The following is a 72,089-nucleotide window of genomic DNA, read 5'->3' as shown; positions in this document are numbered from 1 at the left end:
CATTCATTCATTTATCAGTAGACACTTGGATTGATTCTATATCTTGACTGTAGTGAATACTGCTGCCAATGAACATGGGAGTGCAGGTGTCTCTTCGAGATCCTGATTTCACTACTTTTGGGTATATACCCAGAAGTGAGATTGCTGGATCATATAGTTCTATTTTTAATTTTTTGAGGAACTACCATATTCAAAAGTTTTCTGTAGTTGCTGCACCATTTTACATCCCACCAACAATGTACAAGGCTCTAATTCCTCCACATCCTCACCAACACTTACCTTTTGTTTTTTTTTTGATGATAGCTATTCTAACAGATGTGAGGTGATATCTCATTGTAGTTTTGATTTTCATTTTCCTGATAATTAATGACATTGAGCATCTCTTTATATACCTGTTGGCCATTTATATGTCTTCTTCAGAAAAACGTCTATTCAGTTCTTTTGCCCATTTATAAATCAGGTTATGTATTTTTTGTTATTGAGTTGTAGGTGTTTCTTGTATAGTTTGGAAATTAACCCCTTATCAGACACATAGTTTTAAAATATTTTCTCCCATTCCTTATATTACCTTTTCCTTCTGTTTACTGTTTCCTTTGTTGTACAGGATCCTTTTAGTTTGATGTAGTAAAGTTGCAGGATACCAAATCAACATACAAAAATCAGTTCCATTTCTATACATTAACAATGAACTATCCCAAAAGGAGATTAAGAAAACAATCTATTTACAATAGCAACAAAAAGAATAAAATACTTAAGAATAAACTTAACCAAGGAGGTGAAAAACTTGTGCACTGAAAACTACAAAACACTGAAGAAAGAAATTAAAGGAGACACAGATAAATAGGAAGATATCCCATGTTCATGGGTTTGAAGACTTAACATTGTTAACATGTCCAGTACCCAAAACTACCTACAGATTCAGTGCTATCCCCATCAAAATCCTAATGGCATTTTCTACAGAAACAGAAAAAACAATCCTGAAATTCATATGGCACTATAAAAGACCCAGAATACACAAAGAGATGTTGAAAAAGAACAAAGCTGGAGACATCACCCTCCTGATTTAAAAATGTATCACAAAGCTACAGTAACTAAAAAAATATGGTACTGGCATAAAAACAAACATGGATCAATGCAACAGAATAGAAAGTCCAGAAATAAACCCATGCATATATGGTCAACTGATCTTTGATAAGGGTGCCAAGAATACACAATGGAGAGATGATAGTCTCTTCAACAAATGGTATTGGAAAAACTGGATATTCACATGAAAAAGAATGAAATTGAACTCCTACTGCACACCATACAGAAAAATTGACTCAAAATGGATAAAGACTTAAACGTAAGACTGGAAACTGTAAAACTCTTAGAAAAATATATAGGGAAGAAACTTTCTGACATTGGACTTGGCAATGATTTTTTGAGTATAACACCAAAAGTTCAGAGAACAAAAGCAAAAATAGACAAGTAAGATACTTAGTTTTTCAAGATACACTCTGAGGCCTGGGTTATAGTGATGCTGTGATATATTTATAGGGCCCCAAACCTTCAGCCACTATTTTTAAAAGTAAATTATTTTATACTCTCTATCCTGAGACTATTATAACAAATGACCACAAACTGGGTGTCTTAACAATAGGAATTTATTTTCTCACAGTTCTGGAGTCCAGAAGTCTGAAATCAAAGGTGTTGGAAAGACTGTGTTCTCTCTGAAGTCTTTAGGGGAAAATCTGTTCTTTATCTCTTCCAGCTTTGGGTGGCTGTGGTGTTCCTTGACTTGTGGCCCCATCACTCCAATCTCTGCCTTTGGGTCAGATTGCCTCTTCTGTCTGCCATGAGTCAAAATCACTCTGCTGACTTATAATTTTACTGAATATCATGTATCGTTCAATGCCTAAATATATATTTACGTGTATTTGTTATATGTAAATCCTCTATCTATCATCTATCTGTCTATCTATCATCTATCTATCTATCTATCTATCTATCAATCAATCAATCAATCAATCATATGTCTATTACAGTGCAAAACAGAAGGTTCAATAATTTACTGCATTGGGCGTAGATTCGTATAGCACGTGGGGATGTTAACATCAGGAAGTACGAGATACATTTATTCTGAGAAAGGTGAGATGAGAGCAAGGAAGGGAGCAGGTGTTGGAAATTTTCAGATAGGAAAGGCCTCTAGCAAGTGATGACTGCGTGCCAGCTTCATCCTGAGGGTGGGAAGAGGCAGACTTAGGATCTTGAAAATCGTAAGACATGATTGATACAAATGTTCTAAGAGGTGCAAAAGACAAAACAAGAAATGAACAAAGTGATTTCAGAGTTGCAGGGAAGGACCTGAGACTGGATGTGAATTTGGAACAGACTCAGTTGGCAGTTTCTTGAATTTCTCCAGAAATTTTTGACCACTTGAGAGTTAGAATGGATACAGTAGATTGTTGATGTCTTAGATGTAGGAATTAGTGGAGTGTGCACTGTGAAAAGTGGGGAGAGATTTTAGAATACTTCTGAGCTCAACACCAAAATACAATCATCCCCCCCTTCCCTTGGGGGATACGTTCCAAGACCCCCAGTGGATGCTGAACCCTGTATATACGATGTTTTTTCCTATACAGACATATCCTATGATAAAATTTAATTTATAAATTAGGCACAGTAAGAGATTAACAACAATAACTAATACTAAAATAGACCAATTTTAACAATATATTGTAGGGCCAGCCCCGTGGCTTAGCGGTTAAGTGCGCGCGCTCCGCTACTGGCGGCCGGGGTTCAGATCCCGGGTGCGCACCGCCGCACCGCTTCTCGGGCCATGCTGAGGCTGCGTCCCACATACAGCAACTAGAAGGATGTGCAACTATGACATACAACTATCCACTGGGGCTTTGGGGGGGAAAAAAAGGAGGAGGATTGGCAATAGATGTTAGCTCAGAGCTGGTCTTCCTCCCCCAAAAAAGAGGAGGATTAGCACGGATGTTAGCTCAGGGCTGATCTTCCTCACAAAAAACAAACAAACACACAAAAAAACCCAATATATTGTAATAAAAGTTACCATATATCTTAGCAACCTCAGTGTACAATTTTTTTCTCATTAAATCGAGACTTTCACCTTTTCATTTAAAGGAAGCACTTTATGGCTTCTCTTTGGCATATCCAAATTGCCAGCATCACTACTTTTGCACTATGGGGCCGTTATTAAGTAAAATAAGGGTTCCTTGAACACGAGCACTGCAATACTGTGACAGTCGATCTGATAACCAAGGCTACTAAGTGACTACTGAGTGGGTGGCATCTACAGTGTGGATCCACTGGGCAAAGGCATGAGTCACATCCTGGGTGGGATGGAGCCGGAGAGCTCGAGACTTCATCACGCTACTCAGAACAATGTGCAATTTAAAACTTATGAATTGCTTGTTTCTGGAATTTTCCATTTACTATTTTCAGATCTCAGTTGACCACAGGAAACTGAAACTGTGGAAAACAAAACTGTGGCTAAGGGGGGACTACTGTACCTGGTCAGGAGTCAATTTGGAAGGTGCGGATGGATTATGAGAATGAGGAGAGGGCCAAGTGCTACTGCTCCCACCAAGGCAGAGAGCAGGTGCGATAGATGGATGTGGGAATGGGGAAGAGGAAGATTATGAGGTTGTAGACAGAGAAGGTGAGCTCTGAGTTCCAGATCTTTGAGATGTGGATTGATAACTTCTCCAAAATATTTTCCATGTTAGTGAATTTAGTGTCAAATCGAGAAGAGGATTGTGGAAAAGCATCTGCTGAGAGTGTTCGCTCTTCAGTATATATTCCATATCCTGAGGATGCTGAGTGGGAAGGAAGTGGAGGAATAACTGTGGTCAAGGTTCTGCTGGGTGAGAGAACATGAAGGGACATCCTGCAGGTGGGTGGACAAGTGATGAGCCTTGACATTTGTCCATGTTCCCAGTTCGCCATTTTAATGATATTTTCCATTGTTTCAAACACCTACACTGGGGATGCAAGTTTAAGAATGCTACCAAATACAGACATAAAATATTCATGTTCCAATACATTCCTTTTCATTCGCTAAACATATTTTAATAAGAGCATAATATCCAATTTGAGCACATGGTAAGGGAACTATTTATGAGAGTGATTTTTACAGTGAGAGAATTGTCTTGTCCGGTGGACCAAAGCTCCCCAGGGATCAACATCGTGCTTCTTTCTCTTGACCACTATTGGCATAAAATCCTCAATATACCAAGCTGCATTTTGGTAAATCTTGCGGTGGGAGAAGCATATCTTTGCAACTTCCGCCTGTTATGTTTGAGAGTAGTTTAGTATAGTCCTTTCAATTCAGGGGTTCCCAAACAGGAAGTGTATTGCAATCTGCTTTAGATATTGTCATTTCATTTTTAGATTGTATGTCTTTCTGTGGCTGTACTTCCTATTGCACCACATTCGTCTCTGCATCTTAGGCTGGATCCCCAGGAATGGAGTGGTGGGGCTGGCAATACCACGCAGTCATGCCCTGTCCCATAATTCACTGCGTATGTAATCTCTATCTCCCCTTCCACCAACTCCTTGAGTTCTAAGCCTTCAGGAAGATGAAAATCTGTTTCCTCCCAACACAGCAAAGTCTCATTCATTTTTAAAGGCTTGTCACTGTTGTTAACTTCTCCCAAGAATTTCTAAGGGCCCCCACAACCTCACAAGTCATGCCCATCTCCTCCCAATGCCTCCGTTGGAATGGATCTTCCCTTGTACTGAGCCCCCATCTTAGATTGTCAGTTTCTCTATTTTAGCACTTGGCTCAGCCTACTCTATTTTCTGGGTCATTGTGAGGGAGGTTGCATTTTGAAGGGAAGATAGCATGGTTGTTATTTAAGGAAATTCTCTGGCCCTGGGGGAGGGCAAAGGAGGGCAGAGTTATCTCAGAGCAGTCACTCTCCTCAAGTGTCCAGCCCTCAGCTTTGCAGGTACAGAGTCCCATGTTGCCAGGAACCCGACTGGACTTGTCCCTCAGAGGTGGCTTGCCATCACCAGATTCACATAGAGCACAATGCTAATTCATTATTTCTCAATGAAAGCTCACAGAAAGTCGTCTATATCAGAATGTTCCTAACAACCTTAAGGGCATACTTCCCTTTCTGTCAGATTTCCAAAGACAATGAGACTATAATCAGCTGCTTATGGGCTATGAGTTAAAAATCTTGGCACCGAGTGATGATAAGTGAATGTATCCACCTCCCCTGTAGGGTTGGACCTGACTCAGGACCACATTCTTCCTCTCGCAGGGAGTAGTTCCTTCCCTCTAGGGCAGTGCTGGCTGGATATTATGAAATTCTACCTCACTGATCTCACTTTCCCATGGTTCCACACTAAGTTAATCCCTTCTGTTGATTTCTTCCCTCTTTAGATATTTTTCCTTTTGTTAAGTTAATTTAAAACATTATATTGAACTAGGATTAAGTTCTGTTTTTCCTGCATTAGGCCCAGGAGTTTTGTCTTGAGGTGACTTCTACATATAGGCGATCTTCTCCCTCCAGAATAGATTTTAAGTATTTCTTTCTTAGTTCTAGGAGCATCTCACCCTTAACCCTTTGCAAAAATTACATATATCTCTTTTCCACTAATCACATTATAATTTCATGGGCAGGAATTGCATTTTAAATGTTATCTTTGCATTGCTGCATACACTTTGCAAAATGACTTGCATATGGTGCGTACTCAAAATTTAATTTAAAAAGTTTTATTGGACAGATTTCTGAGTAAAAATAATGAACTGCTAACGAAAGCAAAACAAATTGGAAATAATAATATCCAGAATATATTGTCCTTTCCAAAAAAGAAATTCTCATATTTCTTTTCTGATATTTTTTTTTTTGTGAGGAAGATCAGCCCTGAGCTAACATCCATGCTAATCCTCTTTTTGCTGAGGAAGACCAGCTCTGAGCTAACATCTATTGCCAATCCTCCTCTTTTTTTTTCCCCCAAAGCCCCAGTAGATAGTTGCACATCCTTCTAGTTGCTGTATGTGGGACGCTGCCTCAGCATGGCCAGAGAAGCAGTGCATTGGTGCGTGCCCGGGATCTGAACCTGGGCCGCCAGTAGCGGAGCGCACGCACTTAACCGCTAAGCCACGGGGCCATCCTGAATTCTCATATTTCTAAGTTCCCTTCTGATTATTGTCTATTTGAACAGCTCTTTTGCAAAATTAAAATAATAAGAGTAGGTACAATTTTGTACTCTTATTTTTGCTTTTTTTCTATTTAGTTATGTCAAAAATATTTCTAAAGGGTGATAAATGTTTATAATTATCATTTTAGTGGTTGTATAATATTCCATGGAGTGGAAATGTCATAATTTGCATAACTCTTCTTACATTTTTAGACATTAAAATTATTTCTAGTCTTTATTAGTATAGAGAACACTGCAATGAATATCTTCATATTCATAGATTTTTATTTTTAGGTTATTACTTTGGGATACATATGTGAAAGTGTGAGTCAGTTTCTATGCCTTTGAGTTATGAAAGAATCAGGAAAGTAGCTGTAAATGAACTGAGAATTGATTTCTCATAGCCAGAAGTTGTATGTGTGTTCGGCTCTGGCAGGTCTGCTGCAGGAAGATAGAAACTGCTAGACCCTGGAGGGGATCCTCCCTTAGCTTAATGGCTTAGTGTAAAATGTGGTAGGGCCTCTGAATCGTCTGTTTCCTGGCTCTACGAAGATGACATTGGACCACCAAACGTCAGTCTTGCTTGTGTGAAGAACTGCAAAGACAAGAAATCTATGCAGACTCTCACTTGTGTCTTTACCTTGTGACTAATCTTTTCACCATTGTTTGCTGATTTGACAATAAATCAAGGTGAACACAACTTGAGTGAGGCCAGGACATCTTTCCCACAGTCTTGAATGTGGAGGAAGCCCAGCTCTGGCCCAGCTCAGGGTGCCATTATATGACAACATTAGGATGACATTGTGACAGTGTTTGGAGATGGTCCTGGTATTCAAGCTCAACTACCCTTCCCACAAGGTCCCTGAGAGGGAGAGAAGAGATGTGCAAAGATGCAAAGAAAAGCAACAAGTGGGAGGAGATTTGTCTCTAAACCCCAAAATCAGGCTGAGCCAAGGAGTGGCTTCCCTGACCCAAACTTTGTAAGAAATCTCAGAGTTACTGTTCCAGTCTGAGCAGACATGAGTCCTATTTATTATTACTTAAGATGGCTGGGATTAAAAAATAAAAAAGCAGATGTCTGCCCATGTATCAGGTATTTTTGTCTATTATCTTTCTTTCCTTTTGAAAAATAGAAGCACTAACCATATCGATCTTCAGAATTCAGATAGTGTCTACATCTATGTCTACATCTATATCTACATCTACATGTGTATCTATGTCCATCTATATATTAAAAATGAATCAGGGGCCAGCCCCGTGGCTTAGCTGTTAAGTGCGCACGCTCCGCTACTGTGGCCCAGGTTCAGATCCTGGGTGCGCACCGACGCACGGCTTGTCCGGCCACACTGAGGCAGCATCCCACATACAGCAACTAGAAGGATGTGCAACTATGACATACAACTATCTACTGGAGCTTTGGGGAGAAAAAGGGAAAAAAAAAGGAGGAGAATTTGCAATAGATGTTAGCCCAGGGCCGGTCTTCCTCACAGAAAAAAAAAAAAAGAATCATAATGGACTTAATGTTTTAATATCAACTCCTTTCCTTAATAAATTGTAGCCCTTTCCCCATTTCAATCCACAAGGTTGTTTTTTTGCGTTTCAAAATATTATGAGAACTATGTTGATATTTGTATTTTGATTTATTTTATTTCCTCAGAATAATCCTTCAAGAAATATTTTCAAAAAGTGGAGTGAGTGCTGTATTTTTTGCATCCTTATGTGTCTGAATATTCCCTTCTTTTGCCCACATACACGGATAAAATTTGTCTGGATATAACCCTGTGGTTATAATCCTTTTTATCCAAAATTCCATTGTTTTCTAGCATTAATCTTGCAGACAAGAAATATAAAGACAGTCAAATTTTCTTTTCTTTGTATACAACCTATTTTATTTTTCTTTATGCAAGCTTATGGGATTTCTTTTTGTCGTTGCAATTCAGAAATTTCCCTAGGGTATGTCTAAGCACTCACCTTCTATCAGTATTCATGTTCTGCACGCAGAGGGGGCCCTTTCTCCCTCAAGATCCAAGCTTAGGGGTATTTCCTTTTATTATTTTATTTATTATTGCCTTTCCTTCACATACCTGGTTTCTCTTTTGTCTTCTCATTCTGGAAATACTCTTTTAGGAGTGTGAGAGGAATGCTCAGAGCTATTGCTACAGTGTTGTTATGGAAGGAGTTTCTGTGTTCTGTTCATGGTCGTTCTAACCTCAGATGTGTCCTGTGCTCTGAGTTCCAGAGCTTTCAAGCCCATAGAGAGTTAAGAACTTTAAAAATATCTTTATGCTGAGTACCAAGAATTTTTTAGAAGAATTTCTAATTTACTATTTTGTTATTTGACTAGATATGAGCTAAAAGGAATCAGTCACTCAATGTAACTGATAACTTCCCTCTCCCTTTGGTATAATCACCTTTTCAATCAGTAATACCCAGGGCATGGGGCTTCCTGAGGAGTCTTCATGAGAATGGCATATTTATATGTAATAACCTCAATAAATAAATCTGCCTTGTTGAAAAATGGTTGTATTCCTAACACCCTCTAGTGATCAGGTCATGCTAAATTTTTATATTAATAGCAATAATTAATATACAAATCTATTTTAGGTAGCCAATTTAATATCTTCTTAGAAAAGTATCTTCCCTGGACCACTTTTTTTGCCTTTGCTATTGAAAAGAACACATTTCTAAATAATCTGCGTGGTAGGAATATGCATGTTGTTTCTACACAGCTTAGATCAGTAATTCTCAACCCTGTCTGTTCATCGACTCACTGGAACACTTAAAAAATTACCACCGCCTGTGCCACGTCCCAGAACCATTACATCTCTGGAGCTGGGGCTGGGGCTTCAGTATTTTTCAAAATTGCCTCAGATTATTTTAATATGTGTCTGAGTTAAGAACCACTGCCTTAGTAAAACAGGAAGAGGAATGATTCTACGTTTGTTTGTCTGATTATTATTTAGTCTTATGCATGGGACTGTTATGGTGGCTGTACATTGCAGAAAGCCCAGGGGGAAAAGATCAGCAATGCTCTTGGCTCTGGACCAAACCACTTTCAAAGGTTTGCAGCAGCCAAGCAGAGCCACGCAGATCCATGCAGAGCAATGGCCATGCACACTTGTCAAATATACCTGAGTACTTGGATGCAAGCCTATCACTCAGGTAAAATGGCACATAGGAAACTGAATATTAATTTAGTGTTTATTTACATGCGAAGAAGACTTTATTCTAGGAAACATATGAAACATAATATGGACTGTTACCTCCAAAAGGTCAACTGTAATTATAAATTCAACTTTAAAATCTCACATCATGGTTTGCTCATCCTGAGAATTTCTGCACCTAAAACTTTTCAAGTTTAAATTGAGGATGGTACATAATATGGTTTTCTTTGAAAAGTTCTTATATGAGGTCATATATGACTTCATAAGTCACTGCTATGACAATGACTGATTTTAGATTATAAATATATCCAGATTGTGTTTAGAAGCTCCTTCATGTTGACAAGGTAAGGCATTCTATCAGTCCCCAAATAAGCTAACTTTTTTTTTTTTTTGTGAGGAAGATCAGCCGTGAGCTAACATCCATGCCAATCCTCCTCTTTTTGCTGAGGAAGACTGGCCCTGGGCTAACATCCATGCCCATCTTCCTCTACTTTTACATGGGATGCTGCCACAGCATGGCCTGACAAGTGGTGCGATGGGCGCGCCTGGGATCCGAACCCCGGGGCCGCCAGCAGCGGAGCGAGCGCGCGCTCCTAACCGCTACACCACGGGGCCAGCCCCCAAGATAACTTGTCAAATAATTACCTTGTGGTATTACACAAAATAGAAGCATCATGTATGAAAGTCTCCTCTTTGCTCCTCTTTCTTCCTCTCCTCTATTTTTTCCCTCCGTCTTCTTCCCAGAGAAGTTAGATGGCAGAAATACAAGGGAAAATAACAGGTTGAAACATACAGACTGGAGGTCTCAAGCATCACACTGCAGTTTTAGTAGTTAAAAATATCAAAGAACTGAAGTACTCAGGTAGACTGATATGTCTAGGAATGTATTATGTCAACAGGGATATATATATTTTCCTAGACATACCAGTCATATAATTTCTAGACATATTAATCCAACTGAATAATTCAGGTCTTTTAAATTTTTAACTACTAAAACAACACTGTGATGGCTGAGGCATATATATATATTACTTACATCACTCCTACCATTACTACTACTACTACTACTGTTACTACTACTACTAACATTAATAGTAATAGAAAAAACTTATGTAGCACTTACTATTTGCCAGGCATTATTCTATGCACTTCACATATATTGATTCTCTTAATCTTCCAACAGTCCTAGGTGGATGGTACCTCTATTATCCTCATTTTACAGGTAAGGAAGCAGAGGTATGGAAAGCTTAATGACTTTGCAAAGGCTGAGTGCAGGAGTTAGGATTCAAGCTTGTGATCCTCTCTACTAAATGCTACATTTAAGTTACAGTTAAGTATGTAACTATTCTCTAACTATAAATATAAAATAAGATTTAAAGAGCTTAAAAAACTGAGCAGAAAAATGTGCTCAGGATAAAGAACCTCAAACAAAATAAATGAAATAATGACTGCCCTGGGATGTATGGATTTGAATTTTAAGGAACTAATCAGATTGCAACTGAATTCAATATTGGGCCCTAGAAAGGAGAACAATGATATTCTTCATTTATTGGACTAAAGAATGTAATAAAACAACTGGCTATTCAAGTGAAACCAATTTTTAATTCCAAAGCAATATCTCTGAGCTTGTTAATTGCAATTATTATAGTAGCTATTAAATTATGTATAATAGTATAATTTTTTACTAAAGTAGAATAAATTCAGAGTATGAAGAAAATTCCTTTTTTGCCAAAATATTCCTTGCTTCTGTCATAAAACTTTCCCCTATCTTCTTTTTAATATACAGACATCAAAGTGGCTGCCATCAATCTTTATTATCAAGTTATCTTCTTGCTTTAAGTAGAATAATTTTCTCTGCATCTTGACTGTGTGTACATCTAAGTTATGAAATATGATAATCATAAAAAGGATATAGGATGAGTTAATTGATAAATTAAGAAAAATTATAAATTGTACACCTGTGTACCCTCTACGAGTTTAAGGAAAAGAATATCATTAATACGGTTGTGACCCCTGTGCTGCTCCTTGCTCTCCCTGTGTCTCTCCCTAATAATATAAAATATAAATACATACATTAAAAAATATATAAATATATAATATAAAAATTATATGAATTTTCATTGAGTTATGAAATACAGATAAATGCTATCATACTAAGTGAATTCTTCTGCATTTTGCCTTTTCCAGTCCACTCTATGTTTTTTTGAGATGTTTTGATGTTCATATATAGAACACTAGTTGATTAATTTTAACTCCTCTGTGATATTCTGTTGTGTGACTATATCAAAATAATTTAGGGGCCAGCCCCATGGCTTAGCGGGTAAGTGTGCACGCTCCGCTACTGGTGGCCCGGGTTCGGATCCCAGCGCGCACCAATGCACCGCTTCTCTGGCCATGCTGAGGCCACATCCCACATACAGCAACTAGAAGGATGTGCAACTATGACATACAACTATCTACTGGGGCTTTGGGGGAATAAAAAAATAATAATAATAATTTACTCATTGTCTTTTCCATGATTATTTGGATTGTTTCCAGTTTTCCTCTGTCACAATGATGTTGTCGTGGTCTCTCTTGTACATGTTTTCTGGCATTTGTGTGAAGGAGTTTCCACGGGTGGAATTGATGGGTGACAGCATAGGCACATTCTGAAACTTTGCAAGGTAACTCCAATTTGCTTAACAGTCATTGAAACACTTAACATTCTCACAGTGGCTAAGAATTCTTTTAATTCCACATCCTTATCAATATGCGGTATTGTCAGAATTTTAATCTTTGCCAATATACTCAAAATAAAAGTTTACCTCACTGATTTTAATTTGCTGCTTCAGATATTGTTTATTTGAATATCTGTTTATTGATCATTTGTGTTCCCTCTTTTGTGAAATATCTTTTCTTGTCTTTTGCCTCTTTTTCTGTTATCTTTTTCTTATTATTTGTAGGAGTTCTTTATATATTCTAGAAATATAATATCTGTCTATTATAAGGGTTTTAAGTATTTCCCTAGTTTTGTCTTCTTTTTCACTTCTTTCATGCTCTCATTTGAAAAAGATAAATTTTAAATTTTATTATCAATAAAATTATTATCATCAAGTCAAATTTATCAATCTTTATGGTTTATGCTTTATGCCATGTTAATATTTCTAATAATAGTAATGCATGTTCAATAATAAAAATGTGGAAAATGAACAAAAGTACAAAGAAAGAGGAAGAAGAAAAGGAAGAGGAAGAGACTAGGGAATGAAAGTTTTAATTTTAATTATTATAATAAATAGGGAACTTTAGTATGTTTTCACAGGTTTATTGATGTTTTAACTCTCTTAAATTTCCCTTGAAGGTCTCTGGAACACTTTTATGCTGAATAGTTAAGTTTTTCTAAATTATGTGTCTGAACTCTGCATATTTTAAGGCTATTTACCTCTTGCCCATCAAATTTAAATCATGTTTTCCTATTTGTTTGCTTTAATTATATGGTGGTTTATGATATACAGATATTTTAACTTGCAGAGTTCAGAATTCAAATCTATGAATCACTTTTGTTATGATTGTTTTTTCAAATTTAGAAGGTCCTATGATGTACCAGGATCAATAAATATTGTCTATCTTTATTCTACACCATAAGACATTACACTACACACACACTCACACACTCTCACACGCTTTTATTGTGATTGAAAATTTGGTGCATTCTGTTATTTAACTTGAAATTTGGCCCCCAAACACTTGAATAATCCATAACATCTCCAAAGATTATTATATTTTATATAATCAAGTTCCTGTATGTACTATGATCTGCTTTAGGTCTAACTAAGTCGTGCATGGGTCTGACATTTTTGATTCTTAGCCAAAGACTACACTCTACTATTTTAACTGTTGAATTTCACAGAATGTTTCATATATTTAGGGGCCTTAAACCTAAATATAGGCTTTCATATATTTAAGGCCCTTAAAATTTGAAACAGAAATAGCTAGAGGAGAAAAAGAGACTTGCTATATAAATTACATTGTTCCTATTTGATTTCTGCTCCTGATGGAGGCTGCTCAAAACTTATTCCTTGCCAGAACTGTTAGAGGTGTCCCTCAGAAGAAGTCCTTTAGAAATATATTGAAATACCCCCTAAATGCTCTTAGACAAAAAAAAAAAAAAAGAGATGTCTCTGGGAGGAATATCATGGATGGCCCTGGAGTATAGAATGAAACTATCTTCTGGGATAATTGATACATGGTATACCTTCCACTATTGCTCAAAAGCCCTTTTCTTCTACCAAATGTGATCCATTCCCACTTTCATCTTCACCTTCAGCAAATGAGACTAGAAATTGCCCTCAGTGATAGAAATGTCCTGTCTTCAGGACTGTATTACTCCGAGTTCTCCAGAGAAACAGAACCAACAGGGTGTGTGTGTGTGTGTGTGTATGTGTATATATATATATATATAGAGAGAGAGAGAGAGAGAGAGAGAGAAAGAGAGAGAGAGAGAGAGAGGGAGAGGGAGAGGGAGTGGGAGAGAGAGAGAGAGAGAGACTTATTATAAGGAATTGGCTCATGTAATTATGGGGGCTGAGAAGTCCCAAGATCTTCAGTTGGCAAGCTAGAGGCCCAGGAGAGCTAGTGGCAAATTTCCAGTCCAAGTCTGAAGACCTGAGAACTAGGAGAGCTGATGGTGCAAGTTTCAGTCTAAAAGCCAGCAAGGTGAAAATGCAAGAAAAGTCAATGTTTCAGTTTAAGTCTGAAGGCAGGAAAAGACAAACGTCCCAGCTAAAGCAGTCAGGCAAGAGGAGTTCTGTCTTACTTGCAGGAGAGTCAGCCTTCTTTTTCTATTCAGGCCTCCAACTGATTGGATGAGGCCCACTCACACTAGGGAGGGCAATCTGCTTTACTCAGTCTGCTGATTCAAATGTTAATCACATCCAAAAACATCCTCACAGACACACCCAGAGTAATGTTTCAACAAATATCTGGGCACCCCTGTGGCCCAGTGAAGTGGACACATAAAATTAATCATCATAAGGATTTATCATTTCCCCATTTTGTACCCACTACTCATAAAATTTTATGGGTGACCAACTTTCTTAGTTTATGCTGATATTTCAAATTATTATCCCAGTTGGAAATTGAAAGTGAAAGTATATTTATAAGCCATTTCAAAACTACTAAATGTGTTTGCTGGAGAGAATTACTACGTCTAAGCCATTGTCTGTCCCTGAATTCTTGGATATTTTGAAGCAAAAGAAAATATAAACTTCAGCACTACAGATCAGCTAGAAGCAATAGGACTGTCAAACCATTTGAAAAGATATGGCGGGAACCAGAAGTGTTAAAGAAGGAATGAGAAAACAATCATGTTTCTGCTAGAGCAGTTGACATTTTGAAATCTATATTTCTCTTTGAAGAAGTCCACATGGCTTCTGTAATTAAAATTGCTCAGAGGGAGGAATGGAAATGAGATGAGACAAAGTGAAGTATTAAAACCTTTGTCATACTCAATCTCAAGTGAGTGATGCTCCTAGAGCTGGAGCTTCTAACCATGACTGGAGAACAGATACTTTGGAAGTCTATTACATTTTACATGCTATGTAATGAATTGTGTATGTTTTCCCCAAGGAAATTTAATTTAAATACTTGAAATCAAAGTTTTTCAGAGAAAGGTAAACATCAGAATGTTAAAATTCATCTCAGATATGTCAGTCTAATTAAAAAGAAAAATCAGATTCAAATTCATTTGACTTCATTCATCCATTCAACAAACATTTATTTCCTACATGAATAACATTATTTCATGCACCTAAAACATGTCTATGGGATAAAAGATACAGAGGAAAAGAGAGAAAGAGTAAGCATGTGGAAGTGAGGTGTATAAGCATACAAAAATATAATAAATTATTTGCATAAAACTGTTATAATTGTTGTTTTGTTGGGTAACAGGAGTAGAGAATCAGAGAGGTTATCTTACTCCTTACTTAAAATAACATTATGTGGGGTGTGTGTATTTATTACTTCCTATGTGTGAGGCACTGTGCTGGGTACGAGGAGGGCCAGTGGTGAACAAGACAGCCATGTTTTATGACATCATGGGGCTGAGATAGAAACTAATTACATTAGACTGTGAGGTGGTTTTAATGTATGCTGTGATCCTAATTGGATGATATCTATCTTTTGCTTTTATGATAATGTGAATATTAAAAACATTTAGATTTTCTTGGAATTATTTAGACATAAACACGTAGAAAATCAGCATTAGTGAGAAATATCTAGTTTCTAAGAAATATTTTAGGAACAACTTTTCAATATGATTCATGATGTGGTAAATACTCTCCATTAGTGATTCACAAGTCCCATGATTCTCCATTTATCTTTTGTCTGATGCATTTTGGATGAGACAGAACATTTTCAAAAACTCTCATTGGAGCATTTCGTGCTGATCTCCTTCATTGTTTAATTCACTCCACTCAATCACTAACTTACTCATTCATCCAGTACAGATTGATTGATTGGTAGATGTATGGTTCCTTAATAGGAGCTACAGAAAAGAGGAATCAAACATGAATAAGATATAAATTCAGTCTTACAAACCTTACTGATCAGTTGTGTAGTGAAAAGAGAACACATGTGCTCAAGGTATAATTATGATGAAAAGTGTTAGCCGGCCCCATGGCCCAGTGGTTAAGTTTGGCATGCTCCACTTCGGTGCCCCGGGTGCAGATCTACACCACTCTTCAGACCTACACCACTCGTCAGCCATGCTGTGGTGATGACCCACATACAATGGAGGAAGATTGGCACGGATGTTAGTTCAGGGTGAATCTTCCTCAGCAAAAAAAGAGAAAAGGGTTAAATACCACAAAAGAAGAATGAGTGGAGTTCTATTTCTGTTCATGCAACTTCAGGGAAGGGGGCACTTGACATAACACCTGAATATTAATTCGTGTTTTGGCAAGTGGAGATGGGGAGGAGAGCCCTCTATGTAGGGAGAGCAATCACAATTAAACAAAGGGTGATATGGGAAACAATATTCGGTTTTGTAAGGCATAAATTAGAGATAAGACAGGTAAGACTGGTGATGTATTTGAAGGCCTTAAAAAATATCTCAAGGTCTTTGTTTGTTTGTTTTCAGTAGGCAATGGGGGGCCATTGAAGATTTTTGAACAGCAGCATCTTTAGCCTGGGTGACTGAAGGGGGATTGTGGCCGTTACCTGAAATAGTGAGCACAAGGATGTGCACATTTGGGAAGCAGTGTAAGTGTTAAGGGATCAGTTCTGGTGAGTCTCCCATGGGGTGTTCTATACAGGTGGGTGGAGGCGCCAGGCCAGGGTCACAAGAGAGCCATGAGCTGTGGCAGCAGGTGTTAGAGTCACTGCCACCAACCTGGATGTTAGTGCTGAAACCATGAGACTAGATGAGATTTCCAAAGAACAGAGTGAGCTTAGGCACAGAAGAGGAAAGTATGTGGGCTACAACCCTGAAGTGGGAGGGGATAAAATCACCATTGACGTTAGAAGATGGGAGCAGGAAGACAAAGCCCAGGAAACAAAGCGGTAGATGCAGCGTTAGAGAAACAGAACGCACAGAATATCATCCCAAATAAGGTAAGAAAGGAAAAAGTGATGGAAAAAGAGAGAACGCTGTCAAAGGCATCAGAGATCAAGGAGAAGAAGCACTAAGGAAATATTTATGAACTTATAGAAAGTGAGAATGTTTACAAATAATACACGTAATTCACTGTCCTTTCACTGAATTTCACACAAACTTGTAAGTCTCAGATGTCAAAGCATGTGATTCTTGAAGTGCTACAATCCATACTCCGCTCGTAGAAAGCAGAGAGGCTGTTTGGATGGAAGATGTGATGTTTATTTACTCTACTCTTGGATCATGTTGTGACTCTAAACCTCATTCCTAGGCATGTGCTCTGTATGATTAAAAGAAGTACTTGGAATAAATTCCAATGCTTTGGCAGCTCGAGAGAAAGCGACAGTGTTCTGTGCATCTTGGACACGAGAGTGAGTGTGGGGTTGGGTAGTGTGTTTCCTCGGTCTGGGCATAGTCTTCTCTTTCCACTCCCTTCTCTGTGTTCTTCAAGCTAAGAAGCTAAGAACTATAACATCTGCAAATAAATGTAGTGAGCACAGCTCAGATGCCATTGAAATACTCCTTCTATTAACAAAATTTCACTCTTTTAGGATAGCTTTTTGTCATAATTTTCATATTTCACCATAAATAGTGGTATAAAGTTAACAAAACAGATGGGAGTGAAAGAATGGAAATCAGATACATTTAGCAATGAACAAGGTTGATCAAATCACATACAACATTGGAAATAAATTTAATAGATTTTGACCTAAAATAATAGATACATGATTTTTTTTCAATCTTTCTAGTCCCTAATTACGTTCTTTTTGATTGACGGCTTAAGTATTTTTACTTCCGCTAGCCTCTGGCATTTCTGAAGTGGAATTCTGCGCTGCTGAGATTTCTAAACTTGACAAGGAAGGGAAAACTGCTGTATTCTCCCACTTGACCTTCCTGAGTACCCACCTGGTTAGTATGGATTTGCTCCAAATGCCAATAAAAAGGACCCCCAAACAATGGTGTAAACAAAGTAGAAATTTATTTCTCTATAAGAATAGTCCAGAAGTAGGGAGCCAAGATCAGGTTGTGTGAGAGCCACAGTATCAGAAAACTAGGATCTTTCTATTTTATTCCCCAATTCATATGATTTCTATTCTCGAGGTCACTTCATAGTACCCTATGGCTGCTCGAGTGTCATTAGTATTCCTGGAGAAAGGAAGAGGGAAGAAGTAGGACTTCTCTTCCTTTTAAGATGATGTCTGAGAAATATTCACAACATTTCTGCTTGAATTTCCTTGGACAGAACTTGGGCACACAGCCACACTTGGCTGCAAATGAAGCTGGGAAATGTAACCTTTTAGGTGTGCGGCAATGTCTCCTTCAGCTACAGCAGAATAGTCATGTTGTTTTCCTACACAAAATCTTTTCATAGACTTTCCATTAAAAATGAATTAATTAGCAGCCCCTCAGCTTGGTGGTTAAACTTTTCATAATAAACCCAAACATATTCTTCCAAATTTATTTTGCATTGCTCTTACACATTTACACACACATAGATTTCCACCATATTAAACTCAAAAATGTTTTACAAACACATCTCTTGCTTTCCCTGTTTTGTGCTTTTTTCCTTGTGGTTTTCTCACTTAGAGTTTCTTCTGTCTGCCATTGCTTATTGAAATCTTATTTATCTAATAAGGCTAATGACAAATACAACATCTTTAAAAAATTCTTTCCCGATTCCTGAATAGCATATAAGTTTTACTCCTTGATTTCCCATAGCACTTGCTTTGTATCTTTTTCATGATATTTATATATTATGCCACTTATATTACATTCAGACTTGTTTTAACTGTAGACAGTAAGCTCCTTGAAGAGGCAAAGATGTATCTCATCTCATTTATCTTCACATATATTCTCTGAGCACCTAGTTCCTGATTTCTGTGTAGGAGATATACAAAATAGAGTTGTAAAATTTAACTGAAATTAAGTTTCCACAGAAGTTTGTGCCTATTTCTTAAGCAGTGTGGAAAAGAGCACAAGTACATACAGAAATTTTTCCAGAATTGAGATTATTATATATTTGAAGTATGGATTTTGGAAATTCAGCAGAGGACCAAGGATGTCCTGGTGAAAGTGAGTAAGGATCCCCAGGGAACTGAATATGCTTATTGTCCTCCAGGGGCAGAGAGGAGTCCATGTGTGTGGAACCCAACATTTCAGGGAAGGTGTTCAAGTGTGTTTGTTGGGGAAGCTAGTCTGTCTCTCATCAGTTCATCTAGAAAGAGTCCTCCCTGAGCTGACGTGATATTACAGGATATGAGCTCAGAATCTGGTCCCAGGAGCCATGCAAAGTGTCTTGTGAATCCTCAAGAGAAAGAGTTATTAATACAAATGTGCCCTGGTTTTCCTATAAATCTGACGTTTCATACACTAGTCACTTGAGAGAATTCTACTCCCTGTTTAAAATGGGAGACAAGGCTTTGTTCTGCTATAGGTAGACAGACAATTGCGGAAGAGAATTCTGGATAGAATGCCTCTTGTGTGGGACAGAGCAGCAGGCAGATTCCTACAGGAGAACCAGGTCTTTCTGTGTCAGTGTCATAAGTGACAGATCTAGTTTTAAATCTCTGCTCTACCACTTTGTGAGCTTGGGAAAGTTGCTTAAATCTTTGAGCTCTAAACAATAGGTATTGTTGTATACTTCCTGGCATTATAATAAATGTAGTTATTTATAAATGTTGGTTGCTGCAGATTAAAACAAAAATCATATCACAAAATCACTGGGTCAAGGTGTTTGGAAGGCCAGAGGGACAGGTTCCAAGAGAACTGACAAGGCAGAAGTTCGTTGGTGGATTTAGATTCTATTTGACCAGCAATCTGTACTATTCATATCCCCAGAATTAGGCACCCTTATCCATAGTCATAGGCATCATGGTAGACTAGAAATCCTCTCTATTGGCAGGAAACTCTTAGGAAAGGAAAGAGAGAGGCTGAGGCAAGTATAGATAGTTTATTCTTTCCTTACTCACCAATCAAGATAGAGAGTCAAGGGACATGAGAGACCAGGAGTGTCACCATAATTCTGCTCTCTTGGTGAGAGAAGCTTTACGTTCCAATACTGCCCAACTTTATGTTCTTTTTACCTATTGGACTTAATCACCAAACTATGGTTAAACAGGTGTGGTCATCACTCACCTCCATCCCAGGGGTGGACAATTCCCAGTCCCAGGACAGTCCTCTTCCCAACTTGATGAGATCACTCCCTCAACACCAACCACTGCTCCCTTGGATCGTTCCTCCTGGGACCACTGTTGGGCATTACACACTTTCTTCAGTGGTTCAGAGCTCTCTGCAGTGGTTCAGAAGAGTATGTTATTAAATCATCTTTGTGATTTACAGGCTGAAATTTCATACCCTATTTTATCTTGTCCAAAGTATTTGCAGCCACATTGTCCAATGTTTCATATCACAAGTTCTGCATAGAGAATGAATGCTCTAATGAAACACGTGAATACATTCCACCAACAAAATGCCAGTAACACAGAGTCACCCCAAATTTGTCCTCTTTATTCATTAAATACCCTAGGGGAAATTAAAGTTCAGAAATAAAATCACCTTACAAATTAAGGTCAAAGATTATAATTTCAAAAGTATCAAGTCTGAAATAAAATTGTCTTGCCCTCATGAGTAAAAGTCCAAAGTCTAAAATTCTTAGGTTAGATTAAAATCTTAAGTCATTCTCTCCAGTCTGTTATTCTGCTAATTCTTAACTAGAGTTTCTTGATGCCTGGGTAAACTCTGGATTCCATTAGCAGCTATAGCCTGGAATATATCTCATTGGAGTGGACATTGTTTTAGGGCTTCAGAAATTGTATTAATGCGATGGACTCAAGGTTAGTCCAGTCACAATTTGCTTCATGGTCTTGGATGGAGTCAATCAGTGCTACTCTGACAGGCTTGATCAATAACAAAAAAACTAGGACCTCATCAGTGCCAGGTAGAGCTGTTGGGAATAAGCTCTTCAGCTTCTCGAAGCAGCAAATATTGTCCCATGCTCTGAGATACAACAGACTTGTAGTCAACTTTTCCCTGTAGTTGAATCTTTTCACGAGGCTCACTTCTGCACTCCATTCTCATTTCTGCTCAGAGGTCACCTCTTCAGAGAGAGCTTTCATGTCTCCATTTCAGGTTACCCTTAACACATTTCTTTCTATTTTTTTATCATACATCACTGTCTGAGATTATATGTATATCTTTTTTTGGTCTTAATTGCTACTAGAATATAAATGAAGGGAAGGATGTTGTTGTCTTATCCTTGGTGCATCCCCAGGGATGAGAAGCTCCTTGAACTTGAGTCAACCAATCAGTGTTTGTGGAATAAACGAATGAAATAAAACCCCAAACTCTCCTGTAAGACCCTCCCACTTGCCAACCTCTCGTCTCCATTCCTAAGGGAAAACTGCCTCTAATTCTGTTTTTAATTTTTCTTATTTATATTTCTCAATATATCAACTTAGGAAATTATTTTTACTCCCTACTGTAAATAATGAGATATTTTGGCTCAGTTTAGCTGTGCTCCAAACTCCTGAATGTTGTTGTTAATATTACTTTGAATTCTTCAAATTTCATACTAAAAATTATTTTCCTCATTATGGCAGATGTTATTAAGTAACTCACTCAATTCCCACTTTCCCTTCAGCTTTGGCTGTGCCCTCTTTGTCCTGCCTGGAATATGAACATAAAGCTGGGAGGGGCAGCTATTCTGTGGCCCTAGAAGAGAAGAAAGACAGAAAGATCTCAGCTCCTCATGAAATTGTTGACACAGTGTAGCAGCCCAGGACTGAGGCAGACGAGCTCAGTGTATTCCCACTACTCTGAATCTTTGTTTTCTTGTAATTTATAGTTGAACACATTACCAACCGATACATTGTTTAGTCAACTTTGAGCCATAACTCTTGACTCCCCATTATGCAAAATGAGGAAAAAAGGGTTCCTATATTGCTCTTCTCCATTCTCCTCTGCCAATTTCTCTTGGCTATATCATTATTTTGCCATCAGAGTTTATAACTCTTACATGATGTTCTATTATGATAATTAATTCTACTAGGATTTGCCTTCAGAGTTAATCTAAAATTTGATAAATAATGAACAGTAATATAATTATGTAAATATCAGTCACAATTAGAACCTCATATTATGATTGGACTCCGAGACAAAAAAATCTAATTATAAGCCACAAAATCTGTGCAGCTCAAAGAGGAATCTTGAATTATAGTCAAATGTAGTCTTACAATTCACTAAATTATGTTCCATTTGGTTTGCTTCATATTTGGATCATGACTTTCTTTTATAGATTTTTTTTGTCTTTATCTTTCTTGTTATCATTTAAAAAATGCTTTCTTCATCACATCACTAATTTTTAACCCAGTTTGTTAATCAACTTCCTTATTGGATGTATTTAAAATTATTTCCAAATTTACTCATAGAGATAAACAAATTTCTTCTCCTAAGACCGGCATGTGACATTGCCTCCCCCCCCCCACCCTAACACTAGGGATTTTTTTTTTCATCTTTGTTTATTTGATACATGGAAGAAATATTTCAAAATTGAATTGATTTGATTACCAATAATTCTAAACATTTTTTCTTATTTTTTAATTTTTCATCTTTTATAAATTCTGTGTTCCCGGCCTTTGTGTTTTTGGATATTAAGATAGCCATCTTTATCCTGCTATTTTTATAATTCTTTTGTTTTCTTTTGGTATGTAAACTTTGTCATCATATTACCATTACGATAGTTTGCTCTTTGTCTTCTGTTTTTATAATGGATTTATTTTACTGCATTATAGATGTTATTTTTATTTTTATACAGTAGTTATAAGGTAGAAGTTGGTCAAATAACAAAAAATCTTCCCTTTTTGACCCTCGTCTTGACATCATTCTAGCTGAACTCAAAAATTAACTCTATCAGGTCATGTACTGATATTACTTAAGTGATTTATCACACAAATTTCCATTGTGCTTCAATTACATGCTAAATAATGTTTTAAATACAGAAAATAATGAAATATAAATAATGTAATCATTGCTCTCATGAAACATATATCCAAAATTAAGGTATTTTCACTTATTATTCAAAAATCTCAAGTTTGTTTATGAGCACCTTTCTACCTAGGTAATATAAACATGTCCCTGAGGTTAGGCTTATGATCATTATACAGATGGAAACTATATTACTCTCCAGCTCTCTCCTATGCCAATTTCTGTCAGCTTTCTTGATCCACAGTTATAAATATTAGCTAGTCCTGCGAACAGTTTCTTAGGGAAGTTAGGTGTCAAAATTGCAAAGGAAAATGGATATATCTTCATGTCCTTTCTTCATAGTTAAAAAATTAAGCAGAAATATATGTATATATCCTTGAAATCTTACAACACTGTTTTAGTGCATCTTTCCTAAAATTAAATTGTTTTCCACATATGGTACGCATACTTGGTATTTCTTTGCTTTGCTTTGAGTTAAATTTGAATGAAAAAGAACGTCTTGTATCTTAATCAAGAAATATATATAGCTAATAGTTTTTGCTTTTTATCTGTTTTTTTTTGTTTGAGATTCTAATTCCTTAGAAATATCAGGAAATACATTATGTGAATATTTCTCAAATACAATTGGCAGATGCTATAATGTAGAGAGGAAACATATGGGTTTCAGAGTCAAGCACTTAGATGGGTTTCTGTCGTAAGGTCTCCACTACTTACTTGGTGAGCTAATTTTCTTAATGTATGCCTGTAAAATAGAGATAATAGTAACAACTACCATATAAACATTTTGTGAAGCCTAAATAAGAAAAGCATTACGTGTTTAGGACAAAGCCTGGAAAACATGCAAAAGCATAAATACTTGCATTTATTATTATTATTAATTATTACTTTTAATAACGAAATAGTTGCAAGGTAGGTCCCATTATAATACACTTTAACTCCAAACTCTTCCTGAACATAATATCCAGGAAAAAGTCATCTTATGGCTCTAATACATGATTTCACTAACTTAAAAAGCAAACGTTTATTGGACAAAAAATAGGAGAAGACTTCAATCTGAAAATGCACAAAATAGGTTTTCTACCTATATGCATATATTATTAAAACTGATCATTGCTGTGGGTATTTATCACAAACTCAAAATAATGTAAACATTCCACCATTACAAACAAATTATCATTTCCTTACTCTATCGTGGATGTAGTGGTGCAGTGACTTTGAACAGTTAGTAACAAGTGTTCCTTTCAGTATTTTTCACAGACCTAAACACGGTATAAACGTTTTCCGTCTTGTAAATATTTTTGATTAGTAAGTTTAGCAAAGACAAAGAAGTTACTGAACCACTATATGAGGTAATTGTCTTAATTTTCTTATTTATGCTTTCACGGATTACTTAATGCTTTCTTTGATAATTTTTTATTATATTTCTCGTTGTAAATGAAAGATATGCTCAAACAAAAAATTTCAGTGGAACTGGCATTAACATAGCAAAAACATATTCTGTGGTGGTACCAGTGTTGTGTGAGGAGAGATTCAAATTTTAGAGACAAAAACTGAATGAATTCAGAAACCAAAAAACTTGTTAGGGTAAGCTTTTTAGTTGCTTTAAATTTATAAATTGTTTGTTTCCCAAAGTATTGAGATGTTTGAGATGACTAAAATGTATACTAAATTAGTAATTTCTCCTATGAGCTACTATTTTTAAAAAATGAATGTTTGATGCAGCAACTAGAAGGATGTGCAACTATGACATACAACTATCTACTGGGGCTTTGGGGAAAAAAAAGGAGGAGGATTGGCAATAGATGTTAGCTCACAGCTGGTCTTCCTCAGCAAAAAGAGGAGGATTAGCATGGATGTTAGCTCAGGGCTGATCTTCCTCACAAAAAAAAAAAAAAAAGAATGTTTCAAATCTAGATAACTTACTTTTCTGATTGAGGAAACATTCTTATACAGAGCAATATGATGAGGGTGTGTTCTACAAACAAGAAAACTTGACCTGGAATTAACCTATGCCAGATATCCAACTTCTGCACAGAGGTGATATTCTGAGTCCTTCTGTGAGCTGGACAAAACTTTTTTTGAGAGGACCTGGAATATTTAAGAGTTTTGAGGATTACTCTACTGAGAGTGAATCATTAAAAGTTGAAGAGATAATTTTTGCGTCAGATTTTTTAAGGATAATTGCTTTCATGTGCATTTCCATAAGGATGTGGCACTTGGAAGGAAAGAGCACGGAAATACATTAAGAGTAAATTCACTGTAACCTTAGCAGGAAGGTATAAGGCCGAGAAGCAATCAAACAAATGAAACCCAGCATGTTGTGTTAGTTGAGGGGAGAGCATTCTGGTTACTATTTCTGCAGAAGAAATCACTCCAGAAATAAGTAGTGTATGACAATGACCATTTTATTACTCACAGAGTCTGTGAATCAGATATTTGGACAGGGCGCAATGGGATAGCCTGCTTCTGCTCCATGATGCCTGGGGTCTCGAAGGCTGGATGCTGGAATCACCTGAAGGCTCATTCACTCACACGTCTGGTTCTTGGTCTGGGGTGAATGGAAGATTGGGACTGCCAATCTGAGAGTCTGCACAGGGCCTCTCCATGGGTCTTGGCTTCCTCACAGCACAGCGGCCCTAGGTAGTCACACTTTTTACACGGTGGCTCAGAGCTCCAAGTATGAGTATTCCAGGGAACGAGACAGAAGCCACATCACATTTTATGATACAACATCAGAAGTTACACAGACTCATTTCCTCTGTGCTCGATTGATCAAAGCAGTCAAAGCCTTCCGAGATTCAAGTGGATGGGACATGGACAGCACTTTTCAATGGGACGAGTGGCAAAGTCACGTAGGAGAGGATGTGGGATGGGAGATATTGTTGGGGCCATCTGTAAAATACCTTTATGTTTTAGAAAGCTTTATGTGTTTAAAACTACTGAATCCTGTTCTTGGTCCTAAAATAAAAGATTTTAAGCACATTCTGCTTAAAGAGATGAACTTTACAATAAAACAAGTTACATATATTATCATATTACTAAATATAATATATTAAATATATAATATTGTATTATACATTTAATATATATAATTTAAATTATATATAAATAATATAATTATTTAATAAATAGATAAATAATAAAATAATAATAATATATAAATAATATAATATAAATAATATAATTTAAAATATATAATATTGTATTATATATTTAATATATTATATACTATACATATGTAATATATAAAACTATACATATATATATATTTTTTTCTCCCAAATTGGAAGGGATACTACTAAAGTAGCAAGAAATTGTTTGGCTTTTCCACTAAGAAACATATAAAAGAAGTGTGAAGTTAAATTTCATCTGAGTGAAAACGCTCCGACACTAAGAGCTGCTGAACTTTGGAATGGGTGGCTGAAGGGGTTTGTAGAATCAAATTGGCGCAGCCTGAAGACTGCTCCTTTCCAATTCTTTAATTGCTTTACAAGGAAAAAGAAGACGCAAAGTCATCTGCCTTATCCTACATTCTTCACACTGATGTTTCCAAACTGGTAAGAAAGAGCATCATTTCACTTTTATGCCAAAAAGAGAAAACACATTTTTCTGTACTTTTTCTAGATTCATAGATACTGGTTCTTTTAGAATTTCACAGGATAAGACAAAGCAAACAGAATGCTGTCCCTGCAGGGCTCCAGTCTCACTTAGCTGTGCAAGGTGAGGCAATTCATCCATGCAAAAAATAAACAAGCAAAATTGCCTGAAATTTTCATATAAATAGACCTTAGTTTAGAGCAGCAGTCAAGTGTTTTCTAAGTTAAAGCTCTGCTGACTCCTGGGAATGAGGTGGAGACCTGAGTTTTTCTGGGCGCTCTTAGGGAAGGGTGCAGGATAAGGTTGGGAGTATATCAATGGGGTGACCACTGGGACGTAGTAGGGGGGCTCTGCACTGCTTAGATGCAGATGCAAAAGCTTAGGAACATCAAAGCCCTCTTAAAGCACTTATCTTGGTTTTCCCTCCTGTAGCAGATACTCATACCTCATACTTACCAAGATCTGGGAAGTACTAAAGAAATAAACCTGTGGGAACTCCATTTTACTTGATGGTGAATGAAACACCAGCCCATCCTTGAGCTTCAAGAAGGGGAGGGAGAGGGTGTGGGTTTATGCTTTCTGGGTCAGTTTTTGTATTCTTATAAATCATGTGGAAACTGTGCAGCCGTTACTCTTGCTACCTTTTTTGTCAGTAGAGTTGACCGTATATTTATTGAAATTAGTCTATGAAGATATCTGGGCAAAAACTGAGACATGTGGAGAAAGAACTTTGTGTGTTGGACAGACTTGTTTTGGAATTCTCATCGACCACTTACAAGTTGGAAAGCCCTGAGCAACAGACTTCGCATCCCTGACCCTCAGTTTCCTTTTCTGTAAAAATCAGAGTTTTGTAATATAGATTAAAATAAAAAATATAAAAAGGGCCTCGTTCATGATAATTGAAACTTAATAATACGTATTACTTGCTTTATTATTTCAGATGCAAACGATTTTATATTGATTTTTGGAAACAGTTACAGAGCTGGCTAACTATTATAGATACGGAAATAAGTGTTAATAGTCAAAAACAAAGCCATTCTGAGTCAGATTCTTTAATGCCTCAAAAAAAAGATAAATGTTCTAAATTCTACCAACAGTTTGCTTTTGTTTCCTGACGTTGCCATTCAGTCTCATGGCCTTGATATAATCAGTCCATACAGATAGTTTAATTTCAAATATTTTATGAGTGTAGGGCCCGGCCTGGTGGCGTAGCGGTTAAGTGCGCGCACTCCACTGCGGCGGCCTGGGGTTCGCCGGTTAGTGATCCCAGGCGCTGACCAACGCACCAATTGTCAAGCCATGCTGCGGCGGTGTCCCATATAAAGTCGAGGAAGATGGGCACTAATGTTAGCCCAGGGCCAGTCTTCCTCAGCAAAAAGAGGAGGATTGGCATCAGATGTTATCTCAGGGCTAATCTTCCTCAAAAAAAAAATTTTTTTATGAGTATAAATTAATAAAAGAAAGGACCCAGAATACTTTCACACATCATTTTGGCAATGTTCTTATTCTAATTATAAATGAATAAATACTTTTGCTCTTTATCTATTAGGAGTAAAACATTTTCTTTTTCATCTTATTTAATTCTTTGTTTTGAAGGGAGGATGAATATTAAATGTTCATATTTTGACCATTTTTTATTGTTTTTAAGAGGAGGTTAACTACATGAGAATTTTTCGTCTCACTACCATGTATTTAGGATCCCAGAAACAAAATGGAAGAATAGGCCATGATATTCTGAGATATTTTCAGAAATTGTCTTCAGCAAAGTTGTGTGGTTTGTTAATTTCTCTTTGACAAAACAGATCATGATCTGAAATTTATTTGCTTTTCCTGAATTGTTCTATTCTTAGCACCTTCATAAAGATTAATGCTCTCTTTCTCTATCCCTGGACCCAAGAGACATTTTTATTTTAATTGAGACTCTTAAAGCTCAAAATTCTATCAAATACTTTTAAACTCATCTGGCGATAAGTTTAACAGTATAGTGTCTAATTTCTTCACTTAGATTTAAAGAAATTGAAAATCTGAATGAGGATGAATTTCAATAGGAGACAAGCAGAGTTTTTTTCTTTTTGAGGTAAGAAAATATTTTGTGCAAATTCAGATTTTAAATGTTTAATGCTTTTATATCTCATTTGTTCTGGTATAATTTTAGTGATAAGAATATATTACAGCACCTTAAATATTAAATTATTTAATTTAGTGTTTTATTTGTGATTTTGACATTCTAAAACAGTTTATTTCAGTCAAGATGGTGTGGTGAGCTCATGCTCTGAGGCATCCTTCTTTACTACAAATATACAACAATGATAGATAAAATATAAAAAGAGAAAACAACCATAAATGGACCAATTTGCAAAAGCAAATCATCTTGGTGTAAACTATCCAAGGTGCATCAATTTGAAATTTCAAACACTTTAGACTAAGAGACTTTTCTCAACTTCCAGGTAGGAAGAAAAGTAGGCTATATACGGAGGAATATGAATCAGAATAGCTTTGTCCCCCCCGACAGCAACACTAGAAGGTATTTAGGCAATTTAGCTTTCCACATTCTGAAGGAAATTTATTTCTAACTACATTATATACCCAGCCAAAATGTCAATGAAGTCAATAGGTAGAATAAAGTCATGAAGCTCCTAGAAGACATGATCCACCAAACAAGGCAGTAAGCTAAGAAAAAGGAGTACATGCGATTTAGGAAATAACAAGTGAAAGAAGTCAGGGAGTCTCCATGATGATCGTGAGGGGAGGGAACAGCATGGTAGCCATTGTTAGGAACAGAGAGAAACCAATTCTGATTGGATCAAATAAGCAAACTCTGGAATAGAACGGGACAATGAAACAGATAAAACACTTAGTGTATTTCAATCTCTTGAAAGGAAAATTAGACAACCAAAAGAAAAAAAAAAAAGAAAAGAAAGAGAAAAAGGGGGAGAGGGAGCAATGATGGAGCTCCTCTGCAAGAAGAAATAGTCACAGTTTACTACAGTTATAAAAAGCACTTGCAGGTCATAATCATATAAACACTCAAAACTGATGAGACAGAAGCTCTATTTGGGAGGTTAAGAAGGTTAAGAAGAAGGTTAAGAAGGGAAGCGATACTAGTTCTCTATAGCTGAGTAACAAAGTAACATGAATTTAGTGGCTTCAAACGATACCCATTTACTACCTCACAGTGTCCATGGGTGAAGAGTGCGCGCCGAGCTCAGCTGGGTCCTGGGTTGGGGGTCTCACAAGGCCTCAATCAACATGTTGGCCAGGCCGCATTGTCATCTGAGGAAAGACCTGCCTCCCAGCTCCCTCAAGTTGTTGGAAGAGTTCATTCCCTCATGCCCGTAGAACTCACGGTGACTTGCTTCTGCAAGGTCAATAAGGCAGCATCTCTGACCTCTAGGAGTTCTCCAGTCTCTCTTTTAAGGGATTTTACCCAATTAAGTCAAGTCTACTCAGGATATTCTTCCTGTTGATAGACTCAAATTCAACTGATGTGAGGCCCTAATCACATCAGTAAAAATCCTTCACCTCTGCCATAGTCCATGGGCTAGGAGCAAGTCACAGGTTCTGCCTGCACTCGGGGACGGGATTATGTAAGGGTGTGACTCATAGGGGGGCCATTTTAAGATGTCTGCCACAAAAGGGTATGTGTAAGTGTGTGATGGAAGCGGAGAGGAAGGAAGGCTAAATTCTCACTCTCTGTGGTGACAAGTCAATATTGATCATGCTTAAAACTGAAGAAATCAATTAGTGGTATTAAGAGATATAGAGGTAAACACTAAAATAATCTGCTGAAAGAGGGGAAGGTGGTTTGCTGGAAAAGAAGGATATGGAAGGGCAGTGATGGCAACTGTTACTTTTCACAGAAAACTCTGTATAATCATGTGACTCTTTTAAACTAGGTGACTGCATAAATTTGATAAAAATAAAAACATTAAGGGAAGAGAGAAGAGACTTTTCAAGAATTCAAGAAAGACCCAAGTTCTTCCGGAAAAAAGTGCACTTCAAGTTACAGACAGAATAAATAAAAATAAATGTTCAATAAGATAGATTTTAATGGAGCTGCAGAATATCTATAAAAGTACAGAGGTTTCTTATATGGATTAAGATAAAAATATGAAAAATGCTTGGAACATAAAAGTAGACAATAATATTAAGGATGAAGAAAAAGAAAGCTTTAAAGTTATTATGCAGGAAAGGCAGATTATCTACAAAGAAATGACAATTAGAACAAATGTCAAAAGATAATGGTGAACCATATTAAATGTCTAAAAACTGTTAATCTATCATTTTATACTTACATAAACGAATTCAAGAATTAATTTAAAATAGAGACATTTCTAGACATCTAAAGATTAAGAATTTACTGCTCAAAGATTTTTCACCTGCAGAAATACTGGACACAGGAAAAGCGTGGGATATGAAGAGCAGCCCTGAACACAAAAATTAATTTTTAAAATAGTTAATTATATTAACCATTAATTGTAAAAGTAAATAATAATTTTGGGAGCTTAGAAATGGTAGAACTAAAACTTTTGACAAGACTAAATCATATTGGAATGAGAATGCTCAGTGGACAATTATAGTGTGCTAAATCCATGTTCTATTTTGGAGAAGGACAGAAATTAGAAACCTTATGTTTGGTTAATTTATAAATAATTATGTATATTAAAGATTAATGATAATTAATTAAAGTATATATAACTATATTTTAGATCTTCAGATCTTATTTATCTTGTAAGTGAAGTTTATATCCTTTTACCATCCATCTCTATATCTCTCTATTTCCCCATCCCCCACTCCCAGCCCCTGGCAACCATTTTTCTGCTCTGTTTCCATGAGTTCTACTTTTATTTTAGATTCCGCATATAAGTGATACCATGCAGTATTTGTCTTTCTCTGTCTGACTTACTTCACTTAGCATAATGGCTATTCAGATTCATTCATGCTGTCACAAATGACAGGATTTCCTTCTTTCTCAAGGCTGAATAATATTCCATTGTATATATATAAAACCACATTTTCTTGATCCATTCATCCATCCATGGACACTTAAGTTGTTTCCGTATCTTGGCCATTGTGATTAATGCTGCTATGAACATGGGAGTACAGATATCATTTTGAAATAATGATTTCATTTCTTTTGGATATATACCCAGAAGAGGAATTGCTGGATCATATAGTAGTTCTATTTTTAATTTCTTGAGGAGCCTCCATAATGTTTTCCATAGTGGCTGTACTAGTTTACATTCCCACTAATGGTGTACAAGAGTTCCCTTTTCTCCACAGCCTTGTCAGCGTTTGTTATCTCTTCTCTTTTTGATAATAGCCATTCTGACAGCTGTGAGGTGAAAGCTCATTATGGCTTTGATTTGCATTTCCCTGATGATTAGTGATGTTGAGCATCTTTTCATATAACTGTTGGCCATTTGCAGTCTTCTTTGGAAAAAATGCTATTTAAGTCCTCTGCCCATTTTATAATAGGGTTATTTCTTTGCAATTGGTTCTTTGCAATTGAGTTGTATGAGTTCCTTGAAACATTCTGATTAAAGTTTTCAGGTGAACCAGTAGAGAGTCTTTTTTTTTTTTTTTTAAGACAATCTTCTTAGAATATGGGATACTTTCAGATTTCTGTTGATGAGTTGTCCGTCTATAAAGCCTGCAACAATTAATGTGATCAAACATTTTGGCCACAGTAATCGTACTGAACTCTCTGCTGCCAATTTTAGTATGTAGCCTAAGTTTCATGGTTGAATGTAAAGAATGGGTTAACAATGCCTGGAAACGTCTGTGCTCTGTTAGAGTGCTTCCATTGATATTCTTGCTTTCTCTGATACCATTCTCTATTGCAATACATTGTTTTTAAAACGTTGTTTGTGTTATCATGGCACTTTACAGTCTATTGTGCTTGGACAAAGAACTCTGATTGTACTCTAGAGATGGAGGAGCTTTGGTTGTTTTTAACATTCTTCTGAAATTAAAATAAAATCCATATTTTAAACCATCTTTAAAAATCTTTTGTTTTATTAATTGAGTTACATTTAAAATTGTTTTATTCATTTTACAGTTTTTCATTTCCATAGGTATATATGAGATCTTTTTATAGGCTTGGCATCTTGTTCAAGCCAAGTAGGTTCAAATATTGCATGGTATGGTCTTTCTGTCAGCTACCAAAATCCTAAGAAATGCAAATATTTAGATACAGATATATGTCCATATGTTCCTCTTTCTCTCTCTCCTATACATATGCATCTATATCTATAAATCAATGACCAAACTGAAAAAATAAGATTGTCTTTGGTTGTTATAAAGGTATGAGGAATTTCTGCAATGTGAAACACATGTGAAGTTGTCTGAAGTGGGAAACAGCTGTCCAGATGTGGCAAGGTGAGGGCTGGTTCAGAATGTGACAGGAGTCCCAAAGTGCTCCAGATGTGGAAGTGCATAAACCTGGCACAGGTGCCTTTGGGCCACTGACAGGGTAGTTGGCTGCTGTGTTGCTGTAGAAACATCCAGATGGGTTAAAATCTCCTTCAATCCTCTCTCCCTTGGGGCAAGTGGCAATGAACAGAGAGATCTGCCATCAGGCATGGGTATTGAGAGTGGGGACTCAGGTAGGAAAAGCGTCCCAAGTGACTGGTGACACCAGGAAGAACTGGAAGCCCCCATGCTAGGAGGGCAGCTGGTGCCATGCACTGGTAGCAGCACATTATTTCGGGACTGAGCTGACTGGAGCAGGGAAGTCATCTGAGGGATGGGCCATGTACAAATGCTAAAAAACCCCCAAACTAAACGGCTTTCTCTGAGCTGACTCGACTACATACATATGTTGTGCTGAACTGTTACTCTGAAACCAGAACATGCCCAGTGTGGAAAAAGGAACTTTGGAGAAGCTACAGCTGCAAGCTCGAGGTCCTCCAGAGACGAGTGCATGCTGTCTGTCCCGTGTCCACTTCACTAATCCCTAGTGAAGCTGGTTGCTGGGTAAGACCTAAGATTCACATGATTCTTCTTTCACAAGCCAAATCTTTGAATTGATTGAGCACTAACTATGTGTCAGACTCAGGACACGTGTCCCGTCATTGAAACCTGACAACAGCTCTCATCCGCCAGATTCGGAAACTGGGGAGCGCAGCTAAGTGGTAGAACTGGGGTACAGAACAGGCATCCCTGGGCTAAAATTGCTGCATTTGAACACTTAAAAGTGGAGTCAAGAGCCATATAAGTTAGTAGTCAAAAAGGAAGAAGGTTGGGAAGCTTTTTGAAATGACATTGTTTTTTCTCTGCTGAGCATTAGCAAGGTGAAGGCGGGGAGGACTGAGAGTTTTAATTACTGAATAGCTACCCCAGGAAATGAGAAGGACAATCAAGGTAATGTTAAGCTGGGTTGAGTGCCAATGAACATTTGGACTCTAAAGAGATATTCTTTATTCAGTTTTTTCTTATCAGATTCAAGTTAATACATCTTGAATTTATTCTAGCTAAGAAAACTTGGATGCTTTGGTCACCAAAACAAATATTTTCGTAGTAATATTGTGATTTTAATTCTCATGGGGATCTGAAGTTTTATTTTCTCTAATATATTCTTGTATGTGTGTCTGTGTGTATGTGTGTGTGTATGTGTGTGTGTGTGAGACCTTGAAAAGACTGACAAGTTCTTTAGCTTCAGTGCTTCTCATTAATTAGTGCACATATTCAAATAGGTAATTTGACCTTAACTAGGGCCTGGGTATTTTCTATCAGATGGCAGATTCATTTAGGGTTTTTATTTTTAGAATATTTCCCTTCGGCAATTCAGCAATGTACAGAGTGTTTTCTTTCTTTCTTTTTTTTTTTTGTGAGGAGATCAGCCCTGAGCTAACATCTGCCAATCCTCCTCTTTTTTTGCTGAGGAAGACTGGCCCTGCGCTAACATCCGTGCCCATCTTCCTCCACTTTATATGGGATGCCGCAGCAGGATGGCTTGCCAAGCGGTGCGTTGGTGCGCGCCCAGATCCGAACCGGCGAACCCCGGGCCACCCCAGCAGAGCGCACGCACTTAACTGCTTGCGCCACCGGGCTGGCCCCTACAGAGTGTTTTCTATTTCTCCATTTTCAGGGCTTAAGGAGTTCTATTTAGAGATCAAAGCGATGGATGACACTGATAAACAGGAGGAGAGGAGATATTAAATCAATAACTAAAAAGGAATTTATTTGAAACGAGAATAAATATAAACCCTACGACTTTTAGGAGCCTGTGTTTGATTACTTGATAAAGTAATACTAAATCATGTACCTTTTTCTGTAGATTGGTAGTCTCCTTTCAATTATACTTTTGTTGGAGTAATTAGCAAATGTATTTAAACCTGCATTTACTTTCAACATCTAATTTAAGCACATTTTCCTTTTAGTTGCAATTATATTTTCAAACCAAGGTACATTTTCAAAATGAGCTATTATATGCTGAAACATTTTACTCTTCCACTCTGATATTATTTGAGGATATCTAATCTAATCTCTCTTTAGATGGTTTTTAATATCGTGCTGATGGGGAAAGCAAAGCAGAACGGATTATACTTCAGCCTAAATACCATGTTTAGGTCATCATCACTCTTACTTATATTTCTAAACTGAAGTAACTTTAACTTATTTAAGTGGCATTTATAATACAGCACTTTGAAGATAAAGAAATACCATGATCATCTTCCAAAGAGGGGGCAAATTGGTTTGCTAAATAGAGACAGAACAGCCTGCCGGTCGTTGTAGCTTGTTTTTGACTGTGCTGCTGATAGAGTGTAAGTCCCCAAAGCATATGATGATGTTTGAAGTGTGGGAACACATTTTTCCCCATTAATTCTCCTTTATATCACCACCCACATCAGATATGCTCTCCTGCAGTTACTGTGAGCTGTACACGCTGCATTTAAATAGCTGAGGGCCTGCTCTTCCTGAGGATATTACAAATCTCACTACTACTAATTGAAATTGTACCGTGAGGGCAATCATTCCTTCTCTTGCTACTTCGTGCTTAAATATCTGACTCTTATTAGCAGATTGCTGCAATATTACATGTGCTGCCTTACCTGGCAATCACAAACAGTGAGGTAGAGGGAAGGATGCATGGATTGTTTAAGTGCAGGGGAGAAACCAATTGAAAATGGAACAACCTGCAGCATTCACAGGATTTAAAACATTTAACTTAAGAAGATGTTATATCCTTTTTATGGTTTTATTCATTAAACAGATATTTATTGAGCATCTCCTTTGTGTCCGCACTGATCTAGGCAGTGGGAAACATCAGGGAAGCAGAGAGCAAAACAGTCCCCATCCTCATAGAGCTTACATTAACCTAGGTGTATTAGATATGTAAACTAAATATCCAATAGAACTTTAAACGAAATATATTAGGTATTTAAGTTACATATCATATAAAATATAATGGAAGATAGAAACAGAATAGAAAAATAGACTTTTTCTGTGTAGAAAACCGCGTCAGTACTTGATGTGAGGGCAGGTGTAACATTGGACAGATGGCTGGGAAGGGCCTTGCAGAGACGTGACATTCAAGTAAAACCTAAAGTGAATCACACGGAAAATTGAGGAAGAGAGTTCAAGCAGAAGGAAGAAAACTGTAAGGCTCTGAAGCAGGCGTGTGCCTAGAATGTTCAAGAAACCACAAGGAGAGTGGCATAGCTCAGGAAAACTGCACTGGAGAAGAGAACAATAGGCGATGAGGCCATCCAAGTGGGAGGGGCTTTGGATGTGGGGCCTCGTAGACCATTTTAAGGACTCAGACTTTTACGGTGATAGAGACAGAAAATCGTTGGGAGCCTTTGGACAGTCATCAGACATGGTCTGTCTCATGTTTCAACAAAACTACTGTGGCTGTGCGGTTAAGAACAGATTTTAATAAAAGAGCAAGCGCAGGGGCAAGGGCGAGCAGCGTGGAGGCCACTCTTCATCTTCCTCCTCCTGCTCCATCCCCACAGCGTGACCCGCATGAAATATGTTAACTACTGATTGGCTTCTCTGACTCTGGCTTGCATTGGGTTCAACTTATGAGAGAGACTCCCAGGGGGCATCGGAAGGAGAGTAAATTATATCTTTACTACCCTCTTCTCATTCTGTTTCAGGTCCCCCTTGGTTGTCTGTGTCCATCCATGGGGGCCACAGTTTCTGCCACAGGAATTCAGCCACTTCTCTGGTTTCCTGTGACAACTCCTTGGGCCTAAGGGGGGTAATGTCTTCCTGCTGGTCGATTTTCCAATCTCTGCTCACACCTTTGTAAATAGTTCCATTATTAAATCCTTCTTAATTATTCATATTTGCCATCTGTTTTCTGCCTGGAATTGCCTGATGCACCAATAGGAGGCCATGCTATCTTCTAGGGAGAGATGATGGTGGCTTGATCCACAGTGACAGCAGTGGAGGTGGTGAGAAGTGTTTCAATTACAGACATGCTTTGAAATCAGAACCTATTGGATTTATTGATGAATGCAATGTGGGGTGAGGTGTAAAAACATCTAGGTGATGCCTAGATTTTCGGCCTGAGAACCTTGAATAATACAGTTGTCATTCGGATATAGTCTTGAAGTTCAGGGGAGAAAGCTGAGCTAGAGATATAAAATTGGAAGTTACCTATGTAGAGATGGTTTTTATGCCTTGATATAGGATAAGATCACTACTGTAGGATTGAGTCTAGACAGAGAACCAGATAAGAGAACCAGATGCAAAGACAGTCCCAGAGCAGCCTGATATTTAGAGATGAAGTAAATGAGAAATCTGAACAGGATAGTCAGAAGGAATTACATAAGAGGTAAAAGGCACTCCAAAAGATTGTGACATTCTGGAATCCAAGTGAAGAAACTATACAGTGAGAATGAATAGGCTGCTCTGAAAGGTTCTGAGAAACTAATGCTAGATTTCAGTGTAAATTATTACATTTTAAAATATACATATATATATTGATACACATATCTTTTTGATACATGAATTAAAGATATCTCAAAGAGGTATATTAAAAGTATGTCCCAGGACCAGCCCCAGTGGCCTAGTGATTAAGTTCAGTGCGGTCCGCTTCAGTGGCCCGGGTTCTGTTCCCAGGCATGGACTACACTGCTCTGTCAGCAGCCATGCTATGCTGGCGGCCAACATAGTGAAAAATAGAGGAAGGTTGGCATGGATGTTAGCTCAGGGAGAATATTCCTCAGTAAAAAAAAAACAGTATGTCCCACAAATAATAATGGCATTTCAGTTACACGTATTTCAGCTGTCCTCAGTCACCTGAGACTCACTGTGACAATCCCACAAGACAGCTTGTATTTAGACACATTTGCATCTTCACAGCTTGACAGCCTCCTATACAGTGTCCATCCACACTGTTTCCCCCAAGAATTCAAGTGTCAGGAAGGAAAGTTAAAACTTATTTACCCCAAAGAAGTAGAAATTTCTGCATCTGGCAAAAAACAGGCGAAAGAAATCAACACAATGATGCCTCCAGGAAAAACTCATGAATTTAATGGTATAAAGGGGATGGGTGCTGCCTGCCAGCTTATCCCAAACCTCTTGAAGAGTGAGGAGCAAGAAAGGCAACTTCAGCCCACATGAGTGTCAGAAACAGATTTACAGCTATTGCAATTAATTTAGAGAAGAATTTCAGGTAAGGATCACAGCTGTAGACTGTTATTCATGGCTTTAAAATTCTTAACTCTCCATGTCGTTAAAAATATTTATTTTAAAATAACTTGTGATTAATTTAGTGATTAAGGAAAAGTATTCAACTAACTTATTTTCTTGAGTTTTAATTGATACATAAATTTTTCAGCTCATTGGCAATCTTTATGAAGTTATTCATTAATCGTTACAAAAATGCTCATGTGTGTCACATTTCTGTAATTAAATTATTTTGCAAAATGAGCTATTGCTGTGTAAAAGATTGGCTTCAAAACCTAATTCAATGCTAGATTAGTGAAGTCTCTTCCCAAGGGACTTGAGTTATCAAGCTAACAGGGATCATGTAATGCATAAAAGGAAATTCATATTTACCGCATCATTCTAGTTTTAATCATTTGCACACAAGTGCCAAGGTGATTAATCAAAAAATTGATATTCACAGTCCTATGTGAAAGTTTTCATTCTGTTCATTTCAAGTGTTAAAGATGCTAATTTTCTAGGACAACACTTTGATTGTGTTTAATTTTACTGTGAAATTTGAGAAAAGACCTGAGGTTTTCTGATTATCCCCCTTGTAAAATTATCTCTGCTGTGTTCTATGGAGAACCATAATTCTCCATAGAATTATGGTTCTCACAAGCTCACTAAAGATTTAGAAGATTTCTCTTACCAGCAAAATTCGCATCGGTTCTTTTTACATTAATCTTTTACTAGCTTTTTCTTTCTTAATCTCTTTCAAAAATACGTTTAGTATGCATCTATTTATTTAAGAAAGTAGAAGGTTAAACAAATATGGATAATAATTAGAATGGGCTGAAACACATCAAATATGTTAAAATCCATAAGGTTGTAATGATATCTTTTTTAAAAAGCTCATTGTTTTGAATGCAGATGGATAGAGGAAAAGAACCCAGGATTTACCCTGCCTCTCCTATGTGGACTCTACCTCTCAGGGACCAAAGATGATGAGGGGAAGTTTGCCTTTAAATAGATAAATGAAGCTAGGCAATGTGAAGACTATTGATTAAAGCTTCCAGGCTTAGTGAAGTTACAAGTTATCCTGTAGATTTTTGTCTAGTAGATAAGTGAATAGTTCCTGTCCAGTGGAACAGATAACCCCAAAAGTAAGATACCAATCAGTTTGGTATATAATCTAGCAAACTGACTCTGACATTCCTTTATTAAATTGATAATAAATTCCTATCGTCTCAAAATGTACTTTGAACCACTCTTTATAGCTTTTACTGTTTTTCATTAATTGAGTTGAATAAAATCCTAGATATGTGTTTATGTTAAATTTGCATGACAGTCATGATTTTACATTTTTGAAAATTACATTTTAGCAGCAGTAAGTAATAAAACTAGTAAATGAAAAAGAAATGATAGACTCAGAATATCATACTGCTCTGCAACTCCTAATGAATTAATAGATCTAGGCAATAATCATCAATTGCTCATGCCATCACACACAAAAAAGAAATATGGAAAATGTACCTTATGACGGAAACATACAAAACCACCTATGAAACAGTCTTGCCAAAAATACTGAACCTCGATCTGAAGACATAGGTCAATGAATAAATAAGTTTCAGGACAATTTGCATTGTATTTATAATAATAAAAAGACAGCCTTCTTTCATTTTATCCTCTCTCTGTCCTCTTCATTCCAAGCTGGCAGTGCTCTGCTGGCTAACATTCTCAGAAGCCTCGGAGGTATCTCATGTATGTCTTGGGATTCCCTTCACTAGGCACAGGCTCCTCCTCCACAGATCTTCCCTGGATATTCCCATCTCTGTTCCTGGCTTCTGCTTAGCTGGCTGAGGGGAGCTATGAGTTGCATGCTGAATCTTTTGAGTGTGGGAATACTCTGACCTATTGATTTTTCTGTTATTAGTGAAGGTACTCAGCGACACCTTCAGTTTTCCTCTAGAGCACGCTTTCCTGAGAGTGATCTCTTAATTTCAGCATCTTTTGTATTCTGAATAGGCTAAGAATCTCCCAAAGTGTCAAGTCCTGGTTCCTTTTTGTTTAAGAGTTCTTCCCTGAATTTCTCTCTCTCCTCTCACATTTCATGATGAACAGCAAAAAGAAACCTAGTCACACTGGCAGCACTTTGCTTGGGAATCTCCTCAACTAAACATCCAAGTTTCTCACAAGTTGTGATTTCTGTATAACTGCAGGACGCGATTCTGCTAAGCTCTCTGTCACGATCTAACAAGGATTCCCTTTCCCACACTTTTGAGGAAAGTCTGCAAAGTAATAAAAGAACAAGATAAATAAACAGAAAAGGGATGCTGGAGGAAGCAGAATTAAACAAACAACCTCTCCTCCTCCCTCACTGCCTTTTAATTAATAGCCTACAAAAATTCAGGAATACATCGTATTCTACCCATAGAATGAAATTCTGCTCATGAGAAGGAATAATAAAAGAGCTGAACATTTTCCAGTAATATGTTGCTCATTTCCTTCTAAGGTCTCACCAGCAGCACCTTTAATGTCTATAATATTTCTACCAGCAGTCTCTTTATGATTTAGGTATTCTCTAAAGTGATCTGTGTTTTCTCTACCATGCTCCTAACTTCCTTCTGAGTCTTTATGGACAGAATCATTATTATTCATATTTCTACTAATAATCTGTTCAAGTTACTCTAGGCTTTTGCTATCATGCTCCTCAGAATTCTTCCAGGCTCTGCCTACTACCCAATTCTAAAGCCACTTCCAAATTTTTAGGTGTTTGTTACAGTAGCACTGCACTTTCAGTACCAAAATCCGTATTCGTTTTCTATTGCCATTTGATACCAAATTGTGGTATCAAATTACCACAAACTTGGTGATTTCAAATAACACAAACTTATTATTTTACAGTTCTGTAGGTTAGAAATCCAACATAGGTATCAGCGGGCCAAAATCAAGATGTCAGCAGAACTGTTTCCTTTCTGGAGGCTGTTGGGGAGAATCCAGTTCCTTATATTTTCCAGCTTATAGAGGCTGCCCACTTTCCCTAGCTCCTGGGCCCCTTCCTCCACCTTTAAAGCCGGTGATGTTGGGCAGAGTCCTTCTCATGCTGTCACCCTCTGGTTTTCCCCTCCAATTCTCTTTTCCACTTTTAAGAACCCTTGTGATTACACTGGGTCCACCAGAATAATTCAGGACAATTTCCTCATCTTAATGCTAGCTAATTAGCAACCTTAACACCATCTGCAACCTTAATTTCCATTTGCCAAGTAACCTAACATATTCACGGGTTCTGGGGATTAGGATGTGGACATCCTTGGGGGACCATTATTCTATTGACCATATATGTTTACCCTAGAAGGGGTTCCCCAGCAAGCTGCCCACTTGTTGACCAGTCACACTAGAATGAGCCTATTGCTAACAAATGTCCATGGACATAGACATGCTAACCAACTTTTCTTTCCCCTTACTTTACACTACGGAGAGACTGTAAGTGTTCATTGGACCTTTGAGGAAAGTCTTCAAAGTACTGGAAAAATAAGATAAATCAACTCTCCCAAGGACAGTCCCCTTCTCTCCCCACACACTTGTAATTAATACCTCACAAAAGTTCAAGAATACATTGTGTTCTACCCATGGAATATAAAGAAAATGTAATGAAAAGGAGTAAGAACTTACTATTTTTAGTTTTTAAGGTGGTTTCTTCCTGTCATGACCAAACAAGGAATCAAGGGATTTTTTTTTTTTTGAAGTGGATGCAATATAAGCGGAGGTTTAGCTATACTGTTAGAAATTTCAGGGTAGTTCAGTAGAGGAATCAAAAATAATTATTAATTATACAAAGAAGAAATAGGGGAAGTGAGACATTTTATAGATCAGCTAAATCTTCATAGAAATAGCAGCAAAAATGGAGAGTAGGTATCTAAATTTGATACATGGAGAAAGAGCTGCGAATATATCTTATCGTGCAACAGGAAGAAAACCACCTTTAAGGCTAAACATCGCCAAGATTTAAAGTCATCGCCTCTGGTGTTAGAATTAGGAGTGGAGGAGGAGAGGTAAGGGGAGGGAAATGATAGTTAATTTTCATAATGAAGGCTTTATGTTACTAGATTACTATATGACTTTTGTGCTTAGGGTTTAAAAAAAGCCGGCGTCCCCCGGCTGGAGTGAGGCAAAGGGAGAGCTGAACATGGAGCCCGCTAGTCTCGTCCTGGAGAGCACCCCAGCGGGCCCCCAAAGTGCGTCAACTCAGAGGCCTGTCCCGTGCTCCAAGACGAGCAAAGGAGCCTGTCCCACGCAGAGCCCGCCTCCCTCCGGCGGCGGCTTCCCTGCTGGGCCCCGGGCCTCCTAAGTCTGAGCTCAAGAGAGCCACTTAAAAGCCTTTCTCAGGTCATTTTAGCCTGTGCGTCTCCTGGGTGCGAGCCCCGTTGGTTTCCAAAGCTAGATGTTTTGGGGGCTGTCTCTCAGGCGTAAGCCTTAAAAGTTAGAGTGCCTGATGTGGGGTTCAAACCCTTCTCTCCTCAGGGAGAAGCTCTGTTTTGAGTTCCCTCCCGACTGCGGGTCATGGGTAGGGGTGGGTTTCTGGCAAGACGGTGACCCAGGCTCTCCTACCTGCTGCACAAGGGCCTTCCCTGGTTGAGTGGCTCAGACAGTTTTTAGGTTTTTTTTCAGGGAAAAGTTGTTCTGTATGTAGCTGCAGATTCCACGTGTTTGTGGGAGGAGGTGAGTTTAGGATCCTCTTACATCACCACCTTGAACTGGAACCTGACTTTTGTACTTGGGGATAAATTGAGGAAAAATAATAAAGCTGAAAGAGTAAGATCAATTTTCCTTACTTGTATTATGAGTCAGTATATGGATTTTTCTTTTTTTTTGCCGGGAAAGATTCACCCTGAGCTAACAGCTGTTGACAATCTTCCTCTCTTTGTTTTCCTCCCCAAAGCCCTAGTACATAGTTGTATATTCTAGTTGTAAATCCTTCTGGTTCTTCTCTGCGAGCCGCCACCACAACATGGCTACTGACAGATGAATGGTGTGGTTCTGCAGCGGGGACCGAACCCAGGCTGCCGAAGCAGAGGGCACCAAACTTTAACCACTAGGCCATCAGAGCTGGCTCGATATATGGATATTTTTTATATTATGGTGCCTATAGCTTTAAAATCTCTGGAATAAGAACCAAAGGATAGAATGAATTAGTGGACTTAGGCTCTTTGTCACTTTAGTTTTTAAGTTAAAACTAACATATAAATGCTTCAGTGTTGCCTATAAAATGAATGGCCTAGTGACTAAAATGTATCCCAATAATGAAAGCCTCCATGTGAGCAACATTTAGACAGCAAGATAAATATCCGAATGGCCAGAAGTAAACATCTTGCCGTATGTTCATGGTGACCTGATTTGGGTAGCGAGTGCTGCCAAGACCGGGTGCACAGTCTGTAGGAGTGGACCTTCAGGAGCTATCAGAAAACAATGAATTTACTGTGCATAGTTAGATCAACATGTTGAAATTTCCAAAGACTTTGTTTAAATTTCATGCATGTGTGCTGTGTGATTTAGGTCCAGAGTCAACATTTAAATTCATGAGCTGTGCTCTGGTTGATAATTCCTCCAAATATGCCCATGGTGACAAAGTAGATTTGTTCTCACAATGTAATACATGTTGGGAGAAATGGGGGAAGTTATAAATGGAAAGGCCTCATGTTAAATGGACCTTAAGAGCTTCCAAATCTTTTCTGAGATTGTTAGCGACTATCTACATATACCATTCAGAACAAAGGAGTTAAAGATAGCTATGAACAACCACTCTTTTGTCATAAAAAGGGTCATGTTTGGGAGTTATATGCTGGTAACTAAACATTAAAATCAGCCCAAGATTTATGTATCACAAATTGACATCATGATTTTGTTTTTGCTTTGGAAGTAGGATGGTGATGTCTCTAAAAATGCTTCAGCCTTCAAGGAAAAAATAACCCTTTTTTGGCTATTTCTATTCTGGAAGATAGTGTGGGTGTTACTATGGGTCTAAAAGACGGGCTTGATTGGGCTTCTGCCCCACAGTGGGTTGTAGCAACATGAACTAAGTAGCCAGTTCAGAATGGCAGGAAAGTGATTGGCTCCGTAACATCCAGATGTGTAGAGTATATTATTTCTACCAACTGACTCAGAGAGAGTGTAGTCAAGAGACTCATGTGTAAATGTGATCTGCTTTTAAACAATTATTTAACCCAGAATAAAGGAAAATGAATTTTTTTATGACTATGCAATTGAAATTTATGACTTGTTTGAAAGAGAAGGTTAAATGTGGATAGGGCAATTTGGTACGTGAATGCCTATATATTATCTAGAATAAAGGAATGCATTGTGTAATTTGCCTTGGACAAAACTGTCAAAGAAGCAATTATAGTAGGTTATAAAGCTTGCTAAAAAATAAAACATTATAAAAAGAAAGGGCACAAATTATAATAAACTAGCAACTGAGAGGCTAGAAATCAATATAATAGCATGTGTGGGAGAAATATTGATGAGAAAGAGAATCAAAAATAAAAAAGAATTAGGTTAAGAGAACTTGAAAACTCTCTGGTTGATTCTGATAGGGGAAGAGAAAATCTCCAAAAATGTAGGAAAGACAAAAGTATTCCTTTCAATTAAACTTATATATTTATAATTAGCATCTGTTTATTGTTTATTTCGAAAACTTTGAAGAAGACATGAATACCAAAAATATTTCCAGTATAATTTGAAAAAAGAGTTTGACTAATACCATATACCCTTTTCAGAAACACAGCTCTCTTCCTAATTCTATTTCCCATTTTGATCTGTAAAAATTAAAACATCTTCTCTTGTGATTTTCTTTTCTTTAATATAATAATCTATGCCACAAAACTAGTTTTTCAGCAGTATCTGAAATGTATATGTTACACTGTTGTAAGTGACACTCACAGTGTCAGGAAATAATCTAATGTGCACTGTTTCTCTATGTGTTAATTTTTTATGGATTTTTTTCTGCAGTTAAAACATGGCATGTGAAGTTTTGGAAAGTGGAGAATTATTTAAAATTTTTCAAACATAGTGTTCTTTTACAATGGGTGAATAGTACCAGGCATTATACTTAATTAGGTTAGAGGATTCATTTTGTAAATATAATTCTCTGTGTAAGAAAACTTCCAAGACTTTTTTCCCCTTACATTTTATATTAGAAAAATTTAAACATATACAAAGCTAACAGCATAATGTACCTACCACCTAACTTAAACAATTATCTAATTTTTTGTCCTTCTTATTGTGTCTCTACCCTCATCTCCAGTGGATTATTTTTTATAGTTTTTTTAGGTAAAATTTGCATACATTGAAATGCACAAATGTAACCCACACCATATAAAGATATAAAATATGTCCATTATCTTACAAAATTTCCTTATGTTCCTTCCCAGTCAGTCAACTGCCCCCAACCCCACCAAAGATTAATTCTGCCTGTTCTAGAACTTCAGATGAATTTAATCATACAATTTGCACTGGCTTCTTTCACATAGCCTAATGTCTATGAGATTCATCCATGTTGTTGCGTGTATTAATGGTTTGTTCCTTTTTAGAGTTGAGTAGTGTCCTACGGTAAGAATTTACCACTATTGGTTTATTTACTCTTCTGCTGATGGACATTTGAGTTATTTCTAGTTTGGGGTATTATGAATAAATCTGCTATAAACATTCTTGTATAAATCTTCTCATGGGTATATGTTTTCATTTCTCTTATTTGTAGGCCTGGGAGTAGAATTGCTGAGTCAATAGGTAGGAATGTGTTTAATGTGATAAGAAATTTCCCAAAGAGGTTGTACCATTTTATGTTCCCACCAGAAATGTATGAGCCTTCTGCTGGCTATGCATCCTTACCAATATTTAGTGCAGTCAGTGTATTTAATTTTAGCCATTCTAGTGCGTGTGTAGTGGTATCTTGTCATGGGTTTTTTTTTTTTTTTTTGCTGAGGAAGATTTGCCCTGAGCTAACATCTGTGGCGAATCTTCCTCTATTTTGTATGTCAGCCGCCACCACAGCATGGCCACTGACGAGTGGTGTAGGTCCACACTCGGGAACCTAACCTGGGCCACCAAAGTGGAGTGTGCCCAACTTAATCACTGGGCCACAGGGTCTGGCCCAAGTCGTGGTTTTAGTTTGCATTTCCCTCATGACCAATTATTTTGAGCACTTTTTCATTCGCTAATTGACTATTCGGATATCTCTGCATGTGAACTCTTGGTTTAGTGTTTTGCTCATTTTTAAAATGGGGTTCTTGGCCTTACTTATTTGTAGGAGTTATTTATACCTTCAGGAGAGAAGTCTTTTGTCAGATTTCTGTTTCACTAGCATTTTCTCCGAATCTGTGCCTTGTCTTTCATTTACAAATAGTGTTTTTTGATGAGCAGATGTTTTTAACTTTGATGAAAATATTACCATTTTTAAGTTTTTGCTTTTTGTATCCTGTCAAAGAAATCTTTTCCTTCCTAAGGTCACGAAGATATTCTTCTATGATTTCTTCTAAAAGCCTCAGAGTTTCAGCTCTTGCATTCAGGTCTATGATCCTTCTTGGAGTAATTATTATGTATCCTATGAGGTTAAGGTTAAGATTAGTCTTTTGCACATGGATATTCAGTTGTTCGTCACCATTGTGGTAAAGATTTTTCTTTTCCCATTCAATTGTTTTGTTGCTTTTGTTGAAAAGCAGTTATTTATATAACTTTTTGCCTGTTTTTGGACTCTCTATCATGCTCCATTTTTCTGTTGGTCTATACTTATGCCAATACCACACTATCTCAATTAGTGTTACTTTATCATGTCTTGAAGTCCATTAATGCAAATCTTCCAAATTTGATTCTCACTTTCAAGGTGGCAGTATATGGTTAAACATAGTTTTGCATGTAGCTGGCTTCCTTCTGATATTTACACATCTATGTATGTTTTTAAATGATCTAAATTGTTAAGTATTCATTTTAGGAAATTTGGATTCTACAGATAAAGAAACAGAGGAAATTGTAAAAATTACTCCTAATCCTCAATGAGCTTGAACATACCTAGAGCACACGCCAAAACATTTTGAATAAGGGTAAGTATATACTTAGAGTTGCCAAGTGAATGATATTATCAATTAATCTAGTGTTTTAATTGCAGGGTTTTAAATAATCCTGCAGTGGGACATACATACATTTTTGCCCATGCAGTGATTCAATTGACAAGAGCTAACATTGTCTTGCTATTCAAAAAAGCTTTGACATGTCAAACTGGGTTATAAATATGTCCTCTTTGTGAATAATTCAGAAAAGAAGAAACCATTAGTGGGATTCTGGTTGTATCTGCCTTAGCTTGAATTCTTAAATTCTACTTGATTGAGAGAATCAAGATCTACTGGGTTTTATATGTAATCGCTTAATATTTGTAAAATAAATATTGCGTCTGTGCATGTGAGTTTGGAGAAAGATGAGGGAATAGTCTTTAGGTTGTTAGCATGAAGATTCAGGGGCCTGCATTAAGTATAGAAGGAGCAATCACATCACATGGAAAAACATCCCTCTACCTAAGAAATTTATATTTCTATGTATTTAGAAAGTCCACAGTTAGCTGCAGTCCTCTCCGCCTTCTCCATCTGGCACTTATCTATTATGAGCTTGTTGTCACTACACACTTCCCTTTTTAATCAGCATATCGATCCCTCTAAGAGTCAGCTGGGAGTAAGAGCTACTTTGAAGCCAGCAGCCTCTTCACTACTCAAAGGCTTGGGATCTGCTCTCTGCTCCCGCGTCTTTGAGTTTCTAAGTTTTGGGGGAATTGGTCTTGATTCCCTGTGCACATATTTTCTCTTCCCAAAGGCTAGACCGTGGACTTATAGCACCTTCCCAGTTTTCAGCACTGAAAGATTTTCTCACCTTTCTTTGAATGTTGCTTTGGTCATTACTGTAGAAATTTGGGATGTCGGTAGGTTAAAAACATGGATTCAAACCATCAGTGCAAAGTCAATTATCCATGTTTTATATTGTGTAAGGAAGACTTTCCACATAGAATTAAAGAAATACCCATGGCAATTCCCAAAATATTATGCATGTTCATACTTAGATCAACAAGGAGAAAATATGGTACTTTTAAAATTTGTTCTGTAGTTAAGCATACTCTTATCTCTCTTTTTTTTTTAATTTTTTATTTATTTATTTTTTTCCCCCAAAGCCCCAGTAGATAGTTGTATGTTATAGCTGCACATCCTTCTAGTTGCTGCACGTGGGACGCGGCCTCAGCATGGCCGGAGAAGCGGTGTGTTGGTGCGCACCCGGGGTTCCGAACCCGGGCCGCCAGCAGCGGAGCGCACGCACTTAACTGCTAAGCCACGGGGCCGGCCCAAGCATACTCTTATCTTTAAGCAATGATTTTTTCAAGAATCGTGCTGTTGAATATAAATTTTTGATTTAATATGATACTAAAACTTACTAGGTAGACAAAAATCATTATGCCCTCCATAATGACTTCCAGAAATTAAATAATAGTCAACAATTAGTTGGATTCTCCGAGGTCCTGAGAATTTATTATAGCTAGAAATTAGAACCCCATATTTTATTGTCTTCTTTATGCAGTAAACCAAGTCAAATTCTAAGAAACATTATTCATTTGTTCATAAGCAGAGGGAAACACTTGACTTCATCATTGGGCTTCAGGAAAACCATCATGATTGTTATTAACTATAAATGATGGAGTTAAACTGAATTATTTCCTCAGGAAATTTCACTTTCCTTCTTGAACATATACTGATTTTCCATTTGCTTAATTTCTATAGTAAATCTTGACAGTCCCAATAATTGGCATTTAATCAAAATCTGCCTTATATTTTACTTTAGCTTCAGGCTCATGTGAGTGGGATAATGGAAGTGCTGTCTTCCCAGCAAGGTCCATGGTTGATCCATCTTCTGTGCCTTACACATTGTTTACCATAATGTAGCCATGTAGGGGATGTTCAGGGTATATATCCTGCAATAATAAATAAGGGAAAATGGGGCTATAGAGTATCCTGGATATTGTGTCGGCATATTTGCATTTCATTGCATAAGCCATGGAAAGTAAATATAGGGTTTTGAGAGGACGCATAGTAAAAGCAGCATTTGGGATACTTTTTCTTGTAGTGGTGCATAGGAATGATTAGAAATGATAGGACATGGAAGGAGCAGCACGAGTTAGGAGACTGCTACATAAAATAATTACTTCCATGGGCCATTTGACCCAGGCTAACCAAAATTTTCATTGTTTCTCTATCATTCTACTTGTCTGGGTTTTGTCTTTATTTTTCTCTGTATCTTCAACATCTTCTTCTGGTAGCCCCTCTCCTCTACACTTTAGAACCTTCCAGGGCATGAATGAAGGTAATGCCTTGACGAAGTGTGACCTCTTCCACTGACTTTTCTGACTCCTTTAGTTGGTGGTTTTCATTCTTGTCTCTGAAACTCCCAACACTTTATTTTTAAAGAGAACACAACATGTTTTCCTCTTTGAGCATCTGAGTTTCAAGGAGTTAAGTCACTCACACCCCTCAGTTACTGGAATACTCTCCTCATGATGGTGTGCAAGGCCACTCATACTGTGTTCATTTTTTTTTATTTACCCCCTTCACTCTGGGTTCCTCTCTGGATCTTGTTTGCACAATTTTGGGCAAAAGTGATTATCTAGGAGCTCATAAACAGTTTGATTTTGGAATGCTGCTCTTAAGAAGGGGGGCCGGCCCCGTGGCTTAGCAGTTAGGTGTGCGCGCTCCGCTGCTGGCGGCCTGGGTTCTGATTCTGGGCGCGCACTGAGGCACCGCTTGTCTGGCCATGCTGAGGCCGCGTCCCACATACAGCAACTAGAAGGATGTGCAACTATGACATACAACTATCTACTGGGGCTTTGGGGGGGAAAAAAAAGGAGGAGGATTGGCAATAGATGTTAGCTCAGAGCCGGTCTTACTCAGCAAAAACGAGGAGGATTAGCACAGATGTTAGCTCAGGGCTGATCTTCCTCACAAAAAAAAAAAAAAAGAATGTTTAAGAAGGATGACTAAGGGTTTCAGAGAAATCCATTCCATTTGTTTATAGATTCTGTAAAAATCCCGAGATCCAACAGTGGAGCCTCGGGACATGCTGGGTCTGTGTAGTGTCTGCCTGTGCCCTTCCACGAGCATCTCCACCTTCATTAGGACCCGTCTGCAGCATCTCCACATCACAGCTCCTCAGAGGACACTGATGAGTCCTGCGAGTCTCCTAAGATATGTGTCATGGAGGGGAGGATCAGAGGTCTTCTAAATGCTGTTGAGCCTCACGTAAGATGAGCACTGAGACTTGGCCACTAGATTAACAACAGAGACCTTACTAATGACCTTGAAAAGAGGGGTTTTAGGGAGTTATGGGGTATTGGACTGATTGGCGAGTGCTCAAGAGAGGATGAAACAAGAGGAATTGAAGAGAGCAGATACATGCTCCTCTTTTGAGGAGATTTGTGGTAAAGAGGAACAGAGAATCTTCCCCAAAACGTCTTTCTAAACTGGAAAACAGCTTGACTGTGAGAAAGCCTAAATCACTTTTCAGTCTTACATTTTGAACAAGGAGATGAAAGAACCACAAAGAACTCACAAAAAATAGAAACAATACAGTTGAGTAATAAAAGGCTATGAATTCCATAGGTATTTTTATTATTTGCCCACTCATTTATACTCATATTTCTAAGGAGAACAGCTACAGTGGGGAGCTTGCGTCATGTAGGGTCTTTGGGCTAGGTAGATATTGTAGTCAGATCATTCGGAAAAACAGTAAAACTTTTGACTTGAGATTTAAATAAGTTAGTTTAACTAACTGGATTTTCAAGGTAATAAAAAGTTTCCCCCTTCCTTGTGTTTTGTGTACCTTCTGATATTTGGAGGGTCATGAAAGTTATGCCAGGTATTATTGTTATTTTCATCACTTTGCAGTAAAATGAAGCTGGCCAGAATGAGAATGGTAGAATAAACATGTTTTATGGAATTATGGCTTTAATAACGCATTCCATTATTATAAAACATCATCCAATGTTGCATTATTTTAGTCACTCAATAGTAAATGGAAAAGCAATTCATAATTAAATTAATGAAACCTAGTACCAGACTGACCTTTCAGTAATTTATTTTATGGCTGAACTGCAAGGCAGATATAAAGCTGTATGATCTTTGACATATATTATGGATTTAAATAAATGGAATTAATGTAATACACATGCAGTTGAAAGAGTGTGGAGATAGGAGTATTTTTACATGTGACCTTCCTAGTTAGGCAGTGAAATGGACTATTAACAAAGGATCACCATTATTTTGCTTAGGATGGGGACCGAGCTAGAGGAAAGGCTTTAGTTGAAGGCTCTATTAAAATCTGTCCTGCCTTACTCCTGACCTGTGGTCCAGATCCAAAGAAAGAGGAATGTCTAGTTCTTGCTGATAGCTTAGGTCTTCGAAGAGGTTTCTGAAACTTATATCCTATGTAGAGCAGTTCGTTAAGAGCCCATTCAATTGTAGCAAAGGAGACAATTGTCATTAATGACTCACTTTTCTTTCTGTCTGCACATTTACTTGCTGTCTATTTACAGTAGGTCGGAGGATATGCCCATCCATTGATACAAATTCTAAATATTAGCATTAAATATGACTATGCATTAGATTTGTATATGATAATAAAAATTTATTTATAGAATAATTCCTTTCTTTAGGACCAAGGCCATGTTATCTTGATTTTCCCTTGGTAGATGTTCTGGCCGAAGTTTTCTAAACCTTATGTTAAATAAAAACTGACTTCATTTCCCCTCCATTTTGAAAATATCTTGAATGGGACCTGGCAGAAATGTCAAAGGATGTAACACTGGGTGTTCAGCGTAGCCATTTGAAAAATAAAATCAGTCCTGATTCTGCTTGGGTTGGGGAAAGATTCAGACAAAATTTCTTTGCATCTACTTCTTTGCATTTCTTTCCAAGAGCTTTCAGTTTGTGCTAGTGACTAAGGCCATTCTCTTGAAAACGTTACACGACTGGCTCTTAATCCGGGCTGCACGTTAGAATCACGTGGAAAGCTTTCTGAAAAATTGTGATGGTCTCAGGGCATTGGTATTTTCTGGGATCTCTTCCCTGAGTTATCTCCACATGGATTAGCCCCTCACCTCCTTTTAGTTTTTCTTCAAAAGTCATTTTCTCAGTGAACATTCCCATAACCCCTCCATTTCTTCTAGTCCACTCCGCTCCATTATGCTTCTGTGAAGGGATCCATCTGTATTTTGTTTGCTACTTTTCCAGTATGCAGAACAGTACCTGGAATGTAATAAGCACTCACTAATATTTGCTAAATCAGTGAATGATGCGGAGGATATGGAGAGTTGTAGCAGGTGTAACAGCATCTAAATGAGGTAAGTGTGTGGATGTGCTCCAGGATTTCCACGTGCTGCATCACCGGGCGCGTGGATTTCCCTGGAGCCCTCGTTACAAATACAGATTTTTCTATCTTCTTTCACCTGTGCAATAGAACGTTTCCTTAAAATAGGGCTTGCCATTGCTATTTTAATTAGGTTTTTAAATTATTACAAATTAAACATATTTCTTAGCCATGAATTTTTCTAATGTTGTAGTTCATTTTTTCAATTACTTTGACAATTTGTCTATTGGAGTTTTAGCCATATTCTTTGGCTAATTTATATAAGCATTTTCTACATTAGAGTAATGACACTTATTACTCTACAGATGTTTTCTCCCTTTCTCCTTAGTCTTCTTGGGGTGTTTTTGATATGCTGAAAATTGTAATATTCATATTAACCATTTTTCATAATTCTTCCATTGTATTTAAATTTAGAAATTAGTTCCCTTCCAGCCAGTCTTCCACTATTCTTATGGTTTATTTTCCCACGGATAACTCTTTAATGAAGATCCAAATATTTTTTCCTTTTATAGAGCTAACCATACTGTACTTATTGAAGAATACTATTTTCTAAATATTTGGCATGATGTTCCCTCCTCCTTTCTACATAAAATTAATATCAAGTGATTATATAAATATAAGATATAGATATGGATAGATTCTGGTGTAATAGATTGGGGTTCTTTTACTCTGCTCAGTTGATCTGTTTCCTTGTTCTTGTTTCCAGACTAAACTATAGCTTTACTGTATATTCATTACCTGACAGGGAAACTCAATTGTTTTCAAAATTATTTTAGCTAATCCAAAATGCTTATTTTCCCCAAAGTATATTAAAATAATTTTTTTAACTTAAAAATATCTGCTTAAAAGTTTACTGTGTTTCAGATTAAACTTTTAAGTTATTTTGAGATAAATGGGCATCTTTACAATATTTAATTTTCTCCTCCATGAACAAGGTCTTTCTTCTCCTTGTACGTACATCTAATTCATACTTCAGAGTAGTTTTTGTAGTTTTCTTCATCTAAGGCCTGTGGAATTTCACATTAGTACTATGCACACACACACAAATACATTTGGCTTGTACTCTTAAGACAGTGCGTTACCCTCCATTGTATTTTTTTTGAAGTCCTTCAAACTTCTCTCTACTGTTCTTACTAATGATTGGCTTTTTTCCTCCACTTTCTCCCCTGCCTAATACAGACATTCAAAATAGTTAGGGAAGCTTATTATGTCCTAACATACCAGCCCTGGCATGTCAAAAGTGACAAATAGATACCATTCTTGAATCATTGACAGCTAATCATGGCTCCTTTACTATGATCAAGAAGTCATAGAAAGTGATTTGTCTACAATTATTATTCAAATTTACTAAGATTTATGTCCCAGATTCTCAATACAATATAAAATCTGATAATAAATCATTTAATACTTTGCTTCACTTACCAAGCAAATTACTAGCCATTTTCCTCCAGCTCACCAAGATAGATATTTCATTTTACGATTTGCATTGCTTTTTATTGTAAGTATAAAAATGAAATTCTTTAAGAAGATTTATAGTGACAAGATAATGAGAGTGTAAAGACAGAGAGGGTTCAAGCTTTATGACACCCAATTTAATGAAATATTACGAAAATAAAAATATTGAGACTAAATAAACATCCTTCATAATCATATATGTGATAACACAAATAATCTTTGGTGAAAAGAATTTCTTTTCACAAACTAAAACCTGAAGTAATTTCCATTTAAATAATCTGCTTGAGCAGGTAAAAAATTTGTCTAAAAAGAACAACATTTTTACAGGCTACATGTGTGCAATTTTATGATAGAAACATTAAGGGTTTTCTCTCATGGGGACTGTGAGGCACCTTTTATATTCTCAAGTCTGCTTTATAAATAATATAACTTTACCCAACTTTTTATATATTTATATGTTTTTAATGGAAAATTTCGAACATATATCAATGCACTAAGATTTTGGGACAACCCGCGAGTGGAGAAACGGGAAAACTAGGTTACTATGGATTATAGAGGATTCCCTTGAAGGAGAAGTGAGGTTGTAGCTGAGGAGAGATATTGGGCATTACTCCAGAGCCAGGGGATTGCAATTTGAAATTATGGTAAGTGGAAAAGCCTGTGTATAAACATCTCTTTGCTTTAAGAAGCTCCTAAGTCAAATTTATAACAAAGGCATTGCTTGGTTTCAGTTTTAAGGATTCCCAACACAGTCTAGTGTCAGATGGAAGACCTCTCTTTGAAAATCAGTAATTCAGATGGAGATGAGAAACATGTCCTACACTGGGTAAATAACAATGTTTCATTTTAGTAATGGCAATCACAATTCTATCATTTTAGCCACAGAAGGGGTAAACTCATCTATCAGTTCCTATCATTGTAGGAGGTGTCCTTGGAGAATTAACACGTCTGTTCTGACTTGTACATTGGAGAATGAACTCGTTAATGATAGGAGTAGTGTTGCTTGCACCCAAAGTAGTGATTGCTTGCTGTCAGCAGCGGTTTCATAGTTGTAATACATTTATATAAACTATTTTCCCTATAAAGTTCAAAGCACTAGAGCACAGTTTAATCATTTATTATTAGAACTTGTTGGTGAAGGCAGAAAGCAGCTGAGCCCTAACCATACGTGTGTAAATCTCTAAAACTAACACCAAGGTCTTGAGCAGACACAAGCGGGAGGTAGTGTGATTTGTGAAACAACTGACCCAGGAAGGTTTTATCTCCCCTGTTTCCATTTTGATATAGTCTAAAGCAGACGTGTTGATGCAATTGGTGCTGTTTGTCTGGTTAGCGGAGAAACTGGTGGACTCTCTGAACTTGTTCTGTCCCTCCAGATAGGTGCTGATTCAACCAGACAGCCTCGACTCGCCACTCCCTATGGGAACCTTGCCTCTGCTCCAGGAAATGCGTAAGTTCATGGGTAGTAAGTGGTAGTGGTGATGGAATTAATCAACCAGGTACTATCCGCAAATGTAGTTTCAAAGGGCTTACTCCCCACCTGATCCCCTAGATAAACTGTCTTCAAATGTCCCTGGGTGTCATACAATAAATTCCGTTCCATGCAGGTCAAATAAGACAAATATAAATGTCTTCCATGATCATTCACTCTCCTTGCTGTTCCTTGCTGGTTTTAGGTTTTACCCGGCAAAAGGTCCAAGGCCCTAGGTTTTTTAGAGTTCCAAGCCTATACTCAGAATCGGAAGTACGTAAAGTATGCCGAGTTCTATGAATTTTCCTCAGAGAAGAAAACAGTTGGCTCCTTCCTGAGATTATATGCTAACATAATTCTGGTATTCAGGTCCTGGGGAGCAGTTCCTTGAATCCAATCCCAAGATATGCGTTTTTCAGGCTGAGGACATGGTAGGGGGTTGCCCACTCCTCAAGTCCCTAAAGGTTCTCTATATGGATTGTAAAGAAGAAAATGTCCACCTAGTGGGTCAGCAATTTTGCTATTTTAATCCCTGCCATGAGAGTCAGTCATAGCAAGAGGAATATAAAAATCAATACATAAATAAATAACACCTCCTTTTGTGTTTAGTCGTTCACCAAGCCTTTACTGGCACTTGTTGAAATCAAAGCATTTTGTCCTGTGTACTCTGGAAAAGCAGATCACTAACACTTTCAAACATCAAGGAGCTACAGTCTCATGGAGACAAAGAGAGAGACAGGCAAACAGATTATTACAAAGCAAAATGTGATAAATCTTAGAGAAAGAAGCAGCAAAAAATGTACACAGAAGTAATTGTAGCTTGAAAAATCAAGGAAAACTTATGAAAGAGGTGATTTTGAGTTAAGTCTTCAGAAGTAACTGGTGGAGAAGAGGAGTAGAGGGTATATAAAGCTGAAGGGAAAAACTTATGAGCAAAAACATGGAGGTGTGGAAGCCCATAGAATGGTTAGGATCTGGAAAATTATCTGATAATGTGGAAAGGGAAGAACACGAGCAGATATTGATATTGGAGAAAGTAGATGGAGCTTGTGTGTGGTGATTTCCACATGCCATCATGAGGTTGTGGGACTTGTCCTTAGGACATAAAAACCCATTGAAAGGTTTTGAAGAGAAGAGTGACGTGTTCTGACTTGTCTAATGAGAACAACTGTCCTAAATATTAATGTATCAGAGGCTGAGAGATTAGTCATGAGGCTACCACCCAGTGCAAACAAGAGAGGCTGAGATTCAAAGGGAGCATGAATAAGTCAACTTCTTCCCCTACGAATTGAGAAGAGGATCAGTCCAGATAAGGAGAAATATGGAGGGCGTATGAAGGACTCACTTTAGGTTCCCTCACCTTCTTAATGGAGTAGCCAGCAAGGAAAATCGGGAAGCGGTCAGTTTGAAGGTTTCCAGGAGTGGTTTGGAAAACAACAAAACAAAACAACTAATCAAAATGTGAGTTGATTAGGACTGTGCTAAAATACAGTGCTATTTCAATTTGATGTAAATATGAGTCAAGCAATCTTCTGAAATTCAGAATGGAGAGGAGGTGGGAAGAGCCAAGGGGATACTGTAGGTGTGCTGAACCATCCATACGCCGTGAGGGAGTGGCCCATAGAAAACATGAGACATAGCCATAAATTTCAGGAATAAACTTTTTGAGGAGGAGATTCCATTTGTCCTTGAGCAGAAATGGCAGAATTTACTCACCAGTGAAGAGCATCGGGAAGACTTCTGTTTAGGGGCAGCTCTGGCCTTCATACCTCTGACCTTTCAGCCTGCCTGGTGCATCCGTCTCTGTACTTTTCCTTCCTATTTCTTCCCTCTGTCCTTTTGGGCTGCCTGGTTCAGTATGTTCCATCCCTTAATTATTATTTTTAATTGAGAGGTTGACAAGATATAGATAAAATGAATGACCACCTGGTGGTAGAAAACACGCATGTTCATATTCGTATTAAGGTCTTGTGATAAGGAGCAGCAAGTGGACCATAGGGAGGGGGTGGTCAGAGAAGATGCTGCCATAGAATGGCATGTCTGTCCCATTCGAGTGAGAGGGAACGAACCTGTAATGGCGCCCTACTATGACCAGTAACTGTGTTTAACACCTCACCTATATTGTCTCTTAATTCTCAAGACAATTTCACAAGGCAGGTATGAATAGTCCCATTTTACAAATAATGAAATTAGAAATTGAACGTGTCAGAATGCTTGCCCAAGCTTGTCTAGCTGGGGAGTAATAATATCAAGGTTTGGACAAAGTCCATTTGATTCAAAAGACCACGTTCTTACCACCATACCACATAGACATCCATCTGAGATGTGAGTTTATTTTTAAAAAGCTAGTATTCAAGCTAATCCTAAATTTGGAGCATTTGTTAGTAAAATGATTTATTTGTATGCTCTGATATATTCCATTAGTTTTTAGGGGTCTATTACTGTAAAACTTTGAAAGTGTTTCCAAGAAGGTATAAAATGATTATTGTTATTGCCAAGCCTCATGTAATGGGAGTTCACTAAAACTTCATTGTAACCCTGTCTATTAACCCTGTCTTCCCTAAAAAGAAAAAAATCCAATAATGTCGTGCTCAAAGTGACTCGTAAGCTGCTCAGGACCACATTAAGTGAAGTGTGATTTTTAAAATTTCTGCTAAGAAAATAAACCAGCTAACCTGCTGAGTGCCTAGGTATCAGACTTCTCTCCCCTCTGAAGAGCCAGTATTGTAGAGTTTTTTCTTGAAGACACTTGACATATTATTAGGCTGTAGCAAGACTATTCACCTTCCCATAAAAATTTCTTTTTACCCTCTGCTACAGCAAATCGTCCTTCTTTATTTCCAATAAAACATTTGCAGACAGAAATCATATTCAAATGTAATCATGACACCATATTACAATTTCTGTACAGGGTCATGAGTAATTATTTGGTAAATATTAACCGATTAGCCATCAGTGGTTTGATCTAGTAATCTTTCCAAATGCCTCCCTGATACCTTAATATATTGATGGCAACAAAGCCATGCTTCAAAATGAGATGTGAAACTTCCTAGTTGAAAATGCCAGCTCTCTACACATGCTTAGGCATGTCCACATGTAAGAGAAAACTGCACTGTTCATTGAAGGTGCTGTATACCCTTGGCGATATTGATAGTCTAAGAAGGAACGAGATGTGCCTGAAGCAAAGAGGCTGGATTCACACAGGGGCTACACCCATCATACTTGATTAGTGTGAAAGAAATATTCTGTGATTAACCTTAGGATCTTTAGCCTCTTGATAGATGAAGCTACCTTGTGACTGGCTCAGGAACACTGCCGAGAACACGTGCATGAAGTCACTCAGCCCTCCTCTCACAGTTCTGATTTCAAACAGTTCATGCTCTGGCTTCTATTTCCTTCTAGAACAGCTTGCTTTTTAGCCAAGAGAGATGGCGTCAGAATACTTTGATTCTTGGTTTTCAGTGATTCATAGTATCCTCCAGGTTTATAGTTCATTCGTTTATTCATTTAGTCATCTCCTTTTAGGGTGTAGGAGCTGGGGTGGGCACCATGCAGTCAGAGATAAATAAAACAATTTGATTGTAGCCTCATAAGACCGATTTCAGATTTCTGAACTCCAAAAATGTAAGATAATAATTTTGTATTGTTTTAAGCCGTTAAGTTTGTGGTAATGTGTGACAGCAGCCACAGGAAAGAAATACACCTTCCTTTTCCTGTAAAACTTACCTTTCGGAATATTTCAGTGCATTTAGCCAATCAGTCACTTTTGCTGGAAATCAACACTTTTAATCAGTTTTGTCCTAATTTGATTTGAACGGGTGGCAGTTTAATTACCCTCTTGAATATGTGAATCATATCATTGTCACATCTACTGATATCTGAAGAAAAAGCCATCTAGCAATATTAATTATGTGAGAGGATGGTATTTTTTTTTCATCTTTGAGTTATGTCTCATCAATTGGATTATCTTGCTTGTATGATTATTAAGGATGAGAAAGCTTCATTTAGTGTGATTTATGCTAATGAAGACATGATATGGGATACTTTATATTTTATTGAATAATATTTGTTATAAGTTAAAGAGTAATATTACTCTAAATATATATTGTAACCTTAAAAATCTGGTGTATTTTTCAATTTATAGAATGAAGGTATGTCAGTTTTCATGGTGAACCAAAATAAATTGATCTGCAACCAAGAGTGATGATTTTTCTGACTGACTTTGAGATAAAATAAAATGTAGGGCATATTAAAAGACTCTCTCTCTCTCTCTCTCTCTCTATATATATATATATATATCAGGATTCATAAGTTTCCCATTTCAATTGAACATTAATAGGCTTAATATTGGATGACAAAGATTAGAGCCATTTAACATAAGAGTATTTATTAATCCAGTTATTATGGGCCCTTATCTTGTTTTTAATGCTGGGAACAAAGTTGATCTATTGGTGTTCTTTTTAAAGGTTCTTGATAAATTTTGTAAATGTTGAGGCTCAGTAGTTGAAGGTAGGATTATTAGAGAAGATTGTACAATCTAATAACATATCTATTATGAAAGAATACAGTTTTTCTAAGTTTCTAAGTTTTTAAAGTATAGGAATTACAAATAATTCTTATACAACTTAGTGATACTAATATCATCAATTGGATCATGAGTGCCTTTTCATACAAGAAGATGATAGTAATCTTCATTACATGATGATTCATACTTTCATGAACGTTTCTGTTCTGCTTAGAGAATTAGAAAAGAAAATGTGTATATAGAATATAGCATCTAAAATACATTAATTTAAAATATCTATCCTTGTTCAACCATATTAATTTACCTGTGTTATTATTATTGCTTGTTATAAAGCTTTTAAAGATCTTAAAGATCTATAATATTCTTAATTTTAAAGTTCTAAAAATAATTAAATTAAAAAACAATCCTTTGTAGAGAAATGTATTGTTTGGAAGACAGCATGTCGTAGTTTTATTTAACTAACTGGAGGGAAATGCTAAAAATGTACTTTGCTGAAGGCAACCTTTATTTTGATTAATGAGAATTCTAATAGTCATATGTGATGACTATAATAATGATAACTGACGCATAAAGCCAGGATGCCACGAGATGAAATCCCAAGGTGAAAATATCCCATCAAGAGAAACACTGAAAATAACTTGCTCTCCTCAACCTTGTTTCTGGAGGAAGGAGATAAAGACTCTCCTGATTCTTTATAATCCCAAGCCAGCTGTCACATGGGTAGGGACAAAATTCATGCAATGATGTTAGCCCAAAGAAAGCCTGGAGAAGAAAGCCTGAAAATTTAGTTTAAATTGAAATCTAATTGGTAGTGCTGAAGACAGCTGATAAAACAAGACGTAGATCTTATCTGGAGGAAAGCCTTAACTCGGCATCAAAGAATTTCCACAGATATGTTTTCCCGAGGAACATGAACTCACATTCAAACACTCAAAATAAATGAGAAAATAAGTCACCAAGAATAAGAGTCTTTAGAAACAACATAAGGCAGGTTCACCCACCGAGGCTGTAGTTACTAGGTCCGTCACATACAGGCATACAAAATTAATGTATTTAATAAATTTAAAGCAACAGAAAACTGAAACAAGAATGTATATAAGGAACAAGAGATCATCAAAAGTAACCAAGAAAGTTTTAGTGAACACAACCAGTGAGGCTTTTAGAAAGAAAAAATATAATATTTGAATGTAGGAATTCAAAGCAAGGGCTTGGCATCAGAGTAGACAAGGTGGAGGAGGGAATTAGTGAACTGAAAGTTAAATCTGGAGAAATGTACTCGGAATGCAGCACAAAGAAACTTAGAGAAAACATCATTAATGATGAAACAAGGCTTTACCTTAGAGACTGAAAATAGTCAAGGGTGCCCACTAACGCCACTTCTCCTCATTGGACTGGACATTCTAACCAGTGCTGTGTGGCCAAAGAATGAATGAATGGTGAATGAATAAAAACTTTGGAGATTTAAAGATTGGAGAGAAGAATTAAAATTATCATTGTGTTTGTAGAAAATTCAAAATAGTATCAGATGTGTTATTTGACTTAATAAGGGACTTTGACAAAATTAATAGATACAAACTAAGTGTAAAAAAATCAATTGTATTTCTATATACCAACAATAAGCAGGTACCTTTTAAAAAGACATAATTAACTATAGAATAAATAGCATATAAACCAATATATATATTAAAAAATGAGAAAAGGTAGCTAATCCAATAGAAAGAGCTTCACAAAATCCAGCTAAATAATACATCACAAAGTTGTCAACTTCCTTAACAATCACAAAAATGCAAATTCAAATTATAATGAGAAACCACAATAGCCATCAAATCAGTAAATTTAAAAGTCTGAAAATATCAAGTTTGGGTGAAGATGTGAAACTTTTTGGAAAACAAAACAGTTTGGCGTTATCTAGTAAAGTTGAAGATCCTCGGTGTCTCCTATCCAGCTCATACAAACACATAAGAAACAGTTGAACAACTTAAAAAGAAAATTATGTCAAATCATACAAATAAAGTTAATTAAAAAATGAAATATCAATGGCTAAGAAACTAATATAGAAACAAATGCTCCACCTCACTAGTAATTAAATAAATGCAAATTAAGATATCATTTTCACCTCTAAAATTAGTAAAGATTAAAAATAAAATTAATATCCAGATTTACCTTGTTGCTATAAAATGAATGTTGCCACAGATGGCATGTGCGAGTGTTAATGGGTTCAACCTTTCTAGAGTGTAATATGACGATTAATACAACAGTATCCTTAGCTTTTGGCCTAGTAATTTGACCTTTTAATCTAGGAAACAATAATAAACAAGACCAGAGATTGACATGGCAAGGATGATCACTGAAGTGCATTTTTGCATAACAAAACAAATTCAAAACTTTCAAAATATACAGTAAAAGGGAGAGATTTATGCCTTTTTGCATATCCACACTGTGAACCATGTTTTTACAATTCAGTGTCATGGAGAAATTCTCGCTATAGATTGTTAAATGATACAAACTGGTTAGAGAAAAAAAGTGTATGTAGCATGATTCTAGCGCTATTTAAATCTTACATATATGCACAGAAATAGTCAAATGTTTAGAGCGTTTGTTGCTATGTGGTGAGATATCAGGCAATTACACATTATACTCTCTTTATTATTTTCTGTATTTTCTACAATGTTGTGTTGATTTCATTCACATGAAACAATTATTAAAAATATGTAGGAAAATCAACATTATACATTATTTATCAGAACAGCATCCCTAATTCCACACTTCTACTTTCTCAAAGCTTAGTGTTTGCAAATACGTTTTCTTTGAGTCTTGGTTCTAGGTTGTGTGGATAATTAATTCCTGATTTCCTTGCATCAAAAGAGCACTTTTCAATTCTCTCTCAAACATATTTTCATGTAAATTCCACCTCATTTATAAATATCTATGTATTGGAGAGGATCAACATTTTGGTGAGGTATTTTATGATTAAAAATGCCCACAACTGCCTAAAATGTAAGGAGTTCTTGTGCAATAGCAGTAGCTTCATAAACAGCCCCAAATAAGACTGACTTTTTCTTGCGTTTGTTCAATTTGTTCAGCAGTTTGGAAAGTAGCCAGAGCAAATGATGTGGAAATTAAATTCAGGGCACAAGTCTCTTAGTCAGTATTTGGTGTGAAGGAAATGGTAGCACAAAATGAAACCTAACTTTAAGTTGTTACAGCAAATACTGACTTTATTTCTGCTAACAAAATAAATAAAGCTCCATCCTTTAATGTATGCATTAGAAAATGAAATTCTAAGAAACAGCTACTCATAGATCATTGCCATTGGGGTAAAGTTGGGTTTTTATTATATATTTTAAATATAACCAAGCAAATGTATCATCTTGAATAAATTCATTTAATTACAGTTTGTAGCGGGCTGAATGATTGTCCCAAAGATATCAGGTCCTAATCCTTGGAACCTGTAAATGTTACCTTATTTGGAAAAAGTTTTTTTGCAGATGTGACTAAATTAAGCATCTTGATATGGGGAGATTATCCTGGATTATCTAGGTGGACCCTAAATGCAATCACATATATCCTTCTAAGAGGGAGGCAGGGAGACATTTGACACACACCCAGAAGAGAAGGCCGTGTAACCATGGAGACAGAGGTGCGAGTGATGCAGACACAAGCCAAGAAATGCCGGCAGCCACCACAAGCTGGCAGAGGCAAATGTGAAGATTCTCTCCCAGAGCCTCCAGAAAGAGCAAGACCCAGCTGACATCTTGATTCTGGACTTCAGGCCTACAGAACTGGGAGAGAATAAATTTTTGTTGTTTTAAGCCACCCACTTTGTGGTAATTCGTTACTGCTACACAGAAAACTAATACATGGTTCATAATATAAATATAGGCATGTCAATGACCGTAAGTAGATTTGAATCTTGTTATTAAACCATTGGCTGCATATTTGCAGGAAAAAGACAAGAATCACTGGTGAAAACACTAAAATGTTTTTTCTGAGTAGCAATCATTTCTTAAGTGTCATTTTTCATAGTCATTTGTACAGCGTATTCTTCCTCTCTTTAGTATTTCTTTTTATCCTACATTAGCAATCATGTTTTTCTTAGCAGCCTCTAATGATTGATGCTCCCCAATTCCAACACTTATTTATCTTTTTGTTTTAACTTGAGTGCAAATAAGTCCATGAGCTAGAGAAGAAAACACAACACTGTCACACAGCCTTTCAAACAATGAGACCCGAGGTTACTAATGCTAGAATTCACTATTAAGTTCAAATTTTATTTTCTCAATATGTAATAAGTGGTCTTAATCTTCTTGAGAAAAATTGATGTGTTTCTGCAAGTTCCTAGAAAACAGAATTTGGAAGCTGAGCCGTAAGTCCTCAATTATTTGTTGGTTTATATTTTTGTTCTTATTTTTAGTTTTTGGTTGTTTTGTAACTTTTATCAAAGAAAAGTAAATACATGATAAAAACATTTTTAAAGGGTTTTAATAAAAAGGAATAGCATACTCCTACACATGCATCTTCTCCAGTTCCAATATCCTTAGAAATATCTTTTAATGGGTTCAGTTTTTAAATTTCCAGTTGTCTCCATTTATTAAATAATGCAACTATACTACTATTTCTTGATTTATAGGTTTTTTTTGACATTTTCTATTGTGTTCCTGCCATAAAGGGGGCGATTTAACTTAACATACACAACCTACAATTCCTTTCTCCCACGCAGCCTCTCAAATTTTGATTGTATATTGTTATTTTTCCTATTCAACTGGATATTTTTGTTACTTTCAGTAAAATACTACTTTTTCGTTTCGCTAATTCGAGACATCCCTTGACTCCCCATTATGTCAGAAGAGAATAGTAAACCATCTATTCTTCCTTCTATGTTTCCTCCATCCTTCCTCCTCCTGTCAGATTGATAACATTTACTCTCTATTTTCTAGTTACAAATATTCCTGAACTAGGAAGTCTGTCCTCTGCTCCAAGATGTAAAATGTCCAGGGATGTTGTATGTTGGGCTGTGCCCAGGTGACGGGCTGTTGAGTGGAGAAAATTTAAACCTGAGGACAGCACGGTGCTGAGCCCCTTTTCTTGGTCCTGCATCTGTTTCCTCTGCCGCCCCTTTCTCTCCCATTCATCATTCTATAACGTTCCTTCTCTTCTCCCAGCCCATCCTCTTCCCTCCTCGGCTAAAACATCTCTGGAAAAGTTTAAAGTCTCTTTACACAAAGACCTCACTTTTTTTTCTTGTGATTTCATATTTATTTGTATTTTTTTATTATTATTTTTTAATTGAGGTAACTTTGCTTTATAACATTGTGTAAGTTCCAGGTGTACATCATTGTATTTTGACTTCTGTATATACCACATCATGTTCACCACCAATAGTCTACTTTTATCTGTCACCATACATATGTGCCCCTTTACCTCTTTTGCCCTCCCCGCCACCTCCTTCCCCTCTGGTAACCACCAATCTGTTCTCTGTATCTATGTATTTGTTTGTTTGTTTATCTTCCACATATGGGTGAAGTGACACAATAATTGTCTTTCTCCATCTGACTTGTTTTGCTTAGGAAATACCCTCAAGGTCCAGCCATATTGTTACAAATGGCAAGATTTCATCTTTTTCATGGATGAGTAGTATTCCATTGTGTATATATATACCACATCTTCTTTATCCATTCATCCATCAATGAGCACTTAGTTTGCTTCCAAGCCTTGGTTATGGTGAATAATGCTGCAATGAACATAGAGGTGCATATATCTTTTTGAATTAGTGTTTTCATTATCTTTGGATAAATTCCCAGCTATTCATAAAAAGACAAAAATAACAAGTGTTGGGGAGGATATGCAAAAAAGGGAACCCTCATACACTGCTGGTGGGGATGCAAATTGGTACAGCCACCATGGAAAACAGTGCGGAGAGTCCTTAAAACATTTAAAATAGGAGCTGGCCCCATGGTGTAGTGGTTAAGTTTAGTGTGCTCCACTTCGGTGTCCTGGGTTCGTGGGTTCAGGTCCCAGGCACGGGCCTACACCATTCGTTGGCCATGCTGTGGTGGTGACCCACATACAAAATAGAGGAAGATTGGCACAGATGTTAGCTCAGGGCTAATCTTCCTCAAGCAAATAAAAACAAAAACAAAAACAAAGGATTAAAATAGAAATACCATAAGATCCAGCTATTCCACTTCTTGGTATTTATCTAGAGACCTCACTTTCTAATCATTTGTTTTCCTCCTTTTGTGGGGAGATAAAAGCTATTTCCAGGCAGGACATTGTGCTGTCTCCTCCCTGTACCTGTAACAGCAACTTCTTTGCATCTATGTTGTAACTCTTCCCTCTTTTCCATTCACTGTCCTTCACTTTATGCTCTTTTTGGCTTCCCTGGAGTCCCCTCTAAGACCCTGAATATAGAGAGAAGCTATGAGACTGACAGTTTTGGCCCCATCCACTGGAAAATGTATGAGGCAGAGAAAAAGTTAAAGAGTCGCCATACCAGTACATCACCATGCAAGTACCATACCAAACTGCCAAAAATGGTGAACAGCATCAATTTAGATGGCAGGGCTAACTGCCTTCAATAGGTAGCAGCTGCCATTGGTGCTATGTTCCAAAAAAATTCAAGCGTATATAGGTTTATGGGGAACAGGCATTATGCTTTATTTGTGATTTCCATCACGGCTTTGTGGCCAGTTTGCCCAGTTGAACGGATTTATTGAGACAAAACCTTAATTGCTTCCCTCCTCTTGGACAGAGTTAATCTAAAAAAGAGCCAAAGTGAGAGGGACAGAGGTGTTTATTTTGGAATCAAAGAATTGCAATTCAGGGAACAGAGGTTCAGGTAGAAACACAAATAGCGTCCTGATTACAGGCAAGGGGCTCAGCGTTTTTATGGGGAAAAGGGAGGATGAGGTAAGTTGTATTAAAGAAGAGTTCATTGATGCTAGATGAGGTAAGGCTGGGTTTGTACTTCACAGATTGGCTTGAGATTCGGTCATTAGCAAAGCCCAATTTCATCAGTCCTTACAAACTGGATATTCTTGTCCTTATTGCCTTCTTGGAACGTTGGTGGTTTGGTCCTGTTTGGAAGATAAAGAAAACCAGGTGTGCAAGGCAGTTCCTCTGAAATGGCTGCTCTGGCTCTATTTTAATATGGATCCACTCATGTCATCGTCCACAACAGCTTAATCCATTCAGAGATTTTAACACATTTGCTGGCCACGTTGTTGATTTGATTCTTGCCTCAAGGCTGAATTGTAATCAGCCTTTGTTGCCCCTATGCCTCCTCAGTTTACCCATTAGGGATGAGATAGTATCTGAACTTTCTTTATCTTTTCATTTCTGCTTGTAAAACAGCCAATTCTTTTCTAAGCTTATCTCTCTTTTAAATATCCCTGTCAAATGCAGCCAGTATTAACCGATAATCCTGTTTTCCAGTCTTTTTTCCCTGGAGCTAATTCATTAGATGCGTTATCTTAATTCTGGGTTATGGCAGGTGAAACGTTTACCACACAGAGTATATTCTCTGACCAAAATGGAATAAAACTAGAACTCAACAACAGAAAGACAACAGGAATATCTACAAACACTTTGAAATTAAACAACACTCTTTAAATAATCCGTGAGTCAAAGTCGAAGTCTTAAAAGAATTAAAAAATATATAGAAATAAATGAAAATAAAATATGACCTATCAAAATTTATGAGATGCAGCTGAATCTGTGCTGAGAGGGGAAATTTATAGCAAACACAGTTACATTAGAAAAGAGGAGGGGCCAGTCCAGTGACGTAGTGGTTAAGTTTGCGTGCTCTGCTTTGACAGCCTGGGGTTCGCGGGTTTGGATCCCGGGCTTAGATCAACACACTGCTCATCAGGCCATGCTGTGGTGGCATCCCATGTACAAAATAGAGGAAGACTGGTACAGTTGTTAGCTCAGGGCCAATCTTCTTCATAAAAAAAAAGAAAAAAAGAAAGAAAGAAAGAAAAGAGGAAAAGCTTCAAATCAATAATCTAAGTTTCTACCTTAAGAAACTAGAAAAAGAAGAACAAAATAAACATAAAGCAAGTAGGAAAGAAATAATAAAAATAAGAGCAGAAATCAATAAAATTGGAAACATGTAGATAATAGAGAAAATAACTGAAACTAAAAACTATTCTTTAAAAAACAAACAAATCAGATAAATCTAACACACCTCTAGAAAGAGTGACAAAGATAAAGAAAGAAGATACAAATCACCAATATCAGGAGTGAACCAGAGGATGTCAGTACAAATCTTGTAGCCATTAAAGGGATAATGAGAGAACACAACAAACAAATTTACATTCATAAATTCAACAACTGAAGATAAGTAGACCAATTTCTCAAAATCTACTGAAACTCAATCAAGATGAAATCAATAACTGGGATAATCCTGTAAGCATTAATGAATCTGAATTTGTAATTAAAAAACTCCTGAAAAAGAAATCTCCACGCCCACATGATTTCACTGGAGAATCTTACCAAACCTGTAAAGGAGAGTTAACAATAGAAAACAGAAGAGGGAGAAACACTTCCCCACTCATTTCATGAGGCCAGTGGTACCCTGATTTGCTTCAGTGCAAATATCTGCATTGATCTTAGGTCTACGACATCTCACTGTGAGTGAATCCAGTACATTATGCAGGTTTAGGGCCCAGGCTCTCAAGACAGAATGCCTGGGTTCAAATTTCCACTGTTTCCTTGGTGAGTTATGTAACTTGTCCAAGCTTCATTTACCTCATCTGTTCAGCATTGGTCACCATAGTAGCTCCTTGTGTGAACTTTGTAAAGATTCAGCGGGTTAAACATGTAAACTCTTACAGTCTTTCCCATAGCAAGCGGTCAAGTAATATTATCTGTTATTTTTTTTTTTTTCAGATTATTCTCTTCACTGTTCTTAGTTGATATTCATCATGGTAGAGTTTCATTCTAGTATCATAGTCTGTTGCTAATTGCCATGAACTCCTATGTTTTATTCACATTTCTTCTGTGGTGTCTCCAAGTTATCACATATGGTTTGGCAATTTATACATACTTTTTAAAATCTTTATGCTATGATTGTGTAAACACTCTAAAAAATATATGATTCATGTAAACCCAACCCATCTCTTAGAGTCAAAATGTATAAATTAGCAGGAAGGCTATTTATAAGATTACGGGATGATAGTGATTTTGCTGGCTGGAATGATCCCATGAAATCTGCACCTAGAAGCACATTGGGAAGCATATCAAAGTGTTTTACATTTTCAGGTTATGAATGGTAACTTTTACTCAAAAATTTTAAAGAGCACTGTTTCTCGTGTTTGAATTTTTAATGGTATTCTGCTTCATCTGATATTAATATGCTCTTCCTTGCTTCCTTTTTCTTTGCATTCACATTGCATATCTTTGCCCTACTTATTTTTTACTTCTAGAAACTGTTTTATTTCAATTGAATGTTTTAGTCTTGTCTTTAACCTCTGTTGGACCCTTGGGGGCTGCCAGCAATCGTTCTAGTATTCTGTGATTAGAACTTCCTTCTCTTTTCTAAACCTCCAACCCTGCTCAGTTCTGTCTCCCCTCAGAGAAGACCTCATCTCCATCACCCAAACATAACTGTAGTAACCAAGAGACTCCTCACATTCTTGTACCAAAACTACAAAATAACTGCCTCCACAGCGATTTTTCCTACTTCCTTCCTCCTACGATGGAGGAAGTGCATTCTTCCCGGCTAAGCTTCTTCACTTTAGCTCTACCTTTGACTCCTCTCTGTCAACGCACACATTTAATCAACTACTGAGTCTTCTGGATTCTACTTCCCAGGCCTGTCAAATTCTCTTTATATTTACCGCCACGCTTGGCCCAGCTAGTATTATGTGGCAATAGATGTGTGGTCCCCTGTCTGTCTGCCATTCCATGTTTTCTCCCTTCCAATCCTCCACAGAGCAGCCGGGGGGATTTTTCATAAATGTAATTCTAATTACATCACTCCTTTGCTGAATATCTTTCAATGGCTTCCCAGTGCCCTCATGATAAAGTCTAAATAGCTTAGAATATCTTACAAATCTTGTCTTTCCTTACCTTTTCATTTTCTTTCTTTCCAATCATCCATTGCATCTATGCTCCAAGTATAACCATCTGATGGGTGAAAATTATTTATCTGGGCATCATAATACTCAAAGTTGTATAAGCAGTGAGAAAATGGGTAGATGGATGGATCATGGCAGTGAGGGCTATGGAATTTTGTTTATGCATAGTTTATAAAATAATTTACCTGTAGAGATGGTCTTATGTTTTGTAATTAATTGGGTCATGAATTAACTCAAAAACATTAACTGAGTCAGAGAAAAAATATACTTCCAGCAACATGTTAAAATGTCTTTGCTTACCACAATTAGTAAGTCAAATGCCGTCAACTTTAGGACTTTCTCTGATAAGGCAAATAATGAAATGATTCATTTTCGCAAGTACTTTTGATGTTATTTGCAAATATTCCACAAACAGCTTTCCTTTCTCTCCTTTTAGCTGGTTAAAAGCCATAAACAACTTCTTTGTAGTTGTCACAATTAATATATCTGGGAAATAGGCGTGTATCTCATTTCCAATGCAGTTTACATAAATCTCTGAGTCAGACCTGCCACTTTTAATGAAATACCATTCATTTTTCTGTCACAGAAGAAATTTTCATCTGGGGAGATGTTATTATGTCAAAAGGGCATTTTCATCCAGAAAGCTTGTAATATTAGACTGACAAAATTTATCTCCTCCTTTCTTAAATTCTTTATCTCATGCTGTTCTCAGATGTTGAATTTCTGGGCACATAGTCTCATGAACACATTGGAAAATTATTATGTTGAAAGGTATTAACCCTCTGATCCTCTATTTTTAATTAGTCAATAGGATGATAAAGTTGCATTGTTTTGACACAAAACCCCTGAAAAAATGTCAATAAAACTCATTTTTTATTGGCTTTATGTGGGTATTATAACTATTATTATGAAAGTAATTCCTAAGGAACAGCTGATACAAGACCTCAACTGGCTGTTAGTGGTAGTAACAAATTACACCTGAAAACCCATGAAATTATCTTGAGAATACTTTCATATGATCATGAATCCACGCAACATACAGAAAACCTCTTTAAAAGTAAGTCGATGGTTCATCAAAATTGTGTTATCCAGGTGTTTCAGGGAACATCTCTTCCTAGTTCCAAAAAGGAATCTTTGATCATTTACAGATGGAGACCAAGTTGAAAAGCACTCCTGGAGCACTGGCGCTTTATTGATCTCTCTGCTAATATCATACGCTGATAACCAGCAGTGATTTCACACCAAGGCAATTTGTGCGTGTATCTGAGTGTGTGTTAGGGACTGAATTACGTCCCCTCCAGCATTCATATGTTGAAACTCTAACACCCAGTGGGACTGTATTTGGAGATGAGATTTTGAAGGAGGTAATTAAGTTTAATTAGGTCCTAAAGGTGGGGCCCTAATCCAGTAGGACTGGTGTCCTCACAAGAAGAGGAAGAGACACCAGAGACCCTCGTGCACACAGAGATAATGGCCAGGAGAGGACACAGTGAGAAGACGCCATCTGCAAGCCAAAAGAGAGGCCTCACCAGAAACCAACCCTGCTGGCGCCCTGCTCTTAGACTTCTAGCCTCTAGAACTGTGAGAAAATTAATTTCTGTTAAGCCGCCCAGTCTATGGGATCTTCTTACAGCAGCTGAGCTGACTAGTACAATGCATGCATGCGTGTGTGCGTGTGTGTGTGTATGTGAGAGAAAGATGTTGTGAGAAAGCAAGAATGAGTGCCTGGGACACTGAGTGGGCAGCTCTATAGAACTGTGATTTGATTGATAGAAAGATGCCAATAGATACGGTTAAAAATCGTGATATTTCTATAAAAACATAGGATACGGAAACTGGAAGAACGAGTTCCATAGAGAAGGTCAGAATGCAATGTACTTGCAGGATTCTCATGGCTCCTAACTGTTCTCTACCCCACGACAGTTGCTGCTTCACAATCTGCAGAGTGAGGATTCCACTTGATTCCAGAGGCTTGCTT

The 72,089-nt window shown here is 37.1% G+C and overlaps 1 long non-coding RNA gene across 1 annotated transcript; it reads left to right on the top strand.

The window, feature by feature from the left end:
• The first annotated feature begins 16,995 nt into the window (after positions 1-16,995).
• On the top strand, positions 16,996-52,583 carry LOC131420153 (uncharacterized). Its single transcript, XR_009223492.1, has 3 exons — positions 16,996-17,321; positions 28,535-28,606; positions 52,443-52,583. It is a non-coding gene; the product is annotated as an uncharacterized LOC131420153 (long non-coding RNA).
• The last annotated feature ends 19,506 nt before the right edge of the window (positions 52,584-72,089 follow it).

Source organism: Diceros bicornis, chromosome 22 (genome assembly GCF_020826845.1).
Source record: "Diceros bicornis minor isolate mBicDic1 chromosome 22, mDicBic1.mat.cur, whole genome shotgun sequence".
Lineage (NCBI taxonomy): Eukaryota > Metazoa > Chordata > Mammalia > Perissodactyla > Rhinocerotidae > Diceros > Diceros bicornis.
This window is presented reverse-complemented; position numbering and strand designations above follow the sequence as displayed.